The sequence below is a fragment of the Furipterus horrens genome, unplaced genomic scaffold (genome assembly GCF_987537825.1).
Source record: "Furipterus horrens unplaced genomic scaffold, mFurHor1.1.pri manual_scaffold_12, whole genome shotgun sequence".
Taxonomy (NCBI): domain Eukaryota; kingdom Metazoa; phylum Chordata; class Mammalia; order Chiroptera; family Furipteridae; genus Furipterus; species Furipterus horrens.
Window position 1 is genome coordinate 7,579,197 of NW_028327182.1, and position 72,089 is coordinate 7,651,285.

Genomic DNA, 72,089 nt, shown 5'->3' on the forward strand with positions numbered 1-72,089 from the left:
AAAAAGTGATTCTAAAGCTCACATAAAAATTAGCAATGATAATCAGAAAAGTTATGAAGAGGAGCACTAAAGGGAAATTATTCTTACATGATAGTAAGGCATATTTTAAAGCTACAATAATTAAAACAGTGTGGCAATAGGTCATGAATCAACAGTTCATCGAAACAGCCATAAATGCCCAGAAATAAACTAGAAACAAGTTAGTAAAGAAAATGTGGGTTACACAATATATGATGTTGTAATAAATGGGCAACCATTTGAAAAAAAATTAAGTTGAATCCCTAGTTCATATTTTATAGCAAAATAAATTTCAAGTGGATCAAAACCTTAAACATAAAACTACTAGAAGAAAAAAGGGGGATTTAAACATAATCGTGAAGAGATAAAGTTTTCCACAGGTAGAACACAATGACAGAAACCATAAAAATAAAAATAAAAAACACAATAATTTCACCTGTATTAAAAAAATAAAATCTACAAGATCACCTAAGCTTCAGTGTCCCAGGTTTTTACTGGGGGCTCATTAGATAGGCATGATTGATTGACTCATTGACCAGAGGCTGAACTGAACCACCACTGCCCCTCCCCCCACCGCCCCTCCCCCCACCCACTGTGATGCAGCACCACACTCTAATTTTGTGCTTGTTCTTGTGTGGCCAACCCTCATCCTGAGTTATCTCATTAGCATAAGCTATCAGGTTTCATCATGAAAAACAAAGACACTTCTATCACTCTGTAAATTCTAAGGATTTAGTTCCTGGGAATGAGTGGGGGGCTTGAAAGGGAGGGGACTGGAAGGAGAGAAGGAAGCCAGGAACTTTTTTTTATTCCAAGGGAAGCTACCAGTAATAGCAAAAGACTGGAAACCAACAATGTCCAGTAACAAAAGACTAATTAAAAAATTAAAATACATCTAAATAATGGAATTCTATGCAATTGATAAAAAGAGCGGACCAACTCTATAGGTAGAGATAAATTGCTGAATGTGCAAAACAATCTGTGTGGCATGCCATAATTTGTGTTTCATACATATGTATAGTTGTATATCCATTGGGCCAACTCTAGAAAAACAAATAAGAAACTAGTAATAGAGGTTGGATCCAGAGAAGAGAAATGAGTGGCTGGGAGAAGGACTACTTTTTTACCCTTTTCAACTTCCTGATTTTTGTACAATGTTCATATGTTACCTACATAACCAGACTGAAGCATTACAATGCATTTGCACATTTCTCTGAGGATACTAAACATAATTTATAACTTAATCTTTTGATTATTAAGGCCATTGTCATGAATTATATTAAACAATACAGCTCTGCGCATCTATTAAGGCACATAAGACTGTTTTCATCCGCACTAAGTGACCCCAGGCTACTGTGATTTGTGTGTCATTTTTAGTCTGTCTTCTCCCAGCTGCTCTTTACTACTGTCAACTATTTTTCCTCTGACCAAACTTCTCAAATTGGTGCTTTTACTTTATTTTATTTATTTTTAGAGAGAAGGCAAAGGAGTGAAAAAGAGAGGGAGAGAAACATCAATGTGTGGTTGCTTCTCACATGCTCCCAACTGGGGACCTGGCCCGCAACCCAGGCGTGTGCCCTGACTGGAAATCAAACAGGCAGCCCTTTGGTTTGCAGGCCAGAGCTCAATCCACTGAGCCACACCAGCCAGGGCCAAATTGGTGCTTTTAGTTGTGATGGGCTAAGAAACCAGACACATGATCCTAATACAGTACTAGATAAAATAGGGGAAAACTGCCCCTTAGCTTGAGAAATCTTCTCATAATTGATGAGGTTGAGAGATCAGACTTTATAATAACTACTTGACTACTCAAAATTTTTATATATTCCCTGCTCCATATAATTGAATAAAGAACAGGAAAGGCATTATTGAAGTCACAAAGGGAGGGTCTGTTATTTAATAATGCTATATTGCTAAGTACATATCTGGAATTTTTCATTCATTCAAAATATTATTGAGAATCTAGTGTATACCAGAGAATGTTCTAGGTGCTAGGGATACAGCAATGAACAGTACAGACAATGGTCAAAGTCCCTTAGAATTTAAGCTAAGTGCTACAAAGAAAAGGGGATAATGCTACAGAGCAATGAGGATGGAGGGGTAGAATTAGATAGGATGGCATTTCAGCGAGGGTCTGATCAGGAAAGGAAAACCACTAGGATATAACATACACACACACACACACCATCTTTAATATTAAAATAAGAGATTTATCATAGGGATTAGAGGAGGCTGTTCCTTTTGGGTCTGGAAGGCGGGAAAGGAAGATGGATGTGAAGAGGGGGAGCCAGGACAGGCTGGAACCTGCCGGCATGAGCAGAAGCCATGTGGACTGAGTGGAACTCAGGGGCGTCTGTCTCCAAGCCTCCAAAGTCAACAACGGGGTTATCCTGCAGACCCTGGCACCCTCTGTCATTTAGTGAAACATACACCTGGCCCAGGAGTCAGAAGAGCAGCTGGCATTCCTGTGGGCCTAGCTGTTGGCCAAGACAAACCAGCAGCAGATAAGCCACAACGTGGGTGAGCATCAGGTGTGGGCCTTGCTTGGACCTTTCAATTATAAAAAGAATCTAGATCTAGCTACCTTACTTCCACCTTCTAAATCTTGGATCAAACATCTCTTGTGACCCACACTACCCTGGAATTACGCAGGGAGAATTCTGAGCGTCGTAACTCCGGCTTATTTGAATTTGCCCCAAATAAATCCACCAGATGGTCAGAGGTCTCTGGCGATATTTGAGCTGTGAACCTAAAGAATGAGGAGGATTCAGCCACGCAACCATGCCAACATCTGGAAGAGACGAGTTCAGGCAGGAGAAAGTGGGTGCCCAAGTTCTGAGGCAGAGATATCAATGAGGCTGTGTTTTAATGGTGCCCCTGGCCCCCAGTGAGAGGGAGCGGTACAAAATGAGATCAGAAATAGGGGCAGAGACCAGATCATGTGGGGCCTTGAGGAACATGACAACAAGCACAGACCCCTTTTTTGTGAAATGCGACGGGAAGCAAATAGTTTTTAACAGGGACTTAGCAGTTTGACCTAATCTACGTTTGTTTTTCACTCTATTGTAAAATAACTCCAAACTTAAAAAGCGGGACGAGGTTGGCATGAAGAATTCTGTCCCCCAGCTCTTCTTTGCAGAGAACGGGCCTTAGTGAGCAGGGCGACTTCTTCCCTGACCCCAGACCTCCGGGTATTCTCGGTCAGTGACACTCCTAGAGCACAAGGCTCCTGAGGTGTCCTTGCACTGTGCAGGGGAGGGCGCCCAAGGGTGGCAGCAGCGGTGCCACTTGGGGAACTGCCGCAGGAGTTTGGGTCAGCGGGCCATACGCTGGTTTTCTGATCTCACAGAAGAGCCGGTCTCATTAATTTAGTGTGAATTCATGAATTCATGTCGAAACAAAGTATGGTCTTACCTCTTTGGATCTGGTCTCGAATTGACTGGCTATTGCCTCAATTGTCAAACACAAACAAACAAAACCCGCCAAAGAGCTGTAATCACTAAGTTATTTAAAGAGAATGTGCCTCAAATAATTTGAGATTTTCAAAGAATATGCAGAGAATATGCCCAGCCTCCTGAGGGAAACATATGGGCCAATATGCATGTTAATGTCCTGGTCCTACAGGAGTCCCTCTCTACATCGCGGTTCACTTATCGCGGCCTCACTGTATCGCGGGGTTTTTAAAAATATATTTAATTGCTTATCGCAAATTTTTCGCTATATTGCGGGACTTTGCAGTACTGTATACGTATGTTGTTAAAGTTACGTAGGCTTAAGAGTGTAGAATATATTTAAGAACATAAGTAGTGTTTATAAGTGTGGAAAAAGGTTAATAAGGGAGTGGGAACGGTTTATAAGTGTGTGGGAAGGGTTTACAAAGCCTTAAAATCTATATAAATACTAAAATAAATGTAAGGTTCCTACATCGCGGATTTTCACCGGTCGCGGGGCGTCTAGAACGTAATACCCACGATACGGGAGGGATCGCTGTGCTCCTGTTACATTAGAGCTGGCCTTAGACTCCCCTGTCTCCTACCGTCAGCAGACTTGGCTTACGCTACTCGAGACCATGAAAACCTTTCCTAAAGCAAGCTCTTCTGCCGGGATTCTCTCTCGCTGCTAGCAATGCTGGCCGGCAAAAAGCCAAGGTTCAAACATTGAAGTGTGCTGAAGTGCATACTTACTCAGGTAGGAGCTAACATTATTATACATGTCAATAAAAAGAAACATCTATACCTTTCTAAGGGCAGAAATAAAACCAAAATGCTTCTTTAAAAAAAAGGGGGGCTCTTGACAGACCATTCATCTTAAGAAAAAATATAAAGATAAATTTTAAAAAAGCATTATTTGACAGAGAAAGAAAAGTAGGGAAGTTCTGATCCTTAATTAGTTTGCACTATACACTCATCTGTCTGTAATCGCAGGGACACACTCCATGTAAACATTCAGAAAGGGGGACATGCTATGCCGTAACTTATAAGTCAGAGCTCTTTTTACTGAACTTTATTAACAACTCTTTTATACATTGATGATGAATGATTGTTTTACTCATTTAACAATGGCTCTTGAGTAACAAAATAAATTATTAGCAAATTCAACCATAAATTAAAAAATAAAGTAAAAACACCCGTTAAAGCTCCATAACTGCAGGCACAGTAATATATTTCATACATGCTGATTACAGCTTCTATGTTTTGTGTAAGGGAACATGAAAAGCCTTCCCATTGTTGCAAATTTCCCAAATTTATTAAAACGCTTCACTATTTTTTTTTTTTTCAGTTTAATTAACTGCACTTTGGTGGAACACAACAGACAAATAAGTGGTGTCACTAGTGGGCTGTGGGAAAAGAAAAGGTCATGACCACTCAGGAGATCATGTAAACCTAAAATACACCCCAGGCTTTCCAGTCTCAACCTGTAGCTCTCATTTATTAAGTAATTTACAGAGAACTGTTAGAGATGACTTAATGAGCAGGCTGAACTTTGTCACTTTGACATTTTGCTAGTCACTGGTCACAAATAGATGCATTTTTGCCTTTAAAATGAAACAATACTATTCATTTCCAATAAGACTAGGTGTAAGGGGAAAAAAAATGCAGCCATGGATATTTTTAAGTTGTGCTACATTAATTTAACTATTTAAAAAGTTTAATCAGATCAGTGTATACCATTTCTTGCTTAAAAATGTAATACCTTTGAAAGTAGATTTAAAACATTAAAAAAAAAAAAAGCCAGAGCTAACAATGAAAATACCTGAACATCACAAACAGAATTTCTAATCAGTGACTATTAATGGGACTATTCGTTTTATACAGCAGGTATTAACAACCAGTTAGCAATTTGTTAAACAGGCACTTGATAGAGTATTTCTTTTATCTATCATACTCAATACTGGGGCATCACATACACAAAAGAATATGGCTTCATTACAAAAAGTTCAAGATGGCAACCACTTAGAATCCAGTGCCAATACAGATTATAACAAATCTGGTGAGTATTTTGTTTTTCAATTATTCATAGAAAATTTAATCCTGATTAAGTATCCTTGGGCAGGAATTCATGGGTAGTTGATGACTGAAACCCACATTTATGTGAAATGTTTCTGTTAATTTAATCTGTGTATATGGCTTAATTATGATTGGGGTTACAATGTTAAGAGAAATGAATGATATCAGAATTAAAATTTTAGTACCATATCACACAGCACTTTTTCCTTCTTTCTTTTTAAACATGTAAACCTGCTTGGCTTTCACCTAAATGCTCAGATTTAAAAATCCTTTTGCCCTTAAAACACATATACTGTTTCTAATTTTATTTTTCAGAAACTGTCAAAAACACTTTGCTAATCAAAGTAAAATCTGAATTAGAGACAAAGGGTTAGAAGAAAATGGAGGAAAACCCACCCACAAATAAACGAAAGCTTATTCATTTCACTAGGAATATACTTGGTATTTACTTTCTGAAGCAATTTCATTTTTAATTCCTTTAAACTCCAATATGAAATGCATTTTCTTTAAAGCATAAAAAAGCCATTTTTACATCAGTGTGCTACACTGATCTCATTACTGGACGTAGTTTAGATATGTATAAGCAAGTAATCATTTAACTGATTACTTTTTATAAGAGTACCAGACCTGAGTTAACTACTGACGTAAGATGATGGGGCATTAAAGTGGTGAATCTCTTACCAAAATATTATATAATTCATCTTTATTTCCACATGGAAATTGTGTAAATCACCTTATAACCACACTTTTTCTTCAAAGTTTATTAAGTAGTTTTCAAAACATTTCATTTATTTCCTTTGTCAGTTTTGGTACTGCTTCAATGCAGTTGTATAAATAACATGCTCTGCTTTCTATGTTCAAGTTTTCATACTAAAAGTATGAAAAAAAAAGTCAGTATTTGGATCCTTATTGCACTCTGTTCAATCAGTTCACTCTTCCTTTAAAGAAAGTCAAGTATCAGAAGTGAGGCCGACTCTTGTGCCCAGAGGGTACGGTCAGCGGCAGTGTCACTGCCGACAGGGAGGAGACTTCCCAGTACAGGCTGTGGGACAGGAAGAGTCTGTAGAGGATAACCATGGAGACAGACTGGCAGAGGATCACACCTATTGTGATGACCTGGGAAGAACAGGAAGGGAAAGATTTTACTGCATGCACAAACAGAGAAATTAACTCCAATTTATCATAAGCCTATATATAATGTACTTCATATTCACATACAGGGTGGGGTAAAAGTAGCGTTACAGTTGTTCATATGGAAAAACAATATAACGATTAATAAGTCATAACGCAAGAATGAACCCTGTGTTTCGCGTACTCACAACTATGAATCTCCTTTTGCCTCACCCTGTGTATACACACACACTGACCTCCATCTTTACCTCGGGCACGTTTTATCAAATACATTCTCCATAGAAAAATATGACTAATGTTCAGAACTGTAATTGTTCAAAGGTGAAATTCTTTTAACAGTTTATAGACACCAAAATAAGACACAAAAGAATAATTTGCTATGCCATTTTCTCTCTTTACAGTGCATGCACTACAGAAAGTAATGAGAAAAATCAGGTTCTTGGCTAATCTAGTAACAGGAATAAAACATGCCCCTACTTGAATCTTGAAGAGGACTGTAAAAGTCCTTTCAAAAATTGTCAAGCTGCTTCTCCATTTTTGTAGACGACCTTCCTGTCTATTTACCCTTTGTAAATATGTCAGGCTCAAGACATATCTGTGAGTTCGAGTATACCCTGCATTACTTGTGAAGGGCTCCCGGCAGAGCTCCACTTAGAAATGATGGAGCTGTTCACCTAACACGATAGGTACTAACACCATCAAAATGTGGCACACCGCCCTGGCTGGTGGGGCTCAGTGGACTGAGCACTGGCCTGCAAACCAAAGGGTCACCAGTTGGATTCCCAGTCAGGGCACCTGCCTGTGTTGTGGGCCAGGTCCCCAGTTTGGGGCACGCAAGAGGCAGCCACACATTAATGTTTCTCTCCTTCGTTCTCTCCCTCCTTCCCCTCTCTCTAAAAAGAAGTAAAATATTTTTTAAAAGAATGTGGCATACTTGAACGTGGCACTGCAGTGTGCAGTGTGTTAAAGCAGCTAGACTGACTTTTATAATTCTATTTTGATTTTTACCATTACACAGCAAAAGATTTTGCCATTTTTTTCTTAACAAAGATGTGCTATGAATTCTCTAATTTACAAAATAGGCTAAAATATGAATAACAAAGCTATTTTCATCATTTTGCTTATAAACTAAATTTAAAACTTTGTCTTTTGTATTTTAAGATTCTAAATTACATACTTACCAGTTCAATATTTTGTTTCAAATTTTTGCTTTAAAGAACTCAAGAAGCCTCGGAAAGAAAATATAGACCCAATAAAGACTACCCAAAGCTATTGTGATCACTTATATTACTTACCTTATCTCTTTGGTAGTCATTACACATGACAGAAATGCATTCAAGGACTGGATGGCATAAAAACCACAAGATACAGCCCTGAAACAAATAAAAATAAGTCAGATAAGTGCAGCTATATCTTTATTTTCAGAATGTTCTAGATACAAACAGCATATTTCGGAGGTCTTGAGTGACCTCAGTTGGACTTTAGAGAGCCTACAATAAAAATGTAGAAATAAATTTGCTGTTGCTGTGACATTAATATTGTTTCTAATCAAATGGGTGTTTTCTAGAGTATTTAGTTTCAAAATCTTGTATCTTTTACATATGCACATTTTGATATGCTACAAATATATTATGTAAGAAATTGAGAAAACCAAGGTACAAATGTGTAATATTTCTGTAAAAAGATATGAACACACACACACACAGAGAACTTCTGGAAGATACACAACGAGTGAGTGATAGACGTTACCTTTGTGAAGGCTGTTAGTACGGAAGCAAGTGGAACTGGGCAAGTAAGAATGGGAACCTTTTTAACATTATACTTCTCAGATATCTCTTTTCTATTTTTCCTAAAACCATGGTAATGTATTGTCTTCCAAAATTAAATTTGAAATAAAAGTTGAATCATAACATATAAAAATAATTGTTCAAATTCAAAGAACAAGTTTACTAGTATTCTATGCATAAAACAGGAGAAATTTAGCTTCTGAACACCTTAAATACATACTCACTTTCCAAGCAATAAGCACTGCTACCCCTGTAAAAAATCTGAAAATGAACTGGCATTTCCTTGCCTGGCTGGTGCTCAGAAGCCGGAAGGGGCTTCCCGGGCTGCAGCGGCAGCTCGGAAATGCTCTCCACTAGGAATCGAGAAGGAGTCTGGCCCTTCTTCCACGGCTGCCCCTGACCACTCAGAGGCTCCGGGGGGAGGGGCAGAATGCTAGTTAAGGTCGCCAGGATGAAGGACTCGGGGTCCTGTCACTGAGAGTAAAACCTGAGAAATGCTCGCAATGGTAGTGCCCCGTCCTCTCCTGATCTTGTACTTTATTAAATTTAGGGTATAGAAAAAACGTCAAATTTGCTTTTCGTCCACACTACCACACAAAGGGCACAGGGCAGGGGAACAAAGAGAACATCTCACGTGGACGTGCAGAAATGCTGAAACATAACATGGTCCCCTCCTGGTGCCATCTGCTTACGCCGACGGATAGCTCCTCAGTTTTAAAACTCCACATAATTCTGAGTAACACTACCTAGTAACAGTCAAATAACTTTTGTTTCTTTTTGAGAAATATAAACTGTATTCTAATTTAAAAAACGATTAAAATTCTGATACTACAGAAAAATGGAAAAGCCCTGTTGGTAAAGAAGCCGTGGGCCAGGCAAGACTGACCTGCCAAGAATGCCATGAAACCCCGTGGCGTGGGCTCTGTAAGCGGGGACAGTACCAGCTGCCCTCGCAGGCTGGGAAGGGTAAGGGAGCCGAAGCGCCCGGGGGCCTACGGTAGTGCCTGGCACACGGCGAGGTTTAGTGACCGCGGCACGCGGCTGCCTGTATGTGCTCCCTAAAGTGGAACGAAGCTGGGAATCGGAAGAAGCTGTCTTCTGAGCAGACCCGTACTTTGGCAAACGTGATGTAGAAGTCCCTTTTCAGTGTGCTTCTCTCCACTGTGATGGCCTGGTAGAGGCCACAGCCCAGCGACAATGCCAGGCAAACTCTCAGGATGATGAGAAGCAGCCCTGCTACGTTGCGGTGTGAATAGTAGCTGTGAGGACTGGTATCTTCAAACTGTTCCCAAAGCAGCAAAATACTCTGCAAAAAAGCAATACATTTAGCAAAAGAAAAATCATACCTGTTTATGATAAAGTACTTTTCAACTCCTTTAAACATTTCTTCAAACATATCAACGTTCTAAGAGGTTCTAAGATTTATCAGTGTAACGTTGTCAATTCATAAAGCACAGGCACATCTTTCTTTGCTGATCCTCCGAGCTAGAGAAAATGGGTTATCAAATGAGACCACATACAAAAGATAAAAAATGCTGTTGCTACCACGACTCAAGTAAGACATCTGTAAGGGTGAAAATAAGTTGAAAAGATTTAAGAGAATATCAACTTTTTTCTAAATCCATCTTTTTCTTATTTCAACACCTTATTGGAAATCAAACTGTTCTGCATTCATGCCTACTGTCTAAGGATAACTTTCAAATAGCTCAGTATTTTTGGTAATCCAGAAATTAACAAGTCAGAATTGCTAATTTCAGATTTTATTCTTTTGCCATGGTAACCTCCCTGGGTGAAGGAAAGTATATTTTTAATATTCACTAAGGGCACAGTTACTTATCCTTAGCTGGTTTTCTCCCATATTGTTACTGTAACAGTAAAAAACTCAGCAAGCTGTTCCGTTTATTGATACTCACTAGAAGTCTGTATCCACATTCCCTCCATCTTTAACGAACAGCAATCACTGAAGTATATAAATTACTGTGCTGTTTTTTACCACCGAGTCAGTAGCCCTGTGTTTCCTTCACGTGCCAACTCAGACCTCAGAACTACATCTTCAGTGACTTCCAAAGAATTGATAGCAAAACTCAAGTATTAATTCCAGTTCTAGACTTTATGAGGTAAACCAGGAACCTCTCCCTTTTCTCATTCTCAAACCTTCTATACCAACTTTACTCTTGCTACCATTCTTGACAGGTGAACTCCTCTGTCACCTGGCACACATGAATTTTCTTGCTGGACTGAAATTTGCCCCATTTTTACTGAAAATGTTATTCTCCCACGCCACCAAATTATATTCATGTAATTTCTTAACCTACAATTCCAAACTTAACTTTTATAACAGAAAGTGCTAATATAGGATAACCATTTCCTGCTCTGTGTGAGGTAATGAATATATTTTTGATCATCTCACAATGTATATGTACATCAAACATCAAGTTGTACACCTTAAATATACACAATTTCTACTTGCCAATTATACTTCAATAAAGCAGGAAAAAATCCCTATCAATTCCCATGACTGTTTTCCAATTCAAACTCCCATACTTTCCTATATGTATGTGAACACATGACGTATAAAATATACGCATGTATTCATATAGTCTCTGGTTTCCTGTATCACTCGCCTTGTTTGGGTTACAGTCGTCCCTCTCTATATCGCGGTTCACTTATCGTGGCCTCACTGTATCGCGGGATTTTTAAAAATATTATATTTAATTATTTATCGTGGATTTTTCGCTATATCGCGGGATTTTGCAGTACTATATACATATGTTGTTAAAGTTACATAGGTTTAAGAGTGTAGAATATGTTTAAGAACATAAGTAGTGTTTATAAAAGTGTGGAAAAGGTTAATAAGGGAGTGGGAAAGGTTAATAAGGGACTGGGAATGGTTTATAAGTGTGTGGGAAGGGTTTATAAAGCCTTAAAATATACATAAATACTAAAATAAATGTAAGGTTCCTACTTCGTGGATTTTCACCTACCGCGGTGGTGGGGTGGTACAGAACGTAATACCCGCGTAAGTGAGGGATCACTGTACTGCTGAACACCAGGGCCATGTCTAATGTATTCTTCACGACGGCTTGCAGAACAGTCCAAGGTAGTGTCACAGTCTTAATTCTTAATTTGGATTTGTTCATGATAATGAATTTAAATTACAATGAAATAATAAAAATTCAAATTTTAAAAAAGCTGTGAATTGACAAAATGAGATTTTAACATTACTCTCCACAAATCCTGAATCAAAAACATTTAGTAGGTAGAATCGTGCCCTTATTTTAATAACTTCGAATTCAGTTGTTTCTCATTAGCTCTCCCTTCCTGGCATTATCTCCTTTCTAAATATCACCATTTGTGGTACAGTCTCTTTCTAAAACCAATCATGTAAATTCAATAGCCTACTTCACTCGACAACTGCTAGACTTACTAAATACTGGCAGTGCAGAGAAGAATGAAGCACAGACCTTACCACTCACTAATGAATTCTGTAAATTATTTAATGCGTGAAAACTTAGATTATAATGTCCTTTACAGAACCCAGGTGTATATTTTGTTTTCATCTACAACCAATGACAGTTACAAACTCAGTACCTTTCTTCTTAATTTTTATAAATCCGTTGCACAGAGGCACATGGAGATCCTAGAAGGACGTCTTGTGGGATAGAGGAAAAGGAAAGCATAGAGGACATTTCTAAAAGACCAAATTTGTTCTTGTAATTGTTTTCAAACACAAAAACAAAATCCCATTCTTTTATTCTACATTTTGCTTTTTCATTGATCTCAGATATTCACTTGAATTATTTCATGTGTAAAGTAGTAGAACTGGACCTAAAGATCCTCGGCAATGAATGATTCTCAAATTCACTGACTGACTCATTTAATGTTGAGTGTTAGTATGTGTTATAATATATGAAAGAAAAGTACTAAGTAGAAAATAAGAATCTAACCTAATATTACACATATCGCACCTGAATAAGCTGATAGGAAGCTCAAATTCCGGTGAATTACAATTCAATGCAGAGTATTCGATCTAGCGCTCTTTAAACTCACACTTTAAAATGACACAAGTTCCTCTGGGTCCCAAGCCTCAACTTTGAAGAGAGCTATGTCTCAGGCTGCATTTCTGCACACTGAGAAGCCGAAACCCCGAGTGCTACCACTCACCTGGGTCGCGACAATGAACACAGCGATGCCGGTGGACGCGGGCGTGGAGTCCCACTGGAGAGGTCTGCTCTGGGGCTTCTTCATCCTGACTATCGTCCAGCCCACGCACAGACTCAGCAGGAGGTATAACATTTGAATTTGGGAAGCGATGTCAAAAACTAATGGGAAACGAAAGTCAAAGTCGACTGAGTTTTCATAATACCAAGAATGTGGTCCTTTTTGAGCTGAGAATGTATAATTATTTTTAACCACAAAAAGATGGGCATTTTCAAAGAGAACTGATGAAATTCAATAATAAGAGGTATTCATATATAACAATTCTAAAGAAGTAAAATTGTGCACTGAATTTGAGAACAGTTAAAACAATGGTGACATTCCTATTTTAATATATATGTATATATATGTGTGTGTGTATGCCCATAACACATCTTTATTAAGATACACTTTAAATCTCTTTGTGTTTCCCATTTTTCTTAGCTTCTCTAACTATATAATCTTGTTCTCTATATCTTCCTGCTTATTAAAAAAAAAGACACATTTTAAACATTATTTCTGCCATGCAAAATTCTGGTGCCTTCATTTACCAGTTGCTAATTTTTTTGGTGGCTGAACCACAATGTGAAGAGTTTTCTCTAAAACTATTAATAAGCAATAGGATGACAATAAAATGCTCAGGTGCGGCGACATCCGATCAAGTTGGCATTAGGTGTCAGGGTCCTGCGGACACAGGGAACACTCCATGCATTAGCGCGATGTGCCACCAGGCGGCCATGCCCCGCACTGCAGGGCCGGCCTGCTGCTTTGACAAGGACGCAGCAAAACCAGACGCGTCCAGTTCAGCGTTATAAGAAAACAACTACAATCCACAAATACTTGAAGTTCCAAGCATATTTATTTTAGATAGTATTTATTGATTCTAAAAAAGATGATCACTTTCTCATCACAGTGTATTTTGATCTATATTTCAGAATAAACATGTGATCACAATTTCACAAACTAAAACTTTTTCAAATTGCCATCCATAACTTGGAGGTCGACAACTTTTACTTCTCTTTATATAAAGAAATGCTTGAAGAAACAGATAAAACTAGCTATAGCATAATACTTACATTAAAAATTTTCAAGCCAAAAATCTACTAACAATATACATTTTCATATATAGTTTGATATATTTCCCCCCTACTCTGCCATCCAAATTAAAACTGTATTCTCTATTATTTATGCTTATATATTTGTAATAGTGAATTCTGATGATGAACTGTCATTACATTTGAGTGACATAAAATGTCATGGCATTTCTGATCAAGCACAATGTTCTTTCATCATAGATTTTAAATGACTGTAACGCCAATTATTTTTATTAAACTGTAACTAACCTTGAATAGAAAAATTGTATTAGTACAAAAAATTTTTCACTAAAAGAGAAACAAACAAGAAGCAGATAGCAAGTTTATGTTTTTTTTAAAAAGGCTCGGAAAGATACTCACATTCTGCCAAACTTCCCATAAAAGGTATCCCTATTCCATCTTTGGAGTAACTGAGGAATTGGAAGAGGAGAGTATCAGTGTAAATTACAGATGTGAAAAAAGTGGTTTATAATCAAATCAAGCACAATTTTGGTGGACTAATTAGGATTAATTAGAGGTAATGATGAACACAGTTTTAGTGGTTGTGAGTTACCTGGAGAAATGAATGTAATTAGCTAAAGCTGAACCAGCTTGTAACAGCAATGCAGTTGTCAGAACCTTTAAAATCATGTGCATGGGTCCTCCTTTATTAATAGCCTGCCACAATGATTGAGCATAAATGCAAGCAATCACAAAGTACACTAGGACTAGGAGGAAAAAGAACTCATGTAACCCTGTGAAGAGAAGAAAGGAGTTTGCTTCAGTAAAACAAGCCAGTTACAGTGTTGGGTAGCTTTCAAATCTTCCTGTCAATGTATTTCTAGAACTTGTTTTTTAACTGAAGTCATAGCATTCACATTTGTAAGAGAGAAACAAAAGGAAATTACTGAAACGTAAAAATTTATACTTTGGGATAGTTTTAACCACAAGAAGGCAGATTAAACCAAACTAGTTCAAGTCAATCTGTAAAAAAGCATAGTGGTCCAGGAATGAGCCTGAAGACTATCCATTAGATTATAGTTTTGTTCAAAGACAGTAAAATAAAACCACAATTTCAGCATTGTTAGATTTACTTTTTACCCCCAAAGTGGATTTCTTTTGTAAGACACAGAAACAGATTTAGTCAGTCAACAATAGCAAAATATCCCCTGACAATGGGCCCCAAGGTGTGACCCCTGGGCCAGGAGCAGCAGCATCACTAGGGAACTTGTTAGAAAGGAAAATTCCTGAGCTTCGTCCCAGAGCTACTGAGTCCGAAACTCCGGGTGTGGGCCCCCCCAGTCTGTGTTCTAAGCAACGCTTCACGGGATTTTCACCGCCGCTGAGCACGAAAACCACAACTGCGGAATGCAGCATCACCTTAAATTTCCATTTGGACAAAGCTTCAAAATAGCTGTCGTGACCAGAGCCCCCTCCTTCAGGGAACTGTCTTCAGCTCTCGTCAAAGAGGAGATCGCAAGGTGACCACGTGACTCCACTCCACAGTTAACTTAAACTTCAGCAACTGACTGAATGGCTACCAATCCAAAGGCGAGCCATTGGCCAACAAACCGCATGATTTGGTTCTCGAGAACAAGTTAGGCTCATCATATTCTCTTGGGAAATCAAACCACAAAACACGGAAAGAATCAGGGAACAGAAACTGAACCTAAAAGGGGCTGATATTGGCATAGGCCAAAGGAGTCAACCCAGGCCACGATAAAAGTTCTGAGCACGATGACATTTTGAATGAGCCAAAGGAACTGGTTGGTAAAGACAAGAACAAGGTAGATGTGCAGATTTCACCTTAGAAATGGTGCCCGTCATGAAGGAACCTCCAATTCCTACTGGCACTTGTCAGTAGTCTTCCTGCATCCTCAAGAGTAATCTCTCCCTGCTTTTTTCCTGCACTATGCGGAATATTTTGACTCTCTTCATTTTTCAGAAAACTTTTACAATAAGCTAGAAGGCTTACTCTAAGTTTAATGGCTTACATTTACTTGGCTACATCTAAAGCTAGTCTTTAATATTAGGGCTTTTAGTCTAGCTAAATAACACTAGAGTATAGTGACAGTGGATATGAATAGAGCTGTCTCTATTGGATCTGTGGATGAACAGTATAAATTGCAATCACTTCTATTCTAATTGTGAATATTGAACCTATTCCACTTTCTCATTTGTGGTAAACCAATAGGCAGAGAAGGAAATATTTCCATTATAAGGAAAATAATTTTAGAAAAGCAACCCAGATATTAATAGTAGGAAAAATAGTCAATAAACAGTTCAATTTCAATCATGTTTCTGGCATGATTAGGAGAGAAAAAGAGAGAGAGAGAGGAAGTATTTCAACCACTGGGTGTCTCTCCTGCTCTATGTATATGAATGTTGATAGTCTACTCTCTAGTCCAGGTATTAGAAAAGGCATATTTAGTCTTTGGGAAGAGAGGATCCGGCAACAGAAAAGGCATCTTGTCTTATAAATTTCTTACATAGAAGAAGAATTCCAGCTTTAGAAATAGTGAGATGATTAACCTGGGATTGTTATAGTAATGGAACAAGACAAAATGTGCTGATTACGTATGATTATAAGTCAGTAAAATTCTTTCTTCTAGGTTTTTTAAATTCTGGTTTTTATCTTCCCTCTTAGCATAAAGAATTAACCATGGCATTCTATTTAAAGTTTTAGTTATTTATAATCCTTTGCAGAATATCCATTACAGGATAAAGTTTTAGACTCCATTGGGTTATAAATCCACCATGAAAAGAAAATCCTTAGATGATTTACTGAGCAATCAGAATAATATAGGAAAGGGAGGAACTTTGAAAATAAGACATATGTCACCAGCAAAAACAATGGTTTAGAATTAGTCAAGATTAAGCATATCTTCTAGAGAAAGCTAACACTGTAACGAACAAATTATTTCACTGAGATAATATATTATATACATTGAACTAGGTCATTTGTCCTATACTTTGTTCATTGAATTTTGCATGAATTATTTTTACCATGACACTGTCTACACGATACTTGAAAGATAAAATATGGGTTCTGCCCTCAGTTCTATTTTAAATAAATCACCTCTAGAAAAAAAAAGTATTCTTTTCTCTTTAGCTATCAACTTAACTTTCGTTCTGCCACCATCCTTCACAAGAAAGCACTTTATGTTCCGATTGAAATTAAAATCTACTTTTTTAAAATAGATGGATAGTAGGTATTAAATTTTACTTCTATACAGAAGAGGAGGACAACGACTCTTAAATGAGTGTGCGAACAAGTGGCCACCACTTACGTTATGAGGAAATGTACAGATTCTGAGGCCAGCTTAAGGGAAGAAGCACTGGCAAAATTCAGGAGGGAGAAAACTTACAAGACAGCTTCAGGAAATTCAGCTCCAGCAGATCGGTGGGAGATGGGAGAAAAGACGGGACGAGCAGGGGAGAGTCACGGGCAGCCCCTGGGACACTCTTGTCTTCTGACAATGCTTCCTGTCTCCCCAACGTCCACCCTGCGCTCTAGTGTCTCAAGATGTCCCCTAATTAGCCCACAATCAGAAGTTCCCTTACCCTTGCCAACACCCCTATATCCTTTCTGACATGTCCCCCTCGTTTCTCTCATGATGGGGACGGCAAGGGAGCGTGACCCAGTTCTGGCCAATGGAACGGGATGAGGGAGCTGCTGGGGAAGGTCTCCTTGTTCTCGAAAAGTCACTGATTGTTACCATCAATTGTCTCTCAGTATCCAAGGGGCCCTGTGTTCTAGGACCCACTGCGGATGCCCAGCTCCACTGGGGTTCAACCCCTGCTATGAAACGGCAGAGGAACAAGGTGCGGGGTGAAGGATGCTCAAACAGCTGCTACTGGAGAGGCGAAGGGCCACTGAAAATGGCAGGGGCCACAGCAGGCCAAGCCCACACATCGCTTCATCTGCATGGGGCGGGGGGGTTCCGGCACAGCGAAAATTCCAATGTTGCTTTTAGAACTGTCTGGGATTACATCTTTAGTATTTTCGAGCTGTGATTGACTGAATTTGTGGTATGGAACCCACAGCTGCAGAGGGCCAGCTGTATCTACATGTGACACCCAGAACTGCTGCCATTAACTTAACTTTGACCCTGAGGGAGCTGGCCCCAAGATAAAGCGGACAGTCACAGAAGAGCAAGATAGAAAGATGCTGAATAAACCACCCTGAAGAGCCGCTGGAAATTCTTGTGATGTAAGGTAGTTAATTTCCTTATTGTCTATGCCACTTGCATTACTTTCTTCTGTTACTTGAAGCCAAAAACATTCCAACATATTATTAGCAACACGGAAGACCGAACCCATAATCTATTAGGATAAAAGAGGGAAAAAGGGGCAAGAGGAAAGCATGACTGTATCGGGAATCTGAAGCCCAGTGAAACGGATGCCGACAGAGCCTGCAATATTAGTCCGGCGAAAACCAGTCTGCCTTAGGCGATAATGGGTTAACCCTCCGAATGCTTGCTACTTCTTCTTTCGGCCTCTAACAAGAGCGCAAAGATAGTTAACTGCAATTCTAATTGTTTTTAAGAAGCAATTTTATTTTATTCTACTTTAAAGCATGATATTCCTATGTAGTATTTTGTCAAGTGGCATCAAACATGCCTTAATTTTATTTATTTTTTAAAAATCTAGACTAAGTGTGTAAAATACAGGAGAAACCAGAGTCTTGTAGATATAAAATACATAAATGGTTTTAAAGAAAACAACTTATAAAATTTAACCAAAATAACATGTAATATTAATTGCAGTTGTTTGCACCAGGTTATTCTAATTCAGCCCTCTTGAGTATATGGTTTAATAGTCAGTGCTCAATAAGAAGCATTGAAAATCAATTTTCTCTACTCAGGGCAGAAAATGAGACAAATGAGCAAAAGTTTCTAAAATGAACTGATGGGGGGCTTATCCCCTGAAAACAAAGTCCATGTCTTAAGGCTACTGAGTAGGAAAAATCCCTCTTAAGGCTCTACCTTATGCCAACACGTTCCCCAAAGAACCGGAATATGAACTTTTAGGTCAGTGCTTCTGCACATTAGAATCAACTTTGGAGCTCTGACCAATTACAAATTCCTGGCTTCCACTCCAAAACCAAATCTGTCTGGGTGTCTGAGGGATAGACATTTTTAAAAATTTTTATTTATTTATTTTTAGAGACAGGGAAGGGAGAAAGAGAGGGAGAGAAACATCAATTGGTTGCCTCTTGCATCATCCCCAGCTGGGGATCTGGCCCGCAACCCAAGCATGTGCTCTGGCTGGGAATTGAACCAGTGACCTTTTGGTTCTTAGGCTTGCACTCAACCCACTATCTATCTATCTATCTATCTATCTAATCTATTTATTTTAAAGCCCTCCAGATGCATGCACAGTGATAGGTTAAGAACCACTGATTTAGACTTCAATGTAGAATTAATCACATTTTATGGCAATGTAGAAGTAATCGTATTTTAAGGCCTTTAGGCATTTTAATCTATAAAATAATGTGGTTCTTAACAAATCTGAATACTTTTGAGTACTCTGGCACTTTTTGATAATCAGATTAGCCGTGCACAGAATCCCACACTTCGGGAAAATAAGCACTATAATGAGGTTCTGTCCCTCACTTAAACATTGTTGGTGACATGACCAATGTAACTTTCCCCATCCTAACATGAAAAAAACCCAAACAGATTTTAGACATAAGTATAAACATCTAGTCAAAATCAGTCACAGGAGAATATAGATCAGAAGAAGTGAGGACTAAGAGCTGAACCAGAATGGCTACTGTGAACCCCGAGGAAAAAGCTAACCATGACTCGGGATGTAGAAAAAAATACTAGACGAAAAGAGGCGAGGTTCGGGGTGCGCCAGGTGAGTATGACCGACACGCAGTGGCCTCTGCGTGGCATAGGGCACAGATGTGATTACTTATGGTCTATGGTCAACGTTCACAGATCACACTGGCAATGCAGAAGGAGACTGGAAATGGGAGCTGGGATAAGGAGGCAAGAAAAAATACACCAGCGTACAGCAGCGTCTCATGGATCCATATAATCAATAAAACAATCTCTTGAGCTAAAGGCCGATAGCCTAGAAGCAACAAGGAGAAGAGTAAACTCCACTAGGAGACAGGACAGAAAAAACTTAGGGGAAAATCCTGACAAGTGGAATGAGGAAGTAGGAGCCCAGAACCCCACTCCAGGAATGAGCAAGGAGAAAATGGCCTTTCTCCACAGTGGGACAGACAGAGATGAGACCCCGGGAACCTGGGGGCATCTTTCCATCTGAACCCCAACCAATCTTACCACAACACCACCTTAGTCCCCAGCAAAGCTTTTCTCACTCCTCTGAAAGAACCTCATTTCCACTGGCAACACAATGATCCAAACTACCATTAGCAACTTCCAATAATAATCTATAATGATCCAAGCTCCCATTAAGTGAAACTGAACCTTTCAGTTCATTTGCATTCAGAAACAACTTGAGTAGCTTACCCTTGTGTTATTTCCTTTACACACAAAAAAACCTTTCAGAATTAACTATTTTAAAATATTTAGAATATCGCTTTGTCACTATATAAGGTTTTTTCAGACCAAGGGATATATTTTTTAAAAAGTTCTCTTCATACATTAAGCTATTTGTGACCCGCTGTCCGCAACACATGCTCCTTGGATTGCTCTTCTATCAGTGGAAATTTATATTTTGAATTAAACAAGCTGTTTTGTATAATGTAGCCGCCACGGCTGTCCTCTCCCCATCTACCTTGGGAGCGAATGCAATGTAATGAGATTAAAGTTAGCTCTAAGCAGACTGACTCTTCCAAATGGGTAATAAATTCAGGAATGAATGAATCCCTGTTGTTTGACAGACGGTCTCCAGATCTCAGTTTTCATTCTGACATATTAATTTACAGATCTATTAGGATCCTTACGGCATGTCTATCATGAATTGCAAAAAGTCACTCATTTCTGTTTGGGCTAGGTACCTCACTTCAGCAGTACAGCAGAGTCCATGAAAAATTTAATGGGAGTAAACCTAATTTTGGAAAGCATTATAAACCTTGATTATTCCTAAAATGGTTGGAGCGCCAAAGACAATCCTTAAATCGCCTCAGACAACTTATTAATAGGACAGTCATACGAAGTATCACAGTTCCTAATCTCTACCATGGAATTTCCAATTTAGATTACTCAACTTATTAATATTTTTGTTTATATAAATAATGGTAGGTTATCATTTTTAAAAGATTTAGAATATACGGAAGAAAGCAAAACTATCCAAATTTCTACCACCCAACATATGGAAATAATCTGTTAATATTCCTTTACTTCTGTTTATTCTCTGCATTTTAAACATATTTCCAATCATACCATATAAAATTTAGTGTTCTGCTTTTTTAACTTAATAGTATAGCTATTAAAATGCAGATTCATTTTAGGAAGATTCATTTTACCATTTCCCTACTATTAGAAGTTATTTTTAATATTCTAAAAAGACAACATGAAAAAAATTGTGCATACATCTTTTTCTGTATTAAGGACATATATTTAAATGCATATTCTTACCAGATTCTCCAGCACTAAAATGATCAAGTGGATTCCCTTCAGCATCCGGGTTTAGTAACAGCATTTCAAATGGTATATCTTCCACCTGAGAATTCTCATGGTCCTCTTTGCACGTGTACTTGTCTGCATAGAACACGTGCCATGTTTGTGGATATGGAATCTGGGACACCGTCAGGTTATGTTCGGTCTGATTCATGGTCACTTTAAAGAGAAAGAAGACAGCCCCCTCAAAGCAGAACTCTCAAATGCACTCATGGTTTTAGTCACACAATCAGTGTGAAGTTAGCATTTGCTTGTTTAATTCTTACAGCCTCAGGAATTCAAACCACGCTGGCGTATTGGCAGACGGTCTGTAAATCGTACAGCAGAGAAAGATAACACACCTCACCCAAAGGCATCGCTACACGAGTACTGTGGAACTCCGCAGATGAGTAGAGTGATGTCACCGAAACTCTGAATTTTAGACAGTTTCAATTTTTTCAAGTGGGTCAGTGACAGTCAAAATTTTAAAAACTAAATTATTGGGGTGACATTGGTTAATAAGACCACACAGGTTTCAAGTGTACACTTCTATGACACACGATCTGTATATTCATTGCGGTAAAATATAGAAAACACAGCTGCCACTGTAGCGCGTTTTTGGGGCCCAGCCCTGTGGCACTCCACACATTCACAGCGCAGTGTAACCGTCACGGTGGCATTTCTGAAAACTACTTCCTTGAGTTCAATTTAAAATGGAACATTCAACTTAGAAAATCGTATCTAATAGCTATGACTCACAGATACCTTCAAAAGGTTTTCCAAAATCTTTTTCTAATTGTTAATTCTTTAAAAAGGTCCTCCAAGTAGAAAAACAGAAATGCTAAGAATGTAAGAGCTATCACACTGGGCCAGGTCTATGTAGCGGCGGGACAGAGGGACTCAGGGACGCTGGCCGGCATCACCCGAAGCTGAGCTTGAGTCCCAGCTCCAATACTTACCCTCTAGGAGACCTTGGGCACATGACAGGAGCCATGGCGCTCCCTTTCTTCATCTGGAAAAAGAAGCTAGTGCTCAGAGCAAGGAGCTCATGCATGGACTAAGGCACATGAGCCACTTCGCGTGGTATCTGCCATATAGCAGTTGCTGAATTAAGGTCCCTTCTCCTTTCCCTTTCTTTAAAAAGGGCGGTTTTTTTGAAAGGTGGTTAGACTAAAAAGTGGATCTTAATCCAGGCTAATCCTGTTCCCTTCCATGGGATCTGAAAATGTGCAGGACTATTTGGTCACAATAGTTGAGAAAATACTTGGAGGAGGCTGTGCTAAAGAGCCTCAGGAAATCCAAGGACAAGGCTCACAAAAAAGATCTGTTCCTCCCCAAATGTCAATAGTACCCGCTTTGAGAAATGCTAAATGATGTCCAAGGTGCCTTCTCGATTTAAAACTATGCTTCTGGCCTAAGAGGCATTCGCTAACACTATCACAAAGTTATAGGAGAGCAGTGTCTCAAACATAATGTATAACAAAAAGAGCAGAAGAGTTAAAAGAGGAAGTCTTAAGCCTACTACTTACCAATATTAGGACTCAGGAAACACATTTACTTCATCTCTCTAAATTTGCTTTTCAGTAGTAAAATTAGGATTCCTGACCTAGCTAAATCAGATTCTCTTGCTAAGAAAGTATTTGAAAATCCTACGTAGTGTGATTCTGTACAAAGTCAAGTATTTTTAAAATAGAAGATTACGATGGGCCTGAGTCCAACTCTAGATTGCCTGCCCAGCATGCCAACTAGTCTCCATCTTTTTCTCACTTGAAGAGAAAAACTTTTTAATAAATAAAAGACTTGTCTTGATATAACTGTGGAAATTTGCATATGTGAGAGACTTTAGAGGACATTAAGAAATGATTTATGCCCTGGCTGGTGTGGCTCAGGGATTGAATGTCAGCCTGTGAACCAAAGGGTCGCTGGTTCGATTCCTACTCAGGGCACATGCCTGGGTTGCGGGTCAGGTCCCCAGTTGGGGGCACATGAGAGGCAACCACACACTGATGTTTCTCTCCCTCTCTTTCTCCCTCACTTCCCCTCTCTCTAAAAATAAATAAGATCTTAAAAAAGAAAAAAGAAATTATTTACTTTCTTAGGTGTAAAACGGCATTGTGGTTATGGAGAAATGTCCTCTTATGTGAGGTAGACTGAACTACGGCGGGTCAAACAGATCAGGACGCCCCCAGTTCATCTCCTCCCTCCCTCCTTCCCTTCCTTCCTTCCAATTTAACCCTCACCGAGGACATTGTTTCACTGCTTCTTGGAGAGAGAAGGGACAGGAACATTGATGCAGGAGAGAAGCACCAATGTTTTGCCTCCTCTTTGGGCCAGACCAGGGATTGAACCCACAGCCTAGGTATGTGCTCTGACCAGGAGTCAAAGCCGCAACCTTCTGGTTACAGGACGATGCTCCAACCAACTGAGCCACACTGGCCACGGCCTACGCTAAATGAGAAATGCTAAATAAATCAAGCTGATTTTCATATGGCTTGATTAGAAACAGAAATCAGAAATACAAAGCACTTGTAACAAAATATTAACAATTACTGAATATAAGCCAAGGATATACAGATGTGGGGCATAATACACTTTCAACTTCTCTGTACGAGTAAAAATTTTCCTAATTAAAAAAAATTGGAAAAATGTTATTTATAGGTTGTCTATAAATGAGACACTGATATATCTAGTCAGGCTTCAGACTTTGAGGACTCGGACTTTACATTTGGGCATTTCATTAATGGCAGCTAAACTGGGTAAGATGCTTTTATCAACAATACCTCAGCACGGTTACTTTGGCTATCTTACTATAGCTGATATTTATACTGTGGTGGTGTTTTTTTAACCGTACAGTTGCCAGAAAAATGTAACAGATATTTTAATTTCTGTTAAATATTTGAAGACCTTTAATAAGAATTAAATAAGTAACCAATACATGGCTCTGAAATAAGGTTTCCGAAACGTGGAGCCTGCAATTACAGAATTCGGACCTCACCGTCCAAAGGCTCTGCCATGTTCTTCTCTCACGTGCACTTTTTCTTTTAGATAAAACAATATAAAAATTAGCCATTTTATTTTCACCACTACACTTCTTCAAGTTTCATTTTAAATCATGCAGATTTACATCAAATTAAAGCAAGACTGTGTTTCATAAAGTGACAGCGCCTTGACGTTTGGCCCTGCTGCCCTTCCCGGCAGGCCTGGGAAACCCCCTCTACACGACACTGCGTGTCTCTGTTTCCGAGACAAAAGACTCCAGCACAGCTCGCTGACTCTGTACTCAGGTCATCAGCACCTCAATCAGTAACAAAACCTGGGCAGCAGGGCACGATGTTACATGGCTGACTGCTCCATCATGTTATAGAAGGAAGGGAATACAGGTAACAAAAACACAGAGTAACGATGCACTGACACCTTTAAAGGATGTATATAAACGTGCCAAATGTACTAAGGGAAATACATGCACGCGATGTCCAGACATCACTGAATATGTTCCATATACAACATCGTATTTAGGTCTTCTAATCTGACAGCAAATTACTCTTGATCTCCTTGTTAAATTTTCTTTTATGCAGAAACTTACTTTCAGTGTTTTTAAATGTCTTGTTTGCTTGCTTTAGAAAAACCTATAAAACATTTTATCGCTTTTTAAAGCTGATGTTTTATGACATTACTGAAAGAGATCAAAGGAAGACTGAAAAATAATTTCTCAAACATTGATTTGGGAGAGTGTAGACTCACAAGCCACATTTGATACTAGAGGATTTTTCAGATCTGCTAGTCTTTTCATAGTTCATAGCAGCAATAAGGTTTTCCATAGGCCTTAGGCATAGCTAATGAACTCATTACCACGTAGGTGAAAGGCTATTAATTCTTGAAGTCCCATTAAATGGCCAGGAAATGAGAATTATTTCTACAACTAATTTAAAACGTGGTACTGCAACACTGTCATGAATTTCAGAATATGCTTTGTGTCTCAGGGCACCAAAGCTCCTAAGCAACAATATACTATAAATACGACGGCTACTATACAAAAAGTTAGAGAATACAGATTTTCTTATGACCTGGTTTTTGTTATTTGAAAAAGAATTGATGAAATATGTAGAAAGTGATTGACATCTCACCAGTACGGAATTTATTTCAGGCCCCCAAATTTAACAAAACAATCTTCTTCCTAAAAATCCCTGTTTCCTCAGGTCTTCTGTTCTCCTCACTCCAAAGAACACACACCTTTCCACGCGAGAGAGTTGGAAAGAGAAAGGGAAAAACAGAAAGAAACAACAGCAAGAGGTTCTGGAAGTTACAGCCTTAGGTACAAGCGACTCCATCCTGAAGAATTAGAACCAGAATCCCAGCACTGAAGGCCTTGGCGAGCAGCAGCCCGGCCTCCTTGTACAGTTAAGGGAAGTGTGGTTCTCTCTCAAAGGGAACCAGCTTTGTACAGCACTGGTGGCGACTACCCTGCACGTGCTGTCTCCTGTGTACCTAAGTTCCACGACAGGAGGCGTCTTATGACTCATACAAAAATTATGATTTTGCAAGTGTGTATAGTATATGGTATAATACTGACCACGTGATACAAGAAGATAAATCCATTCCTGTAGCTCAAAGCTTTAACCTACCTGGTAAGTTTTTATTGGAAAATGAAAGAAAGAAAAGGACTTTGAAGTATCAAATACAAAGCAAACAACCTACCAACCAAAAATCCCTCAAGCACTAAGCTCTATGATAATTCATCCTTCAAATACAGTAAATGCTTCAGTCAGCACTAGAGCATCCTAAATTCTCACTCTCAGACGCCACGTAACTAACAGTCATAGCACTCATCACAGTGGCAGTTCTACATGTACATCGATGTGATTCATTCCTGTCGCATTCATTGGCCTGAAGGACTGAGGTAGTGTCACTGTTTTGGTCCATGACTTGCCACCTGTGCCTGGCATAATACAGGACACAGCAGAAGTGCTCCGTGAATGAATGAATGAATGAATGCATGAACAGACCAAAAGAGCCTTGGTGCTCTGATTGATTTTATGACAGATTAATAAAATGCAAAGTGGGAACTATAGTAAGTGCTGTGGAGGAAAACAAGAAGGCTTATAAAAACTAGTGTTACCATAGAGGGAGGAGGCTGACACAGAAGGAGGAACAAGCAGAGGAAAAGCCTAAAGGCCCAGGAGAACCCTAAAATAAAACAAGCACCTCCAAGAAAATGAGGCAGGAGGGGGCCAGAGCTGAGACATGAAGCTGGGGGAGGGGGAGGTAAGCCGCGGCCAGACTACACTGGCTTTGCTGATCAGGTTAAGGGGGCCCCTCTTTGACCCAAGAGCAGCAGGAAACCACTGCAGTATTTAAGGGTGTGGTGAGGAGCGAATGTGATGGGGTGACATCTGCCCACAAAGATGCGTCTGGGCACAGAGGGGCCGGCAGGGCCGTGGTGGCCGGGTAGGAGGCTCCTGCAGCAACACAGGCAAGAGTCGGTGGCAACCTGGAACAACGTGGTGGGGCAGAGATGAAGCAATCAGATGAATTCAAGAGACACTGAGAGGCAGCTTCCTGGTAGGCTGGAAGGGGATGGAGCCCTCAAAGCGGGGAGCGCTGGGAGCCTCCTTGGTTTCCCGCTTGCTTCCTACAGTCGGGAACGCTGGATGAGGGTCTGGATGGGCAAGAAGTTTTTATACACACGTGGGACACTCAGATGACCAAACTGGTGGGTAAAGGAAAAGACAACGGATAATGAGCACCTCCATGAGTTTCTCAGGCGAGTGCTGAAATTCAGGGCTGAGGTAGACCTTGGCGTAACTGCCTCTTCGGCAACTGGATCCTAAGTCATCCAGACTTCCTCAGCATCCTGTCAGTGTCACCTCACACATGTAAACAGACATCCTCACAGTGGGTGGCAAGGACTGGGGACTTCTACTTTCAGCCCTGTTCTGGCTCCCTGACTTATTGGGAACCAGGGAGCCGCTAAGACGGGGAAGGCTGGATGTTTAGAAATGACAAGTGTTTTACTTGACTAGACTGACCAAAATGCAGAACATGCTGGGGCGAAAAGGGAAGGGGGATAATTTCCTTTTTTTTTTTTTCTCACGGATGCTTCATATTCCTCATGTCCCCTACAAACAAGGGACTTCCGAGAGGCAAAAAGGGTAGCACAGCACATGCGCTTCATTTCTGTAGTAAAAAGATCTGCACTCACTCTGGACGGCTAACATCCTAATGCTCAGGATAGCGTTCATGAGGATGGACGAGCTCAAGGATCCAGGCACTAGGATAAGAAAGGCAGTGCCTCCCTAGAGGCAAACCTCAAGGTTTACAAACGAGGTGGTGTGGTACATCCCAAAATGCCACACTGTGTCACCATATGACTAGGTCCTACGTTGAAATAACATGTTCCAAAACAGCATCATGTTATACAATTAACTGAGATACTACATGTTGAGTGTGTAGCTCAGTACTGGCATATAAGAAGTATTCAACAAAGGTGATCATTCACTCCACGCTGCCACTGGGTCAAAATATATCCTCCATATTGGGACAAATTATGTGCCCTGTTAGAGGTCTGAATGAAAGAAAGTATGCCTTTATATATTATCTGTATATATATATATTCAAAAAGTTTGAAGGACAAAGGGGGTTAAAAGGCATTCCATCTTTAATCACGGAAAAGGGCAGTTTCCTTAAACTTCAGTTTCAAATGTACTAGACAAAGAGTCATCAGTGTGATGTGTGTTGTCACGAAACATCTTGGTATGCAGACACTGCTTAACATGAAGGAGGAAGAAAACATACCTAATCCCATAAAAAAGGATATACTCACTTGTCAGCTGAGCTTTGGATAATTTTTCACTACAACTGTAACCAGGACTGTTTTCCTGCAGCTTTAGCCACTCCTGTGCTTGGAACAGGTAGAGTTTAGCTTCTTTCCTGGTGGCCCCTGCTATGTTGTTGATTCTGACACAGAGAAGAGCATGGTCACCTGGACATCAAAACAAAAATGATCACCTAGTTTGGTCTTGTACCAAAGTGAGATGGTAGGACAATTCACCCACTCTTATCAAAATGGGGATTTAACGAACACAAATTTTCTTAAATCTTACTTAACTAGGCAGATCGCATCAGAATGAATATCCCATTCAGATGCCAGTCAAGAGATTATGCACATTAATTATCCAAAGCCACGTGTGGCATATCCTAGTACTTCAGCTAACTGCTGTTTCACTGCTGCCTGTGGACCTTCTATTAATTTTTGCCTCGTTTTACAACCACGCCACGTCTTTAACATCTGTTCATAAACTACAGAAACTTCCTACGTTTTCTTTTTTTGTTTTACTATAACATGGCTGTTACTGCTGATTTATACTTTTAATGTAAAACAGAAGCATGGCTAATGGCAAGAAAGTTTAAATGAGTTTTGGGGTAGACATTTTGTACCTGACACAAAATATGACGAGGGGGGTTTTCACAACAAAACTTTCAGCATCTGTTGCAAGACTAGCATAGAAAGAGCCTGGCTGCACACACCAACTACAGGTAAGGCCCAGAAATAAATGGCCCAACACCGGTTGCCTCTGTGGAAATGCGCTCTGGGTGAGAAATAAAGCAGAAGACTGTTTCGTTTTTAAATTTTCTATGCTCTTATTGTTTTTATTTTTAGTGTCATAATGATCACTTGAAACATTTTAAATAAATTTATATGTATCGTATGTATCAAAGGTGTAAGTTTCCTATATAAACGGACTGCATTATAAATTGTCAAAAGCTAAAAAGGACGTTACGGCCCTAGTAACGTCTCAAATTGCATTCTGAATTGGGAGTTCATGATCGCAGTACAGTCGGGGCGTTATTATTCATGGGACACAAACTGTGAAGCTTCCAGGACACTCTGACATGCGTTCCTGTCAAGTGAATTCTGGGCCTCGGGTCCCTAGTTTACCTTCTCCTTTGGTGGCGGCGCAACGAAACTGTTCGAGCCACAGCGACAACTAGATGGATCATCAGGTGTTTTATTTGTTTTTCAAAACCTCTTTATTGCAAGTAGTTTTTATCCGATGTATCGTCAATAACAACAGACCCTAAGACATGGACGTTCTGGGGCTTAAACGCACACAGCATTACAGGGCCTTAGTGTCTGTGATCAGGTGGACAGAGAAGGGAGCAACTGATCCTTCTTTGGGGGAAGGATCTCGAAAAACGCAGCAGGCGTGTCCTCCGGGCAACGTTGGCACGGGGAGGGCCGGGGAAACGATCTCTTGGGTGCAGAACGCCATCACCGTCCAGCGGGGAGAGGGTGCCGAGGAGGGCGCGGGGAGCAGCGTCGGGGGGCTTCGCAGGGCACGCACCCCACCGTCCCGCCGAGCCGCGCTGGAAGTCCAGGGGAGCTGGGGGGCGCTCCGGCCGGCCCGGCGGCCCGGCTCCAGGTCTCCCCCCGCAAGGCCGGGGGCGCGGCCCGCGGGACGAGTCCACTCACCTGCATCCCTCTCCCCGCCCCCGCACCTACCGTGGAACCCGAAGTGGCAGATGCTCTGGCCCTGCGCGTCTCGGGCCGCGGCGCTGCTGAAGCTGCCCCGCAGCGTCTTACCCTGGCTGCCCGGTGGCCACCAGCAGCAGCAGCAGGTGAGGGCCGCTGCCAGCAGCCGCAGCACCCCCATCCCCGCCTGCCGCTCGGCTCCCACCCCGCGGCCCCCAACCACCGGCGGCTACCGGTCCCACGTAGGCAGCTGGGGAAGGCGGAGGAAAGAGCCGGACCGCGCCACTGACCCGCCCAGGAGCTGGACAGCCAATGAGGAGGGCGCCTCCGCCACGAGCCAAGGGCGTCCACCAATCAGAGGCTGATATGGGCGGGATGTGCAGATACGTGCGTCCCATCGCTTTCCTGCCTGTTGGCTAGTTCCCGCCTTTTTTAATGAAGAATTAGGATGTTGCTTCAGGTTACGGAAAAATGACCGCCCTCGTGGTCCCCTGCGCATGCGTGGGAGCGCGGGCGTGGGCGCTCGCCTTTCCAGCGGCCAGTGGGGTTCGGGAAGAACTCACAGACCCGCGCAGCAGCATTTCTGGGGCAGAGAGGGAAACTGTCATAGGGCCCTGGATGCCTATGTAGCCTATTGGACGTTTCCACTTTAATGTCTCAAAGACAGTTCACTGTACATGTCCGATCGATTTTTTTTCCCTCCCGTGTTCCCTGTTTTCTTGAATTACGTCATCATCTACCAGGCCGGACGGCTGGGAATTACAGCGACACCCTCCCCGTACATGCACACACCCTTCCAGGCTGCGTCCTGCCAACTCAGTTCAACAGATGTTGATTAGCTCCTCTTCTGCGCGGCGGTGGGAGGCAGCCGCGGCCCAGGCGGTCACCATACGATCTTCTTCCTCCTCGGTCTGCGGCAACCCGACCTGCCTCGTCTTCATGTTCTCCAATTGGCGGTCCGCTGCCCATCCGTCCCCAGAGCTGCAGAAAGCCTTGGGAAGCGCAATTGGACCGCACCACTTTCCTTTCAGAGTTCTCGATCATTTCAAGTACACAACTCACTCTTTAGTTACGGTTTTCGAGCCTCTCAAATTTTCATCCCACGACTTAAAAAACAACCTCCATCCTTATCGAGTCACTGTCAGTTCGCTGAACACTCCCAAGTTCTTCCTTCCGGGTCCATGCGCTTGCAGATCCCTCCGCCCGGAATACTCGTTTTATTCTGCTACTCAGTCTCCACCTCTCCTTCCTTTTTCTACTTTATTTTTTTAGAACCCTTTCTCAGATCCCCAAGTGTGTGTTAGATGCCCCTGGAACAGGCCCTTACCTCCCTACCCAGGCGCTTACCACAAGGTACTTTAAATGTTTATTGATTTGTCTGAATCTCCTACTATACTGTAAGCTCCAGCTGGTCAGACTATGCTTAAAATCATTTCATGAGTACATGTATATAAATTATTTTCACTCAACAATCAGTTTTATTACATATAAGCAAATTCTCACAATGGACCTCACCTTTTAGAAAAGGAAACCTTAGGGGAATACTTACCATATAGCTGGCATTTTCCGGTATCTCTGGCAGACCAGAAATAAACTGAAAGTATTAATATTATGAAAGTTTAAAAACCTACATTATATTTTAATTATAAAAGTAATTCACGTAGCTTAGAAAAGAACCACAGTCAAAATTATACGAAATAAAAATATAAGTCCTCATTCCCTCCTTTCCTTGCCCATACCTGATACCCCAAGGTCACCCTTGTTAATAGTTTAGAGTGGATCCTTTCAGACACGTGTTTGCAAATATGTGTGGTATTTGCAAACCAAGAAAAGGAATAGGCTTGGTCCTAAAAAAAAATAAAAAATCAGAATATGGGCCTTGAATGCTGTGAGGCCTCTTTTTCTGTCTCTTGTCTTTCTTGTCTTTGTTACCAACTTTTTTTTTCCTTCTCACTGAAAACAGGCTTTTTGATTCCTCAGTTCATTTGAATAAATATGGCCACCACCAAATCTAAAATTTGTAGGTCCTCAGAGTTCAAGAAGAGCAACCAGACTATCCTAGAACCTCAGTCCAATTCCAAATCCAGAGAGAGGCTTCAGCTGGTCTCCAGTGAGTTGCATGCCCACCCTGGGGCCTGCCTGGAGTGGGTAAAGTTGGGAAGATGATAAAGGGTGGGGGAGTCTGGTCGTATATAACTGGAAGTATCCACTACAATAAATTTGGTCCTAATTCTATGTTGGTACATTTTTTTTTAAAAGCTATATATTAGCCCATTGTATTTAAAGTGTGACAGTATTAGTAGGCATTTATATTGTGTTTTTCATCACTCCAAGCAATTTAGCAATCAACATACCTGTGTGGTTTTCTGCAATTACGCACATTATACATCATAGAATTTGAGGATTATAGGATATGTATGTTTGCATTTTGCATATATGTTACTAATTTGTCCATAAAAATGTTCTTACAAATGACACTTCTACATATCTGGGTAGTCCCATTCTTTTTAGGCTCTGCTAACACATTGTTTAAAAATCAAAAAGCTCTACCCTGGCTGGTATGGCTTAGTGGATTGTGCCTGCAAACCAATAAGTCACAGTTCAATTCCCAGTCAAGGCACATGCCTGGGTTGTGGGCCAAGTTCCCCAGTTGGAGGCGTGGAGAGGAAACCCATTCCATGTGTCTCTCACACATTGATGTTTCTCTCCCTTCCTTACCCTTTCTCTAAAAGTAAGCGAGTAAAATCTCAAAAAACAAACAAACAAACAAACAAACAAAAAAAACAACCCCACAAGATTTTTATTCACCTATTTAACAATGTTTACTGATGGTTTATTCTGTGCCAGGCTTGGTCCTAGGGCTTTGGGATTCTATCAGGAAACAAAGCCTCTGCCTTCACGGAGCAGGGACTATGAGCAAGTCAACATCCATGTTGATAATTGTTATGGAGAAAAATAAAGGGTAGTGTTGTTTGGCAGGGCTCGGGTATCGTTTCCTGTTTTAATTTGGGTGGTCAAGGAGGGGCTCTCTAATAGGGTGACATTGAAGTTGAGAGTTGAAGGAAGGGAGAATACTAGGCAGGCATCCAGGCCAACGGGAAGTAGCGTGCCAGCCGAACTCCGGGAAAAGGAGGCTAGGGCAGAGTAGGAAAAGGTCTAAGGATCATCTCTACCATGACTGCAAGCGGCTTGCGCTGTCTGTAATAATAATAGTAGCAACAAATGCAAAAGGTCGTTTGGCTGATCCAACCTCCCATCTCTACCCTTTTGCAAGAGAACTCCCCGGGAGTCCTCAAGTCAACGGGTGCATCATCTGCGGAGCTCGCTGTAGCCCAGGGATGAAAAGAAGGTCCATCTCTCATAACTCCGACCACCTGTGCATCTAAGGAAAGCCTAATGCATGCTGGTGACAATCGCGCGGAAAACGTCCCAGGTCCTACTGTTCCAGGCAGGCACAACTGCCAGAAGCGAGCCGGGGGGACAGCGCAGAATGGCTACGCATGCGCACCAGAGGGTCCCGCCCAGCCCCCCCCCCCCAATGGGCGGGGATAAGTCAGCTACGCTCCGGAAGCCTCCCCTTCAGCCCGGTTAATGTGTCGGGGGAACGGGGAGTGTCGTAAAAGGTCGCAGTGGCACCCCCTTACGGCACAGAGACCTGTGGCTTTACGGTGCCCGGCACGGCTGAGCCGGGAGATGTCGGCTGCGGCTCGGGCGGATCCCTCGGGTCCTCCCGGCGGCTTTGCGAAGCGGGTCCTGGTGACCGGGGGTGCTGGTTTCATGTAGGTACCGGCGTCGCTGGCCGAGTAGTGGCTCCCCAGAACCCCCAGCCTGTGCCTGCGCTCTGCTTGCTCCAGGCACCCTGCGACCGGCTTTGGGTGTCTGGTAAGGGGACGGCCTTAGTGCACGACAGGTCGTTTATTTATCCAGCCGACTTAAAAACCTCTGTGGGTGCTAAACGTGTGGTACCCCTTTCCCTCGTACCCCCGCCGTCGGCGAGTCCTCTCTCCCGACTTCCAAAGTGTATCCTCGAGGCCACTTCTGTTTGTTTTGTTTTTGCCCCGGCTCGTGCTGCCGCTTCCCGATGGGTCGCAGTGCTTCTGTTGCTCACAAGTCAGTGTTTATTATTGAGCGAAAGTGCCTCGGACCGAGACTAAATCGAGACTCTTGGCCGTGCCCTGAAGACGCTCACGGGCCCACGCACTGCACTTCCAGTCCGATCTCCGGCCGCGCTGCCGCCTGTTTCCCAGGCCTGCCGCACGGGCCTCTTGCGGTCCCTGGCGAGGCTCCTTCTTCTCTTGCCGCCTTTGCACCTGCTTCCCCTTGGCTTGGCCTGTTTGCATCACTCACTTCAGACGTCCGTGCAGACATCGCCTCCTCAGGAGGCCTTGCCTGACCACCCCATGTAAAGTACCCCTCTCCCTACGACTGCAGCTGTCTTGTGTATTGCGTTTGCTCGTTTGTTGCTTGCACCCGCCACTTCAGACTGTAAGCTGAATGAGGGCAGAAGCGACTGTGCTTTCAGCGCCAGGAAGAATGTCTGGCTCATTTTACAAAGGTCTTCAGTAACTGTGGAATGGCTGAATGCGTAAGGACCAAGGAGAAGCTCTGCCGATGTCTAGCGGAAGAGGAACACGGGACTCCACCCCCACAGCCCCAGGCCCCGCCCCCAGCTCATTAGCTCCACCCCCACAGCCCCAGGCCCCGCCCCCCAGCTCATTAGCGCGTTACATCTCTTCTGATCTGACACTGACTTGGAGGAGGGTACCAGGCCAGCCAGGTTGCCTTAATGACAACAGGAGCAAGGTCACAGAAGAGTGGTACTGGTGTGATAGTGCTGGCCCAGGGAGGGTACTTCTAGAAAATGCTATGGAAGGGCTGCCAGGTACAAACTCTTGAGATCACCGTTTGGTTGCGGGCTGCCCTCGTTCCTGCCTGGTGGGTCATCTCACTGAGATATGCCTCTCATTCCACTTCAGGGTCCTCTGCAACCCAAATCCAGGAGCCACGGCGGGTATCCAACTCAGGGTGGTGTCAGCTGTGAGCCTTGAAAACCTAGGTTTAGTCTAGGACGCTGCCCCGCACACCCCCCCCCCCCCCCCCCCCGATTTATACCATCAGATTCTCGTACCAAGAGGCAGCAACTGCAGTGGGATTACTGTGAACATAGACAACTCCTATGCTCACTCTTACTTCATTTTTACGTAGGTACGCCTACAGTCTGAAAAGGCTCGTTATAGCCGGTTGGCACTGACCACCAACCACTGTATTTGTCATCCCGCTTTGCTCCCATACTCAAAGCGTGCACGGACAAGATCGTTTGGCTAAGCTAGTTTTTTGTCATACCCAGGACCAGTAAATTCTCTCTTCTCCGTAGTGTCAAGGGAGTATAAGGCTTTGTATGTTGATAACTGTTGACAGGGTTAGTGAAAAGGGTGAGTATGTGTCTGTTCAGTGTAGTTCTAGTTTTTGCAAAAATGTGGAGTCGTTTCTTAATACTTGATGGCTTAGGATAACAGTTAAGAATTTACGGAAATGATTACTTTTTTTTCTAACAAGAAACACTTTTCTCTTATAGTGCATCACATGTGATTGTCTCTTTAGTAGAAGATTATCCAAACTACATGATCATAAATCTAGACAAGGTGAGTTTTATCAAAATGAGCTTCATGCACTGAAAGATATTTCTATTTTTAGGAGGATTAGAATTCTGTCACACTGATAATTTAGTTCTTTAGTCATTTCAGCAACTTGGGGGCCTATATAGTTATGTATTCATGCTGTATTTAATCTTACATAAAAAGTCCTTTGAAGCTTTATTATGATTGCTCATGAAATAAAGATCTTAAGAGCAGTATTTTTAGCAAAAAAATCTTCACCCTGAAGTCAGTATTTTGTGTAATCTTGTGATTATTAACCTTTTTTGGAGTTGGAATAGTCTAATTGGTTGACTTTATCATTTGAATTATAACTGCCACCTCATGGAAAACTTTTAAAAATTAAAATGTAAATAAATTAATTTAATTTTGAGAACTTTTCTGTATTAATTGGAGTCTCCCTAGAGAGTCTGAAAGCCATGATTGGTAATCACTGAATGTTTTACTTTAACTACAAGAGGCAGTTAATCACCTTCATTTCATGAAATGTAATAAGTATATTACAAAGAATAATCCATGTTTTAGGAATTTTTCCCTGCCTTAATATGACGGACAGTAATTTTTCCCCCCAATTCCACCAATTTACCAACAGTTAACTCTGGAAAAAGTTTTAATGAGGTATATAATGTGTAACACAGACATAGCTATTTTCAACCACTAATTGTTTTTCAGTGAGTAATGGTAAACTTTTCTAGCCCCCAGGGCTGGAGGCAAATCTGGGCAGGAACATTTTTTAAAGGAGAGGTTTAAAACAGGTGATTTAAAAAAAATTTTGAAACAATAACAAAATTACATATTTTGTTTTTACTTCTAATAGAAACTTCTAAAAATACAAAGAGCAAACACTTTAAGAAGACATGTTCTTGTATTACAATCAGAACATCTTTAAAATAAGTTAATATTTTATAGAAAAAACTGTTTTCACTTTTTGTGTTGTTTCTCCATTCTCCCTTCCCCTTAACTTATTTTAAGCTGGATTACTGTGCAAGCCTGAAGAATCTCGAAACCATTGCTAACAAACGCAACTACAAGTTTATACAGGTATGAAAGTTTCTTATATAATTATTGTACTGTGCCCCTTCAGTTATTCAGACATTATATCTTCCTTCTTTACAATAATATGGGCTTGGAAAACATACTAATTAAAGGCCTTTTAGTTTCCAGAAGTACCACATGCTGTAGAGAATATTACTTTTAGACTGACACCACATATAAAGTTACATGGGATTTTTGGTGTCTTGGCAGATCTGTGAGTAGATAATTTAACTTGCATGGTTTGTGATTTTTTTTTTTTTTTTTTTAGGTCCTCACTATCCTCCTAAGTAAGGCCTTGCTGGGATTGAAAAGGATTGGTATTAGGTGGGGTGTTACTTAGGCCAGCCAACAGCCAAAAAGCCTACCCTATAGCCTATAGGACAGTCTTCTCCCATGAAAGTTGATTGATTGGTTCTGGAAGATTGGTTCTTTCTAGCCACTCTCAAAAGAACCCAACATATAAACCAGAGAGCCAGGTCATTAATTTGCAAGGGGAAATTTTAATGGCGAGTGCAACTATTCATCCTATGCTTAATTTTTATTTATTTATTTATTTTAGTGAGTCTTTTAACCACAAATCCTAAAGAATACACTGAGAAAACATTTCATAATTCTGTTCTATATGAAAGTGTTTCCTTCAGTCAGCAAAGAATTATTGAGGATACATATATTTAGAACTATACATATAACAAAAGTTATATGTATGATTTAGTTGTAATTAAATACATTTTAAAAAAATATTCCAGTTGTAGCATTTACTTTAAATATATTTTAATAGTGGTTCTCTCAAACTTTTGAAAAAATGTTTAAAAAATTTCCTGTTAACACAGCGAGCTCAGGTTGGCAAGTCCTTAGTAGTAGTTGGTGCTTAATAAAATATTTTATACATTTATTTGAAAAAAATGTTTTGACTTGAATATTTTATATCCTAGGGTGCTGAAAAAGATGCATTATTCATTACTATACTTATTTGACCCCTCAGTTGAATTTTGAAGATATTCTCTCTTAAACTGGCGAGGGGAGAATTAATTCTTCTCTTTCTGTTTTTCTTTTTGTTCTTCATACAGTAAAATGGTTCTTACAAATGGGACTGCCCAATGAAACTTAGTTTTTTCTTGTTTGCTTTTATATAGGGTGACATATGTGATCCTCACTTTGTGAAATTGCTTTTTGAAACGGAGAAAATAGATATAGTACTGCATTTTGCTGCACAAACACATGTAGGTAAGCATTGTTTTGTGTTACAGTTACGATGGGCAAATTATTTTTTTCCAGGGGCTGATTAGCCTCAATCCAAGTCCGGTCATGGGGCTGAACAAGTATATACTTATCTTTGGGAGAGCATATCCCATGCTCTGCCAGAAAACAAGCCAGTGATCACTCTGTCCTCAAGGGGATTATCGCTCCCTGGCCGGTGCGGCTCAGCCAGGGCGCGAACTGAGAGGTCGCTGTTTCGATTCCTGGTCGGGGCACAGGCCTGGGTTGTGGGCGGGCTCCGAGTTGGGGGTGCGGGAGAGGCAACCACACATTGATGTTCCTCTCCCTCTCTTTCTCCCTCCCTTACCCTCTCTAAGAATGAATAAAAAAATATTTTTTTTAAAAAAAGATAATTACTGCTCTTCAAGTCACCTTTATTAGGGTAGGTTGAAATGTAACCCTGAACGCTATCTTAAAACTGTGAGTTTAACCAAATTCAGCTTAGTGGTGACTTCTGGGCAGGTGGACATTCAAACTGTATTTTATTTCACTGATGTTGTTTTTTAAAGCTGGCTATTGGATACACATTTGAACATTATAATATTTGTACTGTTTTGTCCATCTGAGATTCTTCTAATAATTTGTCTATTTTATACTGTGAAATATAAATATTCAGAAGACTTTAGAAGTAAAAGTAAATGAATGCTGATACTGTGAACACCCGTAGCCATCACCTTCGCAAACACAGAATGTTGTCGAACACCCTTAGCTGTGGTATTGCTACTGCTTTAACCTGACTTTAAAGTTGTCCTTGCCCTTGGTTTTCTCTACACTTTTACTGTCTGTGTGTTTATCCCTAAACAGTGTAGGTTAGTTTTCCCCTTTTTTAAAATTTTATAAAAATGTATATGTAAAATAACATGTAGGTTTTTTGGTCTTGCTTTTTCATCCAGAGGGACTCATCCATGTAGTTAGATGTAGGTGTAATTGGTTCATTTTCAGTGACATAAAGTATTTCATTCTAAGTGTATCACACAATTTGTGTATCGATTTTACTGTCGATGGACATTTGGATTATTTACACTTTGGGCAATTCTTAGCGATACTACCATGAACATTCTTCCACATGTATTCTGGTACGTAAAAGTCTACATTTCTCTCCGTATATAACCAGAATCGTAAGATCTGCACACTTCGACATTGAGATAACGTCCGTCTCTTTTCTGAACTAATTGCAGATGCCAATTTCCACTCCTCCCGGAGTGTGAGAGGGTTGTTGCTCCAGACCCCACCAAGTTTGGTTCCGTCAGACTTTGCCCTTTCTGTCGGTGGAGCAGTGTGCAGCAGTGTCTCACTGTGACTTTAATTTCTGTTTCCCTGATTACTAGTGAAGTTGTGGACCATTTATGTGTTTATTGGTAATTTAGGTTTCTTAGTCTGTAAAATGCTGTTGAAATCTTACTTTTTAAAAAATTGAGTTATTTTACCCTTTTCTCATTGATTTGTAGTAGTTTTATATGTATCGTGGATCCTAGTCTTATGTGTGTTAGAAAAATCTTCTCCCACTTTGTGGCTTATCTTTTCATGTGTTTTTCTAGTAAATTTGATGAACAAATGTTCTTAAGTTTCATGTAGTTGAATTTGTATAACTTTTTCTTTATTTTATGGTTAATGGTTTGGGGGTCTTAAAGAAATTCTCTTTTGGCCCAAGGTCATGAAGATAATCTTCTATATTATGTTTGAAAAACTATAGTTTTGTCTTTCACATTTAGATTTGTAATCCATCTGTAATTGATTTTTATATGCAGCATGGGATAGGATTCCAATTTTATTTAGTTTTTCTATTTGAATGCCAATTGGACCTCTACCACTTAAGAAAAAGTTCCCCATTTTTCCCTGCTTTGAAATCGATTTTGTTTGACATTAATATAGCTTGTCATCTTCCCTCTGGTATTATCTTTATGATATGTCTTTTTCTATCCTCTTTCTTTCCAACCTTTCTCTGGCTGTATGGTTTAGCTATGTGTCTTACAAACAACTTATGTTTGGATTTTTTTTTTTTTTTTAATCTAGTCTGACCATCCTTAATATTTACCCTAAGCACTGAGTTTGTTGATCTATTTGGATTTATTTCTGTCATCTTATTGTGCACTTTCTATTTTTGTCACCTAGTTCTGTTTCCTTTTAAATTCTTTTTAAACTCATTCTTCCACATCTTTTTAAAAATACCTTTAAAAAACTTCTTGCTTGCTCTTTTAAAGGCTTGACCGAGGAACTTTTCTTATTCTATTTTTCTTCCTCTACTAGTTTGGAAGTTATATATTCTGTTTGTATTCTTTGAGTGGTTTCCTTAGAAATTATAACATGCATAACTAGCTTATCAAAGCCTAAAATCCATTAAATGTTTGCTTGCCTCCCAAATAATAGAGACCTTAGACACTTTAACTCCACTTATCTATTCCCAACTCTAGTATTTGTTTTGTGCCTTGGATGAATTGCTCTAGCTTGTTCTCTTTTTTTAGACCTTTCATTTGTACGCGCCTTTGAGTTTACGTACGTTAATGTTTACGGCACTCACGTTTTGGTAAGTGCGGCTCATGAAGCCAGAGTGGAGAAGTTTGTTTACGTCAGCACAGACGAAGTGTACGGGGGCAGTCTTGACAAGGTAAGCTTAGAAAATGTCTATTTTACCTACTTCCTGTGGAGCATGTAACAAACCTGTCCTTTTAAAACCTACTCCGGGCTTTTTTTCATCCTCTGATTGTAGTACCTGTGGGACTCTCCAGTTGTCATTCCATTGTGTCTTCTTTTCAAATCAAATAATGCCACCCAAATGGCTACTGCAGTCCTCCAGATTTATGTGCAGTTTGACCGACAGATTTATATGTAATTTGACTGACAGTATTTTACACGGGAGCAGCAGATTTCATCTTTTTTGTCCCAGTCTTACATATGTGATGAATGTTATTCCCATGGGCCAAAGCATGTCTAAGTGACACTGCTGTGTGCCGCCCGTTCCCCCAGGAGAGCACATTGGAACGTCAAGGGGTGAACGTGCAATTATTGCAGAAATTGAAATCTGTTCTCCTTTTCTAATCATTTGTAAATGTCATGCTCTTTCTGCAGAAAGATGGCTCCATCTTCCAGTTTATATTTTTCATAGTAGTGACCTCATCGCTGTGCAGTACATAAACGTGCTTAGAAAAATGCTAGGCACATAGTTGCGGTTCATTAATGTTGTTTTAATGTAGGGATTAACATTTCAAGTGTGTGATGTATGTTCTGATTTTTCTTAGAAAGTATGCATAATACTTATTTTTAAATGTATCTTATTAAAATTAGGAATTTGATGAATCTTCACCCAAACAACCGACAAACCCGTACGCATCTTCTAAAGCAGCTGCTGAGGGCTTTGTACAGTCTTACTGGGAACGGTATCAAGTAAGAACTGGTTTTAAAAACTTTTGAGTCATTTTTCTGTGGACTTAGGTGTTTAAACTTGAAATTAACATTAGTGATATTTCGTTTCTAGAGCAGAAGGCATATATTGAGCAAAGTTATATATTAAAGAATGAAAAAACTGATTTTCTATAGCATGTGGGCAGAGTAGGACCTACTCTTGTTTAGTTCACCATTTAAAGGAGCGATCTGTGCATGCATGAGAGTGTTTTCTCCTGCTTCAGGAGTAGCAGAGTGTCACAGCTCGCATAAGAAGCCCCGTTCTGAGTGGAGGAAGATGGGGGAGGGCAGGTTCCCTTGCCCCCATGCGCTCCTCTCTGCATGACGCACCTCCCTTGGCTCCTCATGAGCAGGAGGTAGATCCCCTGGTGGTTCTGACAGTGTCAGCGTGAGAGCCGTAACCAATACGAGTTCTCGGCCTGAACCCCTACATCTGGCTTCACAGTGCTCTTCTTTGGGAGTTATCAGGACTGGGTCACCAGGGCGAGCCAAGGAATGACGTAGCTTCCCTTGCCTTCTGTGCTCCTCCTTGTCTTTTTCATGCAGGACTTTATTTGTAAGGGTTGGTACAGCAGAGAAAGCCAACTTGAAGTTTAACACCTAACCAGAGCTAGAGTCTTATAGGTGGTCTCTGCAGTCCCCAGGTGGAAATGTCCTTCATTTTCTTCTCCCAAACTTACGGCCTCCCTCTATGCTTACCCTCCCCGTGTCCCAGTCAAGAAAAAATACTTGTTCTTCCCTTTGGAACCGCTGCCTTTATCTGAATCCCATCCTCTCCTGTCTTTTCAGGAACCTTACATTAGAAAAAAATCCTTTCCTTTCTGTCCTTAAGGTGTGTGGAATTACTTAGCCAAAAGCACCATATTTTAAAACTGCTTAACTCAGACAATCGCTATTTTTGGGACCTTTCCATTGTCTTAATAGCTGATGCTCTTTCAGTTTCCAGTGGTCATCACGAGAAGCAGTAATGTGTATGGACCGCATCAATATCCAGAAAAGGTACCTTCTACTTCTGAACTCAGTGCGTTTCAGTGATTGTTATTTAACTACTTACAATCATCTCTCGAGTCATGTGTTCAAAATTTATGTAGAAATGACACATAATTTATAAATGTTATGTAGGCCACATGCAGATCCCTGGTTTAGAGTTTGAAGACTTGAGTTTAAGTCTCAACCTGATGCTCGCCAGCTGGCGTGACCTTAGGCCCGTTGAGCATCGGCTTTTGGTTGAAGAGTAACGATCACAGTAGGAAGGGTTCCGAGGGATCCAGCGAGGTGACGTGTGAGGAAGTGGCCCGGACTTGGCAGGGCTCTTCAGCCCACGGAGTCCTGCCTTCACTGCTGTCACGCTGCAGTTTAGACTCCTGGTTTGCAGTCAGACCAGTGTGTCAGGCTTTGCAGAAGTGTCCACGCAAGGTGGAGAGTGACACGGGGAGCTTGCACAGACGGTTCTTAGCCCCCTCATTTTAGCGTGGATAAAGCCTTTCCAAGTGGGCAGACACCGTGCTGGATCAGCCTCCCTGTCCCAGGAACCCCAAACTGGGACATTGGCTTCAGAGGGCATTCTGGGAAATAGGACTCCAAAGTACTACAAGCAGTGAATAAAGAAATGCAATGAAAAGGCTGAAAATGCCTGGTTCTGTATCATTAACCCAATTCTAAGTAACTATTGCTTTCTTTCTGCCTAAATTTAGAGAATGGGCTTTTCACTTCCCAGCTGATAGCGTTAAACTATTTGCCCAAAGGAAAGGGCCCTTATCATCATCTGCTGGTATTAATATGTACTTGCTTAATTTATACAGTATCTTTAACATGTTTATTATGAATTTAGTTATATATCTCGCTCTGTTTAACATAAATTTTCTTTGAATCCAAAGCGCTGGAATATACTTTTTTAAAAATTTAATTTCCCAGGCACTTACTGAGTAGATGTTATATGTAAAGCAATAAGAACAGATTCCTGCTCTTGTAAAATCAACACAAAAGTGAGATTTGTATTGAAAGCAATTGTTCATGGAGACTTTCTCTAAAATTTTCCCCTATTTATATTGTTTTCTTTTTATGTTTTTTTGTAGCAGATAACTTGTTTTTGTAAAATAAGAAGCAATCTTAGAGTACTTTTACTTATCAAAATTACAATAGGTTTTTCTTGAACTGCTGATAAGAATTGGAATGTACCTAAATGTATATTTCTTTACAATAATAATGTTTTAGTCTTATGAGTTCAGATTCATATTAGTGAGCAAATTTCCAAAATCTGAAATGATATTTAAATATTCTTTTAGGTTATTCCAAAATTTATATCTTTACTACAACACAACAGGAAATGGTATGTTAATTATTTACCTTTGTACCCATATGTTTTTCTGATATGTTGTTATTTATTTGGTGACCGTCTGTCTTGAAAATCATAAAGTCTTGGTGTTGGAGACCATAGAGTTGGATTTCTCAACAAATTTAAGAATTCCTTCCACAATCAGTGTAATAGTTTTTTAAATAAGTATGATCTGTAATTCATCTTTACAATTTTAGTTCTTAAGTGAAGGGACTAAGCAAAAAAAAAAAAAAAAGAATAAAAGAAAAAGAAACCAGTATACAAACACAACAGTATGGCGATGACCAGAGGGAAAGGGGGGTCGGGGGAGGAGGAAGAGGGTGAAGGGAGGAGAAATGGTGACAGAAAAAAAAATTCAGTTCTTAAATGATTTATCCTGAAATTTTAGTTATCGCATAAAATTTGACATCACTCCTTATATAACTCTACTTTTTGAAAGGATTTAATTCATAGAACTGTAGATATTTCTTCAAAATGAATTTAAGGTATACAACTGATGAAAAAATATGTCACTTTCCTACCGAGTAGCCTCAAGAGGTGTAGAGATCATTTAAGAACTATGGATAAAATTTAGAAAAGTTGTGAAATTTTGTATTTTCAGTAAAAGATTTCTGGGATTGCTCTGGGAGCCGGTGTTTCTGGAGTTGTTCCCAGTTGTTGCCCTACTCTGGTTGGGGAGAGCATACTTTCTTACATTTCCCGATTCCCTTTTATTTGATCTTTTTAGCTGCATTCATGGATCAGGGCTTCAAACAAGAAATTTTCTTTATGCTACTGACGTAGTAGAGGCGTTTCTCACTATCCTTCAAAAGGGGAAACCAGGTGAAATTTACAACATTGGAACCAATTTTGAAATGTCAGTTCTCCAGCTAGCCAAAGAACTAATACAACTGGTACGTATATATTGTGAAAAGGTAGTATTTTCAAAATGGTCTCTAATTTAGTGGCAGCATTTACTGATTTTGTCAAAATCAATAACTTACAGTTTATTCAATTGAAAAGTGAATGAGTAATAAATTTATAATTATGTATACCAGTGATTTTCAACCCGTGTGTCACAAGAATTTTTAAAACATGCAACACCTGACTATTTAGTCAGGGGCACTGACCTCTTTTCCGTTAGAGTGTCACATAAAGAAATGACAACAGCCAACACAATAGCTCTCCAGTGTGAATGAATCAAAATCACACCTTTTTTTGTCAATCAACAAAAAGTATAATATGTTTTCCGGTGTGCCGCAGAATTTTAGAAATTAGTTTATGTGACCCATGAGATGAAAAAGTTTGAAAATTGTTGATGTATACCATCTATATGCTAAGATATGTCATTTGAAATTATATCACTCATTTACTAACAGTTTTTTTAGGGGGGAAAAACTCAACACGTTAAATGTACATACCAATGAAAGACATACTTCAGTTTCAGAAATATTAAATTGTGTGTCCTAAAATCAAAGAGCAATAAAATGATATATAAACAATTGTAGTTATGAGTGTAGGTATGTATTTCTGAACATCAATTATACATCTCAGGATTCAGTCGAGAGGAAGACTGAGTGCATTGAAAAACTTCTTTTCCTCTGCACTATTACCAGAATACTCTGTACTCCTAACATGTGGGTATTCTAACCCAAATAATTATCCAATACCAGCTGGTGTCCTACAGTTTAACTCAGTTCTAATGTTACCTACCTGGAGGTAGTGCCAGGCCCCACATGTTGAGGAATCGGCCCCACAGGACTGCCCTCAGTTCAGATACCAATCACAGACCTGGTTGTCACCCGTGCTCCTGACCAGCCAGCTCTGTAAATTGGAGGTCATTTGCTATAGTTGCTCACAGAATAGTTTACTTTCTAGAATACTGATTTACGAGGTCTGTCCAGAAGGTATGAGATACAATAAATAGAGACGTTTATTGTATCTCATACAAGATACAAGAAACATTGTACACAGGACAATGATGCCTCAGTCCCCCTCAAAGGAGGCCCCTTGGGACCTCACACAGGTCTCCCAATCACCATTAGCTGCCCTACCGTATTTTCCTGAATCTCATCAAGGGTCTAAAATCTACCCTTTCAAAGGTGATTTTAGTTTTGGGAAAAGCCGAAAGTCACAGGGCCCCAAATCTGGGCTGTAGAAGGGCTGAGTCACCTGAGTGATTTGATGTTTCACAAAAAATCTGCATGAGATGTGATGCATAAGCTAGTGCATTGTTGCGATGAAGCTGCCAATCACCAGCTGCCCATAGCTGCAGCCTTCTTAATGATCCGAATAGTTTCCATGGAGGAATGTTCAAGCTTAATGCAAAATTGGATGCAGAATCATTGCTCTACTCAGTCCTTTTGAATGCTATGGCCACACCCTACGCATACTCACTCAATGGCATCTACTACCCCCACCCCCTAGACTAGTACAGTGAAGTCGTCATTGTTCACAGATGTGCATTCCAGTCCACTCTCCTTGGCTGCCAGGTTACATCGATGTCGCACAAACTGTTCTCATTATATTAACAATGGCTGGACTTTTTCCACACAGACGTCGTATTGCATAGGCTGTAACTCAGAAACAACCAGATGGAGGACACAAAGAAGGGCAACCAGACACGAGGGCTGGGGCATGGGACATCCATGCTGTCCCTGGGCACGCCGCTCTCCCAGCGCCTCCGTGAGTTCAGCAGGCTAGCAGGTCTCCTTGGAGGCTTCGTTAAGTAGACACCATTGACTACCTATTGGCCGTAGGTGACTAATTTCACCTCCAGCCCCTCTCCCAGGTGTGAAGGGAGGCACGTGGAGCTCTGTCCCTCTAATTGCATGGTTGGTTCCTCTGGAAACCAGCCCCCGCCCTTCTGGGATCCCCAAAAAACACTAACGTGAACTCTGGTGTGGTTGAAAGGGGCTTGTTAGAATTAGCAAAAGCACCTTTCTCTCTCTACACTTAGGAAATTCTAAGTGTTCTGGGAGCTCGGTGACAGGAACAGGGATGACGACAAAGCATACACTTCTTATAAATCACAATATCACACTGAGTAATGACTAAAAGCCAAACAATTTATCTTCTGCCCTAGTATGCAATGTGTATTGTTTCTGAGCTTCAGACAGAATTTGGGCTGTAAAGGACAGATAGCGTTGCTAAAATGCTGTTCGTCTTAGCTGTCTCTCCAGCTTTGAGGAGGTTGCTTTTCTTGTCTTTTGAATCTGCTAGTGAATAATACCATTGTTATTCTCTGGTCTCGTTGTATAATTTGACTCAGAAGCCTTTTCCATTTTGACAGATCAAAGAGACCAATTCAGAGTCTGAAATGGAAAACTGGGTTGATTATGTTAATGATAGGTAAGTAACAAGTTAAAATTTTGGGGAAAGATTGTGAAAACTTAGGTACTTATAAAATTATATAATATATGGAATTAGCCCAAAACTAGTTTATTCATTTTGAGTTTTCTACTAAAAAATTTTTTTATTATAAATGTCATAAGAATAAGGTGTAGCACTGTTACTGTTACTAGCTCTGTGATTTAAAGTTTTTGATCCTTTCTAAGTCTGAGATTTCCTTGAGTGTGAAATAAAGAAAATAATATCTTGTTGTTTACAAAGTATTTTAAGGTTTAATTATAGTAAATACAAAGTGCCCAGCACAGGGTATGGAACACAAGAGCACTAATAAGTTTATGTGTATTTTTTTATTCATTTGTCAAACATTTAGGTATTGTCCATTGCATTCATACCTAGCTTATGCTGAAATAAGAAGAGGCTAAGCCATAGGGAGTGTTAGGTATCTGGGATGATTGGTAATTTTTAAAAAATACATACTTTAATTTACAAATTTTCTGTGTTCATGTAATCAGGGAGAATTTTTAAATTGAATTATGGTAAAGATACATGGACACATTGTTTCTCTTATTATTCAGATATGTAAATATATTTCCACAGTGTCATTTTAAATGTTTTGTTTCCCAAGACCTATGAATGATATGAGATATCCAATGAAGTCAGAAAAAATACATGGCTTAGGATGGAGGCCCAAAGTGCCTTGGAAAGAAGGAATAAAGAAAACAAGTATGTTATTTGGTCATTTGAGGGGAGTGGGGGTTTCAGAGAAATTTAAATAAAATGTAGTTTATTTTTAGAACACTGCAAATTTAGTGGAGTATTTTGATGAATCATTTTTACTTTTCAGATTGTTACATTTAATATATTTCTAGCAATAGAGATATATTTCCTAAGCATCTTGAATTTCATAGATTAACTTCCGATCAGTCTTCCTATGTCTTACTAGCATTTTTCAGATTCCTGTTCATTGATTCTCAGGTGCACATTTTTTACTCTTTTTATACCCTTGAAAGGTATGTATTTTACAATCACTAGCATCTTAAAATTATTGCAACTTTTTTCTTTCTTTGGTATATAATATAATGGCGCATCTTAAGTAGCATTTTAGATTTGATGAAATATATAGTTATAGTCTTTAAGTGTCTCGAGTCTTTTTATATTAAAACAAACAACATAAGAAATATCTATGTATAGGATATCTATTAAAATAAGTGTATCTAAAGTCTGTGTATGTAAAAGTTCCCTTTAGAAATGTACTCATGAGAAAAAATATGTTCAAAGTCTTAATTCAGAGCTTAAAATATAAAATACTTGTGTTAAATTTTAAAAAGCAAATTCAAAGATTATTTATCTTTTCTTAACTAAAAAATTTTACTGATAGTATAGCAACATAAAATAATTTCACATATTAGCAGAAGGAAACTCACTATGCCTATAATGCTACATTTACATGAATGAAATATTATACTTATTTTCTATAACTTTAAAACTAGTAAAAATGACTTACCTCCTTTCTCCCTGAATTTCTTAAAGTGAGAATGTCTTAAACACTTGTGCCAGCAAATTTAATATTGAAGTGCTTTTGAAGTTTAAAAAAAAATTGATTTTTAAATCTAAATTTTTAGATGAGGAAACATTTTCTGATTGTTCAAAATCGAATTGTTTTTGTCATTAGGCAGCCCTTGCCCACTGGTAAGCTGTTGGGCAAGACTCTTCTTACTTAGCAGGAACCCAGTAACTTTTAGTTCACCGATGTTTAATTTCTTAATTTTGACCTTTGTCTTTTTTTTTTCTTCTTGTCAGTCGAGTGGTACAGAGAGAATTTTCACAACTGGAAGAATGCAGAGAAGGCGTTAGAGCCCTTTCCGGTACAGCCTCCGTTTGTATAGTCAGGACCCTTTTTGGAAAAAGAACATTATTCTACCTCGACAAGTGATATGAAATCAAGTGACCAAATGAAGTGTCTTTTTTTCATTTGAAATTAGATTCATGACTTTTTGTATAAAATTCAAATGCAAAATGCCTCAATCTTGAGAAGAGTTTCAGTATTGGCATAGGATTTAAACATCAAAATTCTTTCAGAAACCTTTTCTGAACTAGGAAAGTTCAGAAAAGTAACCTCGTATAGGAGGCACAGAAAGACTCTGGCACCGGAGCGGGCCAGGGAGGAGCCCTCTCCTGGATCTGAGAGCAAGGACGGTAAGCGCTCTGGGCCCTGACAGCTTCTGCTGGCCTTGAACTCCGGCGGCGTCCCAGCCTCCCCTGCTGCCTGAAGAGTCCGAAGTTTTCATTTTTAGACAGTATAGGATGAGACTTATGTCCTAATTCATCTTTCCATTAAAGAAATGCTATTGTGCTACAGTAGCTTTGAAAATGGAACAAAATGGAAGCACTTTTTCACTTTTGATAACGTTGCAACATTATGTTTAATGTTTTTTTAAAAGAAAGACATAGTTTTTATATTTTCAAAATCAGTCATTGAACTATATATAAAGTAACCTCGTATAGGAAATTGTATTATGTACTTAATGTTTCAAATGATTTTATTTATAAAATGATCAACATTTTAATGTATTTAATATAGACTGGTTTTTTTTGGTAATGTATGTTTTTATTTTGCTGTAGAAAAATGTTAAAATACTTGATCATGTATTTTTAATTTTTCTCTCAAGACTGTAAGATGATTTAAACAATGTAACTGGATATTGCGTTGAAAAGGGGAAAAGAGTAAAAAATGAGGCCCCGCTCTCTGTCTTCCGTGCATGACTGATGGCGGTTTTCTCTGTGAAGTAGGGAGCAAGGTCACACCCCCGCAGTGGTTGAGGGTCGGGGTAGGAGTGGCAGAAGGACCTTGAGAACGCGGAGGCTGGGAAAAGAGGAAGCAGATCCAAAATCAGTGAGATGAATGCCAATCAGAAATCAAACCCAAGCCGATGTCAAACACTTGCGAGTTCAGAATCGCGGTTTGTAAAAACGGTTAGACTGAGCCGGGCCTGGGCATCGTGGGAGGCAGGCCGGGCCGGAGGGGCGGAGAGTGGGGGTAACTGGCGACGCCGCGCGGGCCCGACACAGCACGGGTGGGAAAGGCAAGGCCTCCTGGCGGGAAGCGGGCGTCAGGGAGACTGGGGGGAGAGCTCAGGGGGCTGGGGAGCAGAAACAGGGCCCACGGAGAGCAAGCGGCCAGTGGCGGGGTTCGGTCACTGAGGGTAGACGGCAAAATAAAACTCTTCTTGCGTCATTTTTTCTGTGTCCTTTGTTCCTGCACATATTTTTGTACGCCTTTAAGAAAAATCCTCATCCAAGGATATGTTTATTGATTTTAGAGAGAGGAGAAGGGGCTGGGGAGAGAGAAAGAAACACTGATCTGTTGCCTCCCGTGCGCACCCTGACCAGAGACAACGTGCCACCTAGGCACGTGCCTTGACCGGGAATCGAAGCCACAGTCTTGGCGCGGGGACGATGCTCCAGCCCACGGAGCCACCCAGCCGGGACTTGTGTACCCCCTCATTTACAACTTCAGTATACTCACTTTATTGTTCGTCTGATCTCAGGAGGTGGTCTTGACTGACATCAGGAACATATAATGAAAAACCAACTTTTTTTTTTTTTTAATGTAGAAAAGTTTAAAAGACATTAATCCTCCATATCATATGTCACAAGGAAAACGCAAATGAAAACAGGGAGATACCACTACACACCCATGAGAAAGGCCAAACTCGGAAACCCTGAGTCACCAAGTGCCGACAAAAGGCCACTTCGCTGCGGCATCTGGAGCAGACAGATTCATAGACGTAGAAAGGAGAATAGAGGCTCACCGGGGCGGGGGGCGGGGTGGAGAGGGCAAGGGGGAGTTACTGTTTCAGGGACACAGAGTTTATTTGGGACGATGAGGAACTTGTGGAAGTGGTCACGGTGATCATTGCACAACATTGTACATGTACTTAATGCACTGGATTGTATACTTAGACGTAGCTAACACGTTAAAATTTTTGTTATGTGTATTTCATCACGATGATAATTTTTAAAAATGTGTCCTCACACCAACAGCGTTGGAATCAGTTGTTAGAAAGGCAAATTCCTGGGCCCCGTTTCAAACTTAGTTATCAGAAACTGTAGGTCGGGCGTAGTGAGGCTAATGCCTGGTACATAAATAATACGTGGTCATTAAATGTTAGTTTTTATTTTTATTTCACAGGAGAAAATGGAACCTGGAGTCTCCTCGCTGTAAACACAAAATTATTCCTTACCTTTTCTCTTGTTTCCCTCACCTATTTTCCAGCAAACACTTGAGACAGTGTCCCCATTTGGTGCCCCATGTCCGCACCTCCTGCTCTCTCAGCACCTCGTTATAACCTGACTTCTGTCCCCATTACCGAGTCTGTTTGCACCGTCGTCACTCAATCTCCTAAATACGAAAACCGAACGCCGGTTTCCTTGCTCATTCTTGGCAGCGTTGGGGACCCCCGCCCACGCCCCATTCCTTAAAACGCTTCCTGCCCTTGCCTTCAGCAGCTCCCCGCTCTGCTCTCCCTGTCAGCATGTATCCCTCTCTCTCCTCGCTGGCTTCTTATTCTGTCTATTCCGTAAATGACCATGTTGGCCAGTTCATCCTTGGTTGAGGGGGGCTGTCCTGTGTACTGTAGGAGAGTTACCAGCATCCCTGGTGTCACCCCCCTTCAGTGTGGTGACAACCAAAAATGCCTCCAGACTTTGCCCAATGTCCCCTGGGGAGCAAAACTGCCTTGGCTAAGAATCGTCCTCAGCAACGAGGTTCCCAAGTAGCTTCCCCAGCCCCCTCATTCACTCACCCACGACATCTTCAACTCTCGTCCTCGTGATGACCAGGATTACCCACATTCCATTGCCCTAGCACCTCCTTTTTTTCCCCCCTTGTATTTTAAACTCAGAGAAATTTTTGGAGCACCCATCTGGATTCTAGAAGATAAGTCAACTTTTACAGATACTTAACAGGATTTCTCTCTCCCACAGCTCCAACTTCCTGTGCTTCCTGTATGTTCTGTCCTGAGATAAGACATAATATCATTGTCCCGCTGTTCCAAAGCCAGCAGCTTAGTGCCATCATTGATTCTTCTTTCTCTCCCGCCCATGTCTAGTTACCGAACCCTACAGGTTCTTCCTCGACCATCTCTGAAGTGTCCCTTCTTCCGCTCTTACTGCATCTGCCTTCATAGGTATCATGACACACCTTGGCTGGTTTCCCTGCCTCTGGAGCCCCTCCGCTCAGACCTTTCCTTTCTACTTCCCCAGACTTGTATTATAAATCAAACCGCTCCCCAGCCTAGAAAACTGGTCCCCTGTTGCCTAAGGCTTCAAACGCCAAAGGGTTCCCATCCCCAGGCTCCCGGATCCTTCCGGCTCCATCCCCAGCTGCATCCCCAGCTGCCCGCGCACCTGCGCGCCCTGGCCTCCTAAGGATGCCGGGCCCTTCCGTGCCTTTTGAAGACCCTGTTCCTCCGCACAACGCTCTGTCCTGTCACACAAATGCACCTTCCTCGTTGTCTGCAGAACTCCTGGTCAGCCTCCAAAACCCAACCCAGATGCCGCCTACTCACCTGCAGCCGTGGAGATTCTGCCCTCTCGAGGACCATCCCGTTTCACGCATACGAGTCGTCTGTGTATAGGTTGGTGCGCCCCGCTAGACTCGTCGCTGCTGGGAACGTAGTCGTCTCTGTGGCCCAGGACCTGGACACTCAGCATCTCTATTCGCTTGTGGGGTTTCAAAGGAGCAATGCTTTCTCACTGTTTTTTGTGCCTCTCAGTGTCTCTCCGCCTCCTTCTCCACGCGCCGACCCACCCCGGGAAGAATCCCTTGCTTTTCCACACGCCACTGACCCCATAAAGCATGCGTTCTTCTCAAACCTCGCGTTGGAAGAAAGAGGTAAACCAGTTTTGCAAGCCTGGTGCTTGCTACTGATCTCACTTAGGTTTTGTTGTTGTTTGGAAGGACCGATCTTTAATCTTCACTTTGGTGCTTCTTTGTCGAAACTTCTTTGAATAACTGTTGTTTGATCTTTTCTTAGCCCTGAGAGTCAGTGTTTCTAACACTGTTGTGTTTACAGCTATACTCACTGTGCTCTAATGGATCCACTCTCAGACAAGCTTTACCTAATGGTGGAAAATATTCTGTTACACCAGTGTAATCTTCCTGTCCACATTCAGAAAGTAGGAAGCCCCTTTCTTAACGTTTTGACTTCATTAGGTCCATTTTTTAATTTCATGGTTTCCCTCTCTTGGTTTGATCTGTTGGAACACCTTGCAGTAAAACGGCTGTTCCAGTAACAGTTTTGTACTTTGCTTAATCCCTTACTAATGACTTGACTTGGAATGAAAACATTGCTCACTTAATGAAGATAGTTGTAAGAGAGGAGGGAAAGCACATTTTCAGATTAAAATATTGAATAAAAAATTACAGAGATGAGAAATATGACATAAAATAGGCCAAGTAAGCTCTTGAGAAACATCTTTCTATTTCTAGCAAATTTCAAAACTTTGATTAATGATTCTGCAGTTCTGCCCTTCACAGATTTTTAATAGAATAAACTTAGGTGAAAATATAAAGCAATTTTTCTTAGCTCAGAAAAAAGCCTCCACAGTAAAATGTAATTATAGCTTATCTGGATGTTATATATCAAGTGAAAATTCATGTGTTAATGTTTAGAAAATACACATTTCCCTAAGATTAACCTGCTACTCTGCAGGTTTTCCCTTTGCCCTTGTAATATTCTAAGTGAGTATGCTATCTCTGACTTATTCTGCAAATATTTTAGCTATAGTAAAAAAAAAAAAAGTGTACCACACAGCTAAAACTAAATCAGTTAAAAATTCTTAGGAGTTGAAATTGTAGTTGCTTAATGGACTAATCAAACCATAATTTTAGATGGTGTTGCTGCAATATTCTAATTACTGCAATCTGGTTTTCCTTAGTCATCGTAAAGGTCAAAGATGAAAGCCTGATTCAAAAAGGAAATTAAAAGTTAAGAATCAAAGACAAGGAAGACATTTTTATCCCAAACGGATGTCATGATATACTAAGTTGACCTTGTAAAGTTAATGAAAGGTTTTTCTGTAAATCCCATTGGAATGGACCACAAGGTATGGAAATTGTGTCCCAAATCTTAAAACGGTATAATTTCATTTAATTGTGTTATTTTATAGGAAAGGTGCTTTGTGATATCTTAAACAAAAAAATTATATCTGCACATACTTTTATGCCTTTGTAATGCTTTCATGTGAGCAAACCAGAAGGAAAAAAAATCTTTGTCAAATCATATGTCCTTATGCAGTGATTCCAAAAATTTGGTCCTGGTATTTACAGGACAAACTTTAGCAACAGATGGACAAAGGGCTATTTAGACTGATTGTGAATTTGGTGAGGAACTTCTCTATTCTCACAAAACATATTCCTAATCACATTCTGATGCTTAAAAACCCATTATCAGAAGTTCTTCACTGTTTAGTTAAAAAGAGTATTAAAATCCAGAAATAGTTTGGAACTGTTAAGACTAATATTTTGTTTCAAATTTTATTATGAAAAAATTAAAACACAGATAAATTAAAAGATATATTCCTCCACCTAGATTCAGCAATTGTTAACCTTTTGTTATATTAATTTTATTCATTTGTGTGTATATGTTAGAGATATTTGAAAATAAGTTATAGACATCATGACACTTCAACACTAAACACTTCAGCATAAATATCCTAAAAGCTATAGTATTCTACATAATTATATCATTTTCATCTTTAAGAAAACTCATAGTCATTTCCTAATAGACATATTTAAATTTCTCCATATTTCACTGAAAGTTAGCAGAACGTGCCACCCAAAACGTACCACTTTGGCATAAGCATTGTTTTCAGCTGGAGGCAGTTGTAAAGAAGTTACACTCATACAAGAAAAGCTCTCTGCCCTCCCCTATTTGCCTAAAAGCAGAAGAAAAATTTGTAAAGGTGTCCCCCACTTTCTCTACCAGGAAGGACGGAAGTTTATCACCAAAGACTGTATACCCCGATTCCCTCTCAAGTGGCAACAGAGGAATCTACGTAACAAATGTTACCTTCCCACACTCTGCCACCCTGGAACCTTAGTCTTCTTCCTTTGTCTTGTCACGACTCTACAGATTTATTTTCATCTTGTAAGATGCCATGTTAGCCCCAAGTTCTAACCACCCCATTGAGTGACTCATCACCGAGAACTTCCACATGTATGTGCAGTGCAGAGGTTAATGAACTTCTGTTTGTTTTTCTCTTGTTCTCTCTTGTCTTTTGTCAGTCTAATTTACAGGGTCCTGGCCAGGGAAGCTAAGATGGGAAAGAGAGAAAACTTCTTTTTCTCCCCTATAGCCCAAGGGTCTCTTATTTATAGCTTAAAAAAAAAAAATTATACCAGGAGCCAGTAAGAGTCCACCCATGAACTTCTTGTTATGTCTTTTCTCAGTGATGTGATGGATTCCTGCCTGTCCAACAGCAAGAACTGGACGCGGGACTACCAGTGCAAACACAAGCAGAGCGGCAGGAGGAGCTGCATGCAGTCCCTTCCGTACCCCAGGCTGTGGAGGTGGGGGAAACTGGCTGCAGTCAACTTTCCCAATTGCTAATGGTGGAAACAGGCGGTAGAGCTAAGTGGTGGAGCCTGGGGTCAGGGCCCCGCTTTCTGTCTTGCTACTTTAGCAAAATGTGCCCTGACAGCTCCAACTTAAGATAGAAAAGGTCACATGAAGCTTCTGTCTCACCCTGCAGAGTCTTGCCAGACTCCTTCCTGACCACCGGAAGCAGCAAAGCTCCACTCCCCTTTCTTAGTCCACCCCAGTCATCCACCGAAGTCCCCCAGAAAAACCCCGGCCTGTGTGTGCAAGGAAGATGGAGGAATGGTTGAGAAGAGCTGAGTCTTGCTAAGGCTCCTGGGTAAAAGTGGCATGGGTCAGGCATTGGCCAGTGGAGAGACATGGGGTGGTGTAAGGGTACAAAAGAAAGGGGCGAGGAGCGGATGAAAGCAGTGGAGAATCAAGAACATGAGACTCCTGGGAATTTGGAGGGAACTTGGGGCCAAATAGCCCAGGAGCCCCTTTGTCCCACCCTCTTTTGCTGAGCCTCTGGTCATTTCACACTGTCTTGTGCATCTTCACTGGGGAAAAAAAAGGGGGCTAATTATTTCTTGTTTCTGGCATTAAAAAAAAAAAAAATCAAGGGTTTAGGGAACTCTTGCATTAAGTTTATTTTGTCTTATTTCTTTGGATGACTAATCGGGTCTTATCCTTTAATCTCTGGATAGGGGTGGGGTGGAGAGATGGGCAGGGATACAGTTGGGAGGCTGGCCCGGTTCATCAGCAGAGACAAGTAATTAAGCTGACAAGCATTTAAAGAGTGTGCAGGCTTCTGAAGCTCAAGCTCTAGAATCCAAGTTTTTTAGCCTTTAGGCCATTGTGCAAAATCCACATGATTAAGTAGGCGTTGGCTTGATGGATGTGAGAGGATAGGATCAGAACATATGAAAAACCCGGGAGGTTGTTCTTGAGTATAATTTACTTAATTGTTCCTGGCCTGGTAAATATACCTAGAGGCTTTATATTGATGTATATGATTCAACAAACACGAAAACAATAAGGTCTTTATTGACTTGTGGTTTAATGGCTTTAAGGAAATTAACTTCTTTTGGATCAATTCAGTACACTGATGATTTTGCAATCTATTAACTTTTTGAATACTTCTCCCCTAAGTTGCAACTTTAATGTGTAACTTGGGAGACATCACTTTATATCCATCAAGCAAAGGCATTATTTTCTATGAACACACAACTTCAAAATGCAGAGACATGATCATAAAAAAGGATCACCAAAAATAGCCGAGCCTCAACACCAGATTCCAGTTCAGGATTTAGCCCCTCATGCCAATTTTTAACTGAAAGAAGGTCTTTAACAAAAATATACGTATTTGGAGTATTTAGTACAAGCGAAAGAATGTGCTCTATAAGTTGGCAGTCAGTTCTGCACCAAATTAATTGTGTGACTACTAAGAACGGAATTGTATCCCCCTCCTCTAAGTTCATATGTTAAAGCCCTAACCCCTAAAGTGACCGTATTTGGAGATGGGGCCTTTAGGAAGTATGATAATTAAAGTGAAGGAGGTCATAAGGATATGGCTCTGATCTGATAGGCGTGATGGCTTCATAAGAAGAAGAGAGATTTCTCTTCCTGAACATGTACCAAAGAACCAAGGAAAGAACCACATGCACACAGCGAGAAGATAGCTGTCTGCAAGCCAGGGAAAGATTTCTCACAAGGAACCTAGTTGGCAGGCACCTTGATTTTGGACTTCCCAGACTCCAAACTGTGAGGATGAATTTCTGTTCTTTAAGCACTGTTTTCCCTCCCCCAAATGTTTATGGTGGTTTGTTATGCCAGCCCAGGCCAATCTTAAGCAAGACAGTAACCGTAAGCAATTTGTTTATAGCATCTCTGGGCCTCAGTCAGGCTAAATAAACCTAAGTTCTTTTCCATCTCTAGCATTACTTCGATTCCAACTGAAATTGTCTGGCTCTATAAGAACATCAATTTTAAAAATGTTTTTTTAAAAAAATTCTGACTTTCTAATTTTCATAAAAGTCACAAAATGGTTACAAGGATCTCCCATGTATGTTTTACCCAAATTCACCAACTTTCAATATTTTTCCCCATTTACTTTTTCAAATCCTCTCTCTCCCCCCCTTTCCTCTGTGTATATTTGCACATATACTATTTTATTTTTCTGAGCCACTTGAGAGTAAATTGCAGGTATGACATCTCTCTTCTCCCTGAACACGTCAGTATGTATTTCTTAAAAACAAGGATATTTTCTTACATAACTATGGTTGCCAGCTTCAGGAAATTTAACACTGACATGCCATTTTTATGTAACCTACAGCCCATATTCCAATTTCTTCAATTGCCCCCAAAATATTCTTTAAAGCATTTATCCTGCCTAATAGGAACCAGTCCGGATTACATATTGCATTGAGTGGTTGCGTCTTTTTAGCCTCCTTCCATCTGAAACAGTTCCTCAGCTCTTTGCTTTTATGGCCTTAACAGTTTTGAGAATATAGGCCAGTTGTTTACTAGAATGACCTTTATTTTGGATTTTTTCGTGTTGCCTCCTGATTGAATTTGGGATATGCATCCCTGGCTGGCCCCTTACGTAAGTGACAAAGTAGTGTCCTTTCCAGAGAATCACATTAGGAGGCACGTGATGTCTGAATGTCCTTCACTGGTGATGTTAATCTTGATGACCAGTTGGAGGCATTGTCTGGTGTCTCCACTGCATAGATTCTATTTCCCCCTTGCAACTGGTGGAGGAACTCTTTGAGACCAGGTAGTGATCCTACTCATCCTATAACCCCCCCTCAGACTTAGCATCCATTGCTGGTTCTTGATTCAACCAGTCTTTCCAATGATGCTTGGGAACAGATGATTTCCTACGCCACCATGCCCTTCACATTTATCAGTAGGCACAAGCCATTCACCTAGCAGCCAGAATCCACAATGTCCCTTTCCCGTCCTTCCTCTACTCATGCGTTTTTATATTATTCAAGGCGTAAATAATCTATTACTCTCCTTATGTATTTTGTTGCTTAGATTGTCCCCAATTTGGCCACTGGGAGCCCCTTCAAACTGGTGCGTATGTCCTTTTGATATATTCCCTTTCTTTTTTTTTTTTTTACACATGTGAGAAATACTGATTAAAATCAGAGGCAGATCAAAATAAGCGCGTGTGTGTGCGTGTGTGTGTGCAGTTCCAGAAGCAAAGTTAAGGACAGATTACCTGTTGACAGCAGTTAAAAAATTTATTAGATGCTATAACTATATACAACATATTCTCTTTCATTGTTTTATTCTCAGGTCTTCTCATAATTAGTTTTCATAGTCAGCATAGGCAATTAGACTGGAGTTGGCTGAAACCCATGGGCTAATTTGGAAGACAGGAGAGCAACCTACATAAAACTTCTTTTCAACATGGAGTCTTCTTCAGCATCCTTCTCCTCATTTGAATGCCAACTTCTTTATCACCTGTCCCTTACCCAGATTTTCACTTTACTTTAGCCCTTGGCGCATGGGCTCTGTGAGAGTTCTGATGGTTCTTCTTGCCTCTGCAATGTTGCTGAGCAAAGCCAGATTTTCTCCCAAGCTCAGTAGGAGTTTTCATTCCTGGTATCAACACTAAGGCACTAAACTAGAGGTTTCAAACTTGCTCCGTTCATAATGCTATTAGTGTCTCAATAATACTTTCCAATGTCCCATGCCAAAAGAAATACCGAACGGTTTCTTTTATTGAATGCACAGGCCCAAACAACTTACTTCTTCAACAACTTTGTACCTGTTTGGAAAAATTACACACATACATTGAAAAGGTGTTCTATTTTTATTTTATTTACAATCACTCATCATTACTCCCCAATGGGATATGTGTACCCACTGGGTCGCGCAGCATTTCTCAAGCCTTGGAAGCAGACTGGACACCGCCCCTCTTATTTCCTGCCACACATTTATTTTCACGGGCAATTACTTTTTATCACAACTGCTGAAAAGCTAGCTTCTCAGAGAGATAATGTCACTCAAAGACATGTTGAGGGATCTAGGGCTGAAGCTGAGCTACCTAGGAGACTGTGCAGCGTCCCACACGTGTCCCGCGTCACCACGCTTCCCTCCAAACTGTAAATCTGCAGCGCTGCAGTCCCCCGGGGCCCTCGGCTGCGCGACTAGGGAATGATGACACCCGATCCGGGAAAACCCTCCTTGGGAAAACAGCAGCAACAAATACGGAGCTGTTGCTATAAGTCTTTGCACTAACGATGAAAGGAGTCGAGCTCATTACGAAGCACCAGGCTGTAGCTCTTTTTCACAGTTTACACATCGAGCGATCACATCGTTTATTTTCCAATCCTTCTAGGGTGTTTTTTAAGAGGGAGAGGGTACGGCCGCGGCAGGATTCTGAGACAGCGGACGTACACAGGGACTGCTTGGGGCCAACCCGGTTGCGCGGCCCCCCAGGTCCTGCACGGCACACATCACAACACTGACGCTCAGAAGCCACCTTTATCTGACAGGTGATCACTGTTACCGTGCAGCTTCCGTGGTCTTGTATTTTGCCAAAGAATGTTATCGCATTAAATTAGGAAACGTGACATTTATTGGTTGTGTTCTTCCTTCTCTTATCTCTCCTGTCCCTTTCCCTCCATTTCCCCTCGGACCCCTGCTCTTTTGCTTCCCTCCCCTCCCCCACCCTACCCCCACCCCCAATCCCATCAGCCGCACCGGCCATTTTCCCAGTCACCCAGGTTCAAGTCTTTGCAGCACTTTTCTGAAGAGAACGTGAAAGGGAGCTGCATTCAGGACGCACAAGAAAGCCTGTAAAAATCCTCTTATCTTTTTCTTTATGTATGACCCGCACAAGGCAGACGCTTCAGATTTCTTCCCTCCCACTCCGACCCCCAGAGCCTTCACAGATCAATATTCACCCCCCAGTTCTCTGGCCTCGTCCCTCCTTAGCCAAGGCTTCCTTTTAAATCTCAAGCGCTTCTGTTACTTGGATTTGGCACAACAAAGGAGCCCTGAAGCGACTCTCCACCTTAGCGATAGCGAACACTTCAAATATTCAATCGTTTTTTGTTTTTTGTTTTTTCTTTTCCTTTTGTGTCCACATTCGAATGCATCTATCCCTGTCGATAAAAAGTAAGTAACGTATACAGGGCAGCGAATCGTGGCTTGTAAAAAGCAAGGCAGGAGAATTCTGATGTGACAGCTTAACGCGACAAAGAAGAAACGCCATGGTTACCGGGAGCGGGCGGACCAGGAAGTCGCGAAGAATTCAGTAATACCTTGTTCTAAAGCATAAACGGGAGGGGCCGAAATAGCTCAGTTGGGAGAGCGTTAGACTGAAGATCTAAAGGTCCCTGGTTCGATCCCGGGTTTCGGCAGATCTCGTTTTTACTCAAAAAATATTTTTATTTATTTATTCGAAGGGATTCAGATTCCGTAGGGTCTTTTGTCGGGGCTAAGGTGACTCATTCATGCCAGCTCAAGTGAAAACGGGGACTAGAAGGGCATGAATTCGGCACCGCCACTTCTGGGGCACCTCCCCCGCGGCCGTCGGGGGGCGTTGCTGCGCGTGCGCGATGCGGGGCCCGGGGCTGCTCCACCCGAGACCCAGATGGAGACCGTGACCTCGCCTGGCCCACGTTCCGTCCAGGTCTTGGTGCGCAGGAAGCCCGGGAGGCACCACTTCGAGGGCTGGTGCGAGAAAGGAGTCGATCTGTCTCCGGCGAGAGAGACAACGTCATCCCAAATTTCATCCCCAAAGCAGCCCAATTTGAAAAGCAAAACCCTGCTGTTGAAGCAAATGGGGGCGGCTGGTATTTCTGGTTAGAGGCGCAGGAGGGCGGCGCAGGGGGCGGCAGCCGTGCCCGATGGGTGAAGGCGTGGCAGCTTTTCAGCTCTCAAATTACTCAGCCTTGCAGCTGAACAGTTGTTTGGTTCCTAGACCTCTGGTTTTCCAAGTGAAGTCCCTGGTCCTCATCTTCACCGGCGACCTAGTCAGAAATCCGTATTCTGGGCTTCAGCGCGCATGTAACGAATCGGAAACTCTTGTTTCCCACACTAGGTGTTTGAACAAGCCCTCCGAGTGGGATCCGGAAGCAGCTAACGGTGGAGATCCATTTATCGGGATACTCCTTTTCTACGTCTAAAAAATCTTTTCCCGAGACTCTGTGAACTCGCTTTTCCCGTTTGCTGCTTTTGTTCTGCAGGTCTGAAATACGACTTTGAATTTTTGCTTTCACAATAAGAGCGTGGGTTGGGGGAGGTTTGTGCAGGGGCATCAGATTTCCTAGCTGTGGGGAGTCCACCCCAAGACTAAACCAGATGGTGTGGAGTAAAGAGAGTGGAGGCCCCCCGCGCCTTCCTATATATTGTGAGCCAAGACTGGGGGTGGGGGTGGTCGTAAATGATTTGTTGGCCTTGTGGGAGGGAGGAATGATAAGAAGAAGGTATATATATATATATATATATACACACGTACACACATATATAGTTTTATATATATATCGTCGGCAGCCGTCCGTCTCGAGAGACGATGGTGTAGCTTCTTAAGAGTCTATCTGCACCGCCGAGAATGGCTGTGCAGTCCGACTCGGGAGTGACACGGTATCTGTCTCCTCCCGTGTTGAATCGACATCTTGCGATGACGCTGGAGTGTCCTCTCCAGTGAAGCTGAAGCTACAGAGCCTGGGCAGGGTGATATGGAGGGTCTGCTGTTGCCCATGCAGCAGACCCCCCCTCTCTTCGCAGCTGAAGGGTCCAAGGGAAAGACGGAGTCAATACAGCTTGGGTTCAGGTGCGCCGCAGGAGTTGCCAGTATTGACTACAACGTCAAACCACCTTAGGGACTCCGGCTCCGGATTTTCTGTCGGGGTTTACTCCCTTAGCCTTTCCCCTGAAGAGGTATGCCGCAAGGCAGCGGAGGTTTTTTGGAGTCAGAGTTTTCCTTCTCTGATGTACCCTGACTGGAAGATCGAACCAGCGACACTTAGCTCGCAGGCCGACGCTCAATCCACTGAGCTAAACCAGCCAGGGCTTTATATATATATATATATATATATATATATATATATATATATATATATATATATATATATACGCATATATAGTTATATATACATATATAGTTTTAAAAATAAATATACAGTATATGTATATATAATTTTCTTACCTTAAAAAGTAAAGTGTAAAGAGGTAATCTGATCACTTTTTTTGTGTGTGTGTGATAAAGGAAAGGAGTCTTTATTCCAAAACTAATCCGATCACTTTTATTGCCCGTCACCGAAGCAGGAAGCGCTCCGATGTATTTTGCAGGAGTGAAGGCTGAGAAGCCTGAGCAGGAGTTGTCTCCCAGGAACGCCCCTGATGCCTGTCGGGCAGCTCCGGGATAGCTCTTTATGACTGAGGGGGAGGGGAAGGGTGAAGCGTGGACCTGCGGAGTCAGCCCTTCCTTCAGAAAAGAAATGCTTTCGATGGAAAGAACGCAACCAGCGTGAAACGTTTATGAGTCGGTGTTCAACCCAGCGCTCTGTTAGCAGCAGAAAGATTGTGAATGTCCTCTTGGTGCAGACATTTATCCAGGCCGCGAAGGGAAAACGCCTTCTTACATTTCCTCGGGCAGTTTTTAGAAAGGAACTGGGGACACCTGGCTCATCTGACAGATTTCTAAGTGACTCACAAGCGCGCTGCTAAATGACTGTTTACTTCTTAATTATTCTGGATCTTACTCTCATTTTAGGCCAGGATTATGATACAGGGAAGCTGTTTCCGTTGCTATATACAATTAAACTAAGTGGGCATTTAATAATTCATTAGGCCTTTTGTGTAATCGATGTGTACATACATTGATGCCCATTTTACTAGTCTTGGGTCCTCCTTCTACTCTTCTAAATGCTTAGTGGTTTATAGTTGTTTAGTTCCATGCTACATGATTCAGCACATCTGATTTATCTGGTGTTGTGCCCTGGTCAGAAATACAACTCCTTTTTGGATTTGCCTCAGATTCCAGAACTATATGGATCCTGCACAATTATTTTTAAGATGGGGTGTCAGGACGGCTGACCTTGTTTAAGTGTAATCCACTTATCTAATGGAAAATCTTAAGCATTGTTTGTAGTCCCCAGAGGTTAGATGCAGTGTTTGGGAGAGGGCCAGTGGGCACCTGGGGAAGCAAATGGGAAAGTTTGGCAAAGGCAAGGCTCTTCTTCCTAACAGACATCTGAGCCGCATACTAGTCCCCAAAACTCCAATTTTCATACAATGAGTTGTCTTAAACAGGGTGCACAAATATTTGACTATTCACTACCTGAATATATCCTACAGTGCAAGTGGAGCAACACCTTCCCCTCCACACTTCGTTGCCTCTCTAGTTTATTAAAGTATCAAGAATAACCAGAGGCACCGAGTCTGGAGTGTTGTCTGTGCGCCAGGCATCCTAATGAGCACTTTTCATATCAAACCTGTTCGTTACCCTTTGAGGTAGGAGGCCTAGATGAATATGAATTTTTAAAAAAATGCTACATCGGCATGCTGCTGTGTAAAGCCAGCATAATTCTGAGATGTATTAAAAATGGAGCATTAGCCCTAAAAGTAAAGTAACAGGTCTTTTCTATGTCGTTAGTGAGATCCACGTTACAGCATTTTGTTCAGTTTTTATGAACTCAACTCGAGGAGAGGGTTAACGAAGAACAAAAACATGATTAAGGAATAGGAGAATTATTTTTATAACAGAACAAAAAAGATATGAGATAGATTTGCTAAGATAAAAGAAAGTTAAGGGTAACTTGATTACTGTCTTCAAAATTATTCTTTCTCAAGAGTATATAATTTTTAAGAAGATGCCACAAGAAGATATGGGTTTAGATGAAGGTATGAGAGATTTCTGTTAGCTAAAGAGAGGAATCGTGATAAAATACTTGATCTAGGTTTGTGATAGAAAAAGCATCTGCCCAAGATTGGTTATTCTAGAGAATCATTGTGGAATAGATTTGTCTGTGTTTAAGAGGATTGCTAGCCAACTATGGTATGTAGGGGAGGAATAAAAACTTCCCCACTAGCCTCTGAGGTTCTTGGCTAAGGCCTTGTAAATTAGAGCAACAAAAGGCAGAATAACAAGATAAGAACACCAGATTATTAATATATGCAGCATGCATTCACATGGGAGTACTACTCAGTGATAAGTAACCCTAAGGGGTGGTTAGAATTTGGGCTTATCTAGCATCTTAATCAAAAAACAATAACTTTGTCGAGAAGTGACAAGACAAAGGACTTTGAGCTTCTAGGGTGGCAAGTTGTGAGAAAGCAGATATATGAGGAAACAGAACAGCACAGCAGAAAGTTGCATTTTTTTTGTTCGGGCTTAAAAACAAAACAAAACAATAAAAACAAACGAACAAACATGGGTTTGTCTTAGTCTAACAGAGACAGGTTGAGTCATTTTGTGGACCAGGATCTGCCAGGGCACGAACCCAAGTAAATTTAGGTCATAAACCCATGAGCTAAGATCATAGTCACACATTACACGGCGACATTCAATAAAGGTCTCAATAACAACAGTATAAATATTCTCTCCACCTTTCAACTTCCTTAAGATGTTCTGACTGCTATTTTTTAAATGTAAGATTTAAATAACTTTCTAGATAAACAGGTTTTAGAAAACCTTCCAGATGTAACAGATTAAAAGCTAAATAAAGGTTTTGTATTCAGAGGGCTATAAAGAAAGCAAACAGCCCAACACAAATAGAAACATGTCTTAATAACGTAAATGGTTGACTTAATTCATCCTTTATCAGCTCATTATTCACTGTGCAGGTGTTGGTCTTCAGTAGGTGTGCTTGGGAGGCCTCCTTTGAAGAGTGGCTGCCGGACATCATAGGCCTCAGCAGCTCCCAGAACATTATTCTGTCCAATGTGAATGTTAAATCATCTGGTCTAAGCTGGTGCATGGCATTCCTGAGGGCTGGAACTGTCAACCCTGGATCCTAGAATGTGTCTGCCACTGGCCCTCAACACCTGCCACATCTCTGGGCACATACTTTGGTCCCCTGGGCCATAAATAAAGGGTCCACTTTCTCTAGATGTGGAAGAACTTTTGGTCACTCATCTGCTTCTGAGCTGATTTTTGAGACCATTTTGAATGCATGGCCCAACTTTTTTCTGAATTTAAGGGTTATACAATTTCCAGCTAACACCATTTTGGGATGCTTGATGAGGAGCTGGAGTGGCTTCAGTTTTCGTAGAGCCTCTGTGGGGTGGCAGGTGTTTCCCTTTAAGAGGGAAACCTGGGCTGGGCTATGCCAGTTAAAAGTACTGATCATTAATGCTTAATTGCAATTCCCCGTGTCTTGCCAACTCAAACGCATAGATGGAGTCATGATATTGGTAATAACTCAGAGTTTGCTGACTTTTTTGCCCCAACTATTTATTGAGGACATCAGCAACCAGAAGGACCTTATCTGTACCTGTTGCAGGTAATTCATGTATTCTCACAAACAAATCTCATCTTGCCAGCCACCGCCATTGGACCTCTGGTCTCCCAGGTTTCTCTCATGTCCTACTTGGCCTCATAGGCAGCGTCGTGTGTATATGACTGCCCTCAGGGGCTGAGTGTTGCTGTGTTCTGCATAACAGAGCTCCTGGTGAGTCCGGAAGCACCCTTGTCTGACATCTTTATGACAGATCTCCTTTGGCTTCTGCCTGAGTTCCTTTCCATTGGGTTTGGGGGAGGGACGGACACCATTTCTGTTTCCTTTCTTCATATTATTTCCCTAGTAGTCATAGCTATTGTGCTTCCTCTTTATTTAAGCCAAAAAAACCTAAAGTTCCTTTGCAGTTCATGTCATGGAAATGAATTATCTTGGGTCTATTACACCCTTTAATCAAACACAACCATATACCCCCAAACTCTAATATATATAACTAAAATTGCATAAAAACAAGTACATAGAATGTATTCTAAATTGTATGTACCAACAAGCTGAAACCAGATCCTTCAGGTAGAGTAAGATATTTGGTCTCATTTCAGACAGCCTAATCTTGTGGGCCCTTTAAAACGCTGTTTTAAAATATTTATCCAACATTTATTTGGGTGACACAGGAGAAGGATGGAGGATGTGACAGCAAGTGGCATGAAGAAAGGATATGAAATGAGAAGTAATTCCAAAAAATGAGGGAAGGAGCCCTTGGTAGTTTGCTAGGGCGTCTGTAACGACAGAGCACAAATTTCATGGCCACAGTCTCAGTTCTAGAGGCTAGAAGGCCAAGACATGGTTGGCTCCTTCTGAAGGCTCTGTGTTCTGTGCCTTTCACTTAGCTTCTGGTGGTACACGGGCAATTTTCGGTGTTCCTAGGCATGTAGAAATGTCATTCTGATCCCTGCCCTCACCTTCCCCGTGGCCTTCGCCTTGCGCGCGTGTCTGTCCACATCTCTCCTCTTCCCAAGGAAACTCGTTGTTGTGGGGTAGGGCCCACTCTAATGGCCCATCTTAACTAATTACATCTGCCACAACCCTCTTTCCAAACCAGGATGCGTTCTGAGATACTGGGCGATAGACCTCAACATATGAATTGGGGGGAATACAATTCAGCCCATAAGGAAGCCCTGATGGGGTTCTCCAGAAGCAACCACTGAAGACGATCCAAGATAAGGTTCTATCATTTTTCAGTGGGAGAAAGACGTGACCTTGCATGGGAGCTTAACATGGAAACGGATCTTCCTCTTCTTCCAAGTAGAGTCACAAAGCAGCCCGCACAGTGACGCTGGCTCAGCTTGCCCTGTCCCACCTCAGTGCACAGGACTCTGATCCCACCCCTCTGAGGCATCCCAAGGCCAGTGGCAAATGGCACCAGCAAGGGTCCTGGCTGACTGAAGAAGGCTGAGAACTCGCAGGCCGTGGTGACAGGCACATTCTCTGTGGCCACCTATCCTTCCTGTCCTGGCACATGGAGGCCGTGCACACAGGGCTCCCTGGCATCCCCACCCTGTTTTGTGTGGCATTGTTTTTCATTATTGAGCCACTGGAGGGGCTGTAGCCCACTGAGCATCTCTGTGCTTGTCAGGAGCCTCGCTGGGTTGACTGCAGCTTCTGAGATAATGGAATGATGGAGAGTTCTCGGTCCCGGTCCCATGATGCTGTGCCCCAGTCACAGCTGGGTCTGAGCTTCTTGTCTGGAGGGAACAGTCTGAAGAGAGCACCTTGCTCTGGTATAGAGGAGGGGGTGTAGCTCATTTTCCTGAAGTTATATCCACAGGAGGACTCTGAAACCCTTTTCTTCCTCTCCTTCCCCCTCTCCCAAAGTAGTTTCCAGATTTCGTACACACATCTGTATGCACTAGAGTTGGGCACATGAAAGTGACTGTTAACTAATCACTTTGACTTGGGTTTGGGGGAAATGAAAAATGATGGTTTTTAAATGAAGTTTTCAGACCATCTTCTGAAAAGTAGAATAACGTGGGGTCACTTCTCTCAGCTCACAGAGCAAGAAAATTTAAAAATCAGAAGGAGCAGGCCATGGTACATGTTTGCGGGAAGCTGTCAACAGTTCAAGTAGGGATTTAAATAAAGAAGTGGGACCAGTTTTCATGAGTCCAGGGCAAACGTGTCTCTGATCACAGAGGTGCTGCTTAGGAATGGTGTAGTTGTAAAATTTCAAATAGAAATTTCACCAAGGAGCTGTGGAGTAGAATGCTTAGCAAAGGAACTGTTGTTTTGCTTCCTCAAGAAATGGGTCAACCCCAGCAGAAGCTGTGATACATTCGCTTTGAAGATGGAGAGCCAAGGCCTCCCTACCCCTGGTTTAGTTGTTGCTGGTGACTGCGTTTTGGGGGCAAATGGAGGTCATGAAAAAGAGCTTTTGTCTCCTCTCGGCTCGCTCCAAGACACAAAATGTGTCCCCTCATGCTGTGGACTTGTTTTCACCCAGCCATCAACTGTAATGAAAAATGCGGGGCTTGGCTCAGGAGGTCTGGCTTGAGTTCCAGTTCTGCCAAGAACTCTGTGGCTTTGTAACCTTTGCTAAAACTTTTAACTTCCTCGGGCTCATCTGTAATATGTAAAGCTCCACCCGCCACCTGGGACTGTTGTGAGCTGCAAACGAATTTGCTCATGTTCAAAGCAAGTCACCATGTCAACGCACCCAGTTGGCTAGAAAGCATCGCTGTGTGGGTGAAGGCTGGTAGTGGGTGTTATTATGCTTTTTATTATTTAGCATTGGATTTACAATTCCTCTACGCAGGAAAGATAGCAATAGATAAGCTAAATGTAGTGCATTCATACAACAGAATACTTTTCAGCCATAAAGAGAAATGGAGTTCTAATACAGGTCACAGCATGGACGAACCTTGAAAACATTATGATGCGTAAAAGAAACCGGCACAGAAGATATTATATTACTCAATTCATATAAAGTGTCCCAAATGGGCAAACTGGTAGAGACACGGAGTAGATGACTGGCTGCCTAGGGCTGGGAGAAATAGAGGGATTGGGAACGAGAGCTCATGGGTATGGGGTTTCCTTTTGCAATAATGAAAATGTCCGAAAATTCACTGTGGTGGTGGTTGTACAACTCTGTGAATAGACAAAAACCACTGAGGTGGACATTTTAAACGGGTTCATTGTATGGCACGGGAATTATATCTTAATCAGTCTGTTATCTGAAAAACAAACAGCAACAGTTGGAAGCACCAAAGCGTTCTTAACATGATACTGCATCTTTCTTTCTCTGTACTCCTTAAAGATGTTTGGGTCCCTCTTTTGACGATAATAGTTGACAGTAATAGTTACGAGTACTTGTAAACTGGCAAGTGCTGTGCTAAGCATATTATAAGCATTGTCTGTCTCATCCTCACAACAGAGGTTTTTGTTCCCGTTTTAGAGATACGTAACCAAAGCTCAGAGAGGTTAAGTAACTTGCTCTAGCTCACACAGCTAGTGCATTGCCAACCTTGGGCTTGACATCAGGCAGATGGATTCTGCAGCTTCCATCCCACTGGTTACCTCCTCAATGTCTTCACTGAGAGCATGTTCCAATGTCTTGAACTCTGTTGTGTCTCTGTGAGCTTTCATTTAGTTTAAATGGTTATGGTTGATCTTATTTAAATATTGACTGTGCCATTTATAATTAGGAATAAAAAAAAAAGAAGAAGCAGAATCTACCTTTTGGGGAGAAAAAATTTATTCTAGACAGGCATAAACTCAGTACCAGCAACTCCATCTCGCTTCACTGCCAGGAGTCCGTTTTGATCCTGAGATCATGCCTGGAAAGTGTGTGTCTCAGTCTTTTTGTTTGCTACTTGCCTCATTAGAAGACCAGGGCTTCGGACGTGAGTTAAAGCCCATGTGTGTATCTGTTTTCAGAGGCAAGGGGACGGTGGGTCAGGTTGACATTTTTGGAAGATTTTGGGAGGCCAGTACAGTTTTGTGACATACTTGGCATGACTATAAAAGACCACACACACAGCGCACTCACAGCTTCTGCACACACTTGTGATGGCTTTCCTCTGTGACGCAGGGTCGGAGGCTATTTTCCAGCCATGCCACCAGAATAGATTAATTTTGTCATTACCCTTTCTCAATTTCTGCCTTTGACCGGAAAGAAAAAAAAAAGAGGTTAATTGTGTGCCGTTTCTCCGGAGAATGAGGTATCAGCATTTTAATTCCTGATATTTTATGAATTGTGGGCAGCTAATTAAAAAAGATTAGACGAGCTATTCTGGCTAAGAGGCCATTTGCAGGGTTGTGAAATGAGGAGAACAAAGGGTTGTCTTTCCTTTCTATTCCTACAGTTTAAGTGAACCTTCATGCTGAACTAGAGCCTTGAATTGTTTTACATACTGAGTGTGCACAGTATTGATTTTCATTTCAATATTGCAGCACAGGGTACAATACATGAAAGCAATTAAGGGGTTAAGATTGGGATTATTGGGAACCTGAAATAGCAAGATTTGTGTTTGAAGGCTCCGTTGGACCCTTCTTGACTTCGGAGAGACGTCTTAAAGTCAGATAGGATCCCCTACAGATTCTCCTAGATGCCTTTCATTGCCATCTGAGAACTCCCTGCGTATTTAGGTTTTCTCTTCTGTTTTCTCTCACAGTTAACTGTTTAAGTCGCTCCGTAATAGATCAAGGGATCTGCCACGAGTGCTGGGCTTTTTCTTGGCTCCATTATTTCACCTGGCTGATTTGCAGGCTATTTCAATCTTTTTGGAGACCACTGACAATATCCAAGACCCACATCTTGGGATGCGAGTGAAGGAAATCACTAGGCTCTATGCTACTTTGTGCAAATTAGAAAAAAAAAAAAAAAAAAAAAAAAGGCATGTCTCCAGTGGATGCCGTCCCCACAGACATGTCACTTGGAGGATCAAGTGTGGATGGACATTAGCTCCTACCTACCTCTTAACTATGCAGAACCCTGAGAAGGGCCCAGCCCACTCAACAGATTACGGGGTCATGACTTAAATAGCCCTTTCCACCCATTTCTTAGCCATGTGTCTCATGTGCCTCTTTGTGTAAAATAATTTTTTCTTCTGTGATGAGATTAGGTTAGACAAGATTCGAGTAAGTATCCCAATGCCAACTCCTTGGGTGCAAAACCAAGCCTTGTTCATTTTTTATAGCCCCAAGTTCCTAGTTATTTTCTCCTATCGAACATAAGTACCTACGAGGACCAAGGAACTGTTCTAGGTCCCGGAGGTTCACAGAAAAATCCAATTTAAAAGAGATCAATAAAAAGGGGATTGATCCAATAGTAGACACGGACCATGGCAACCCAGTCACTTCCCCGGCACAGAGCTTCCTTGCGGTCCGGTGCTCACTCACTGGGCTCTCTCTCTAAAGCCAGATATTATTAGGGAGAATGTGTGTGCTGCCTCATCTGTGCCTACCCCATGGGATTATTGAAGGATTAAAGAAGATAATCCATAAAGTGGTCTGCTCAGTGCCTGACATATAAAAACAATAAAATGTTAGTTCTTGTGACAAATAATTAAATTAATAATAGACAGCTTTTACCGCCAATATAATACACATAATGGTTAGTGATCACTTTTTCCTCATACCATTATGAAATTTACCATTCTATGTATGTTCTGGACATATTTGCAGATAACTGAAGTCTGACTAGGTAAGTGAAACATGACTAAAGAGAAGTATATATGGGTCTTGGTGTGCACTTTTTTTTTTGCTAATGATTTGAATGAGCAATTTCTTCTATCATTAATGATGTGAAGGACAGAGACTAAAACCTGTAGACTCTTGACTCTACCAAGTTAGAAGGGATTAATTAAAGCTCAGTTAATGTCTTATAAGGGTTTTAGTAAAAATAATCAATATGGCAGAAATGCACACTCCACCTTTTCAAAGACAAGATGTCCTTTGATATGAGTTGATAAAAATCTACTGAGGAGAGACTCTTTTGTAGATTAGATTAAAGGTCTTGTATCCATTAACTTGCAGTGTGAAGCTGAAAGACCATCAGAACCGCAGATTTAGAATACCAAGTAGAGTTTTTATTTTTAAACTTTGTATTTTGAAATGACTTTAGACATGCAAAAAAGTTGTAAACAGTAGTAGAGAGACTTTTTGCATACCCTTCATCCCGACTTACCCTTAGGTTACTAGCTTATATAACCATAGTATAATTATCAATGTCAAGAAATTATTGAGACAATGCTATTAACTAATTTAGAGCTCTTATTTCTTTTTCTGATCCCATATGGCATTTAATTGTCATGTC

The 72,089-nt window shown here is 41.2% G+C and overlaps 2 protein-coding genes and 1 non-coding gene across 3 annotated transcripts; 2 read left to right on the forward strand and 1 right to left on the reverse strand.

Annotated features, from left to right (window-relative positions):
- Nucleotides 1-5,285: 5,285 nt before the first annotated feature.
- GPR180 (G protein-coupled receptor 180) lies at nt 5,286-30,616 on the reverse strand. The gene is made up of 9 exons (XM_090258597.1): nt 29,794-30,616; nt 28,114-28,272; nt 21,273-21,473; nt 14,288-14,468; nt 14,095-14,144; nt 12,608-12,765; nt 9,558-9,749; nt 7,952-8,029; nt 5,286-6,641 (listed from the first exon to the last, which is right to left on the reverse strand). The coding sequence occupies exons 1-9, from the start codon at nt 29,942-29,944 to the stop codon at nt 6,483-6,485; spliced, it is 1,329 nt and encodes a 442-aa protein (XP_090114723.1). The 5' UTR covers nt 29,945-30,616; the 3' UTR covers nt 5,286-6,482.
- Nucleotides 30,617-33,425: 2,809 nt separating this feature from the next.
- On the forward strand, nt 33,426-48,867 carry TGDS (TDP-glucose 4,6-dehydratase). The gene is made up of 12 exons (XM_090258408.1): nt 33,426-33,542; nt 35,339-35,405; nt 36,390-36,458; nt 37,586-37,676; nt 40,172-40,314; nt 40,992-41,090; nt 42,048-42,107; nt 43,394-43,437; nt 44,171-44,336; nt 46,715-46,773; nt 47,399-47,496; nt 48,574-48,867. The coding sequence occupies exons 1-12, from the start codon at nt 33,457-33,459 to the stop codon at nt 48,657-48,659; spliced, it is 1,068 nt and encodes a 355-aa protein (XP_090114534.1). The 5' UTR covers nt 33,426-33,456; the 3' UTR covers nt 48,660-48,867.
- Nucleotides 48,868-60,663: 11,796 nt separating this feature from the next.
- Nucleotides 60,664-60,736, forward strand: TRNAF-GAA (transfer RNA phenylalanine (anticodon GAA)). The gene has a single exon. It is a non-coding gene; the product is annotated as a tRNA-Phe (tRNA).
- Nucleotides 60,737-72,089: the final 11,353 nt, after the last annotated feature.

Coding starts and splice junctions, on each gene's coding strand:
- TGDS (XM_090258408.1), top strand. CDS start 33,457: ATGTCGGCTGCGGCTCGGGCGGATCCCTCGGGTCCTCCCGGCGGCTTT. Junction 42,108..43,393: donor CGCATCAATATCCAGAAAAG/GTACCTTCTACT, acceptor ATATTCTTTTAG/GTTATTCCAAAATTTATATC. Junction 47,497..48,573: donor AGAAGGAATAAAGAAAACAA/GTATGTTATTTG, acceptor TCTTCTTGTCAG/TCGAGTGGTACAGAGAGAAT.
- GPR180 (XM_090258597.1), bottom strand. CDS start 29,944: ATGGGGGTGCTGCGGCTGCTGGCAGCGGCCCTCACCTGCTGCTGCTGC. Junction 14,469..21,272: donor TTTTAGTGCTGGAGAATCTG/GTAAGAATATGC, acceptor TTCTCTTCACAG/GGTTACATGAGTTCTTTTTC. Junction 14,145..14,287: donor AATTACATTCATTTCTCCAG/GTAACTCACAAC, acceptor CCAATTCCTCAG/TTACTCCAAAGATGGAATAG.